This window comes from Arabidopsis lyrata (genome assembly GCF_000004255.2).
Source record: "Arabidopsis lyrata subsp. lyrata unplaced genomic scaffold ARALYscaffold_7, whole genome shotgun sequence".
NCBI classification, from domain to species: domain Eukaryota; kingdom Viridiplantae; phylum Streptophyta; class Magnoliopsida; order Brassicales; family Brassicaceae; genus Arabidopsis; species Arabidopsis lyrata.
Genome location: NW_003302549.1, coordinates 14,252,862 through 14,321,086, shown reverse-complemented (window position 1 = coordinate 14,321,086; position 68,225 = coordinate 14,252,862). Strand labels below are relative to the sequence as shown.

The following is a 68,225-nucleotide window of genomic DNA, read 5'->3' as shown; positions in this document are numbered from 1 at the left end:
AGTATGCAAAACCATTTGCAAGTTTTACAAAATCCGCTAAATATTAGCAAATCATGCGATAACTTGGTAGAAAGTAGTAGACAAAATCTAAGTAAGTTGCTATATAATCTTCTCTATAAAATCTTCTAAAGTCTTCACAACCACTTACAAACGTTCTTGAAATCAAAAGAAAGAAGGTTCTCAAGACCGGTTCTAGATTTTTTTGGCGTAGAAAATATTTTTAAAAATATGGTTTTGGAAAAAAAAACAAAAATAAAACAAAAAATGAAATAACGGAGGAAATTAAAATTTCACAGGGAGGTTTTACCACTAGACCATTGACATTATTCAAAATATGACATCATTTTTTGTTCTATAATTTGTGGCCTAAAGCATAATGTTTTACCAGTCTTATAGATAGGCGGGACTGGTTCTTATAGTATGCCAATAAAACCACGAAATTTTTCGGAAACAAGATAGACTATCAGACATAGAGTCCAAATCTACTATACATTTTTGCAACACTTTTTGCAAATCTACTATATTATTTTGAACTATTATAAAATATATATACTTAATAAAAAAATTCGATTTTTTTCTGCATAGCTATGATTCAAATTTTTTTAAACGGACATATATTACTCAATCGATGAAGAAAAAAGTATGTGTACAATCTATATTAACATTTTTGAAAAACAAATTTGCGCGTTTAATCAGGTCGTATTTTTTTTTTTACTCTGACCCGGAATTGAGTCATTCAGATATTTTCTTAATTTCTACAATTATCTAAAACTGGACAATATACCACGGTGAAATCTTAAAATTAACAAATCGAAATACAATTATTTAGTATTTTAATATACATTTTTAAAATATTTGTACGGGTTGGTCTAAAAACACACACTAATTTGAAAAAATATATATATATATATAAACTATTTGAAAGCAAACTTTTAAATTGACTCGAATTATATGTCTTTTAAATAAAAGTGTTATTAAAAGAAATAACAAAATGATGTTTAATTTTACGGGACATGATTATATGGTGGGACGGGTCGGATTTGGATTGATATTAATACGGGATAATATATCACGGGTGAAATCCTGGGATTAACAAATCAAAATACAATTTTTTTTTTTTTGTCAAACATCAAAATACAATTATACAATTTTAAACACTAAACAAAACAAATACAACTTAAAATTTTCATTTTTAGTTACAACGCATGTGACTCGCAATGTATAACAAAAAATATTATATACAACAAATTCATCGGTTTATAAAAGAACAAAAAAAATCAAATAATTAACCCGCGGTGTACCGCGGGTAACAATCTAGTGTGTCAATATTCTGCTAAAGTCCACGACGACTCGCACACTTTCGTTAAGTATGCTGCTATTACATGGTATGTAAATAAAATCATAAAGTTCATCGAAAACGTGGCAAACTAACATACATAATCTAAGGTTTCTAGTAATCTCTGCATTACAATTTGCAGAATTTCGTAGATTTGTTGAATATTTGCAAAAAAGCCACATATTCTTTGAAAATATGGGATACCAACAAAAATAAATCCAATCATGCTAATAATTCCCTAAAGTTTACACAATGATTCACGAACATTTGTAAAGTTTGCCATGTCAGCAACATTTGTCAATAACACCCCATAGTGTTCGAGAGACATGACAAACTAGCAAAACATATGCTAAATCAGTAAATTTATCAGTAATCCCCTAAAGTTTACATAACATTTTGCATACTTTTGTAAAGTCGGCCAATCTTGGAAAAACCAAAGACAATGTTATATTAAAAATCTACAAAACCTAAGTTTCTATGACAATGTAGTTTATATTAATCCCAAATTTTTATTTTATTTTACCATTTTACATTTGAGGAAATTTTACAAAGCGTAAATGATTTTTTTGGTATTCTAAAATTTAATTTCTTTGAAAAGATGAATTCGAGAAAAAAATCCACAAAAAAAAAATCGTGATTTTGTTTTAAAAAATTTAAACTTATTAAATTGAATTCCTCTTTTTGTCATAAATATATTTCTTACCTTTTAAAAAATAGGGAGACTCACAAAAATGCCCCTTTTTCAATACCCCTTTTCAAAAATGCCCCCTTTAGATGTCCATTTTTAAAAATACCCCTTTTATGTACAAAATGACTAAATTATCCTTCTTTTAATAAAAGATATCATAAATATATAAGGAAATATAACAAAATTAGGTCTACAAAATACAAAATATTTTTTGGCGGGAAAAGTGATCCCCCAATTTTTCCCGCCAAAACACTTGTAAAAATTTGTAAAACCTTTAAAATACCTTGTAAAATTTTCCCGTAAAATTTTTTCCCGCCAAAAAATTTTTTTTGCGGGAAAAGTGATTCCGCAATTTTTTCGGCGTTAAATTTTTGGCGGGAAAGTTTTTCCCGCCAAAAATTTACAAGGTATTTTAAAGGTTTTTTACAAGGTATTTATAAGGTTTTACAATGTATTTTAAAAGGTTTTACAACGTATTTACAAGGTATTTATAAGATATTATAAGATTTTACAAGCTATTTTATAAGGTTTTTACAAGTTATAAGGTTTTACAAGTTTTTTATAAGGTTTTACAAGTTATAAATACCTTATAAAACCTTAAAAGTACCTTGTAAAACCTTTTAAAATACATTGTAAAACCTTACAAAACACTTGTAAAAACCTTGTAAAAAACCTTTAAAATACCTTGTAAATTTTTCCCGCCAAAAATTTTCCCGCCAAAAAAATTTCGCAAAAAAAATTGCGGAATCACTTTTCCCGCAAAAAAAAATTTTTGGCGGGAAAATTTTTTGGCGGGAAAAATTTTTACGGGAAAATTTTACAAGGTTTTTTAAAGGTTTTTACAAGTGTTTTGGCGGGAAAATTGAGGGATCACTTTTCCCGCCAAAAAATATTTTGTATTTTGTGGACCTAATTTTGTTTCAAATAAGGGTAAAATGGTCATTAAAAATTAAAAGAGGGCAAACTTAAAAATGGACTCTCAAAGAGGGCATTTTTGAAAAGGGGTATTGAAAAAGGGGCATTTTTAACAATTTCTCTAAAAAATATCTGATTTTCTTTTTATTTTAAAAGGGATTTTTCCAAAAAAAAAAAATTATTAATTAGTGTGTATTTTTGTAATGTGGAGCTTTTTAACTTTAATTTTTCAACTCTAATTCATTATTTCCAAAAATATATAGATAAATATATGACCAAAGAGGCAAAATATCGAAAAAATATTATTTAGATTTTCATTAATATTGGTGGATACTTTAGATATTCCTACTATTTTTTAGATTATTCTACCAAATCTCCTTTAATTGTTTTTTTTGGACAGCAAATCTCCTTTAATTACATTAAATCCGTGAAGGTTGAAAAAGAGAAAAAAAAGAAAACAACAGAATTTTAGTAATGAGTTAATGACCAATACTTGACCCAAACCCGAACACCTAAACACCAGATCCATCATCATCCACCATCCAATCAAATTCACTCATCGTGTTGTGACCTCCCAGTGATTAAGCCGCGACTCCTCCTAAACTCCTAATCCCTCACGCCTCTGAGAATTCTGCGTTTCTTCTTCACTTTCATCGCAATTCGATTTCCGATCTGATCCGTCTCTGTTTAGATCGGAGCAAACAATGGCGGAGATGGCGAACATGGATCCCGAAGGTATGGATGGAGTTCGTATGACTTGGAACCTTTGGCCTCGCACTAAGGTTGAAGCTAGCAAGTGTGTGATTCCTCTCGCCGCTTCAATTTCTCCGATCCGTCGTCACTCCGATATCCCTGATCTCCCTTATGCTCCTCTCAAGTGCCGGACTTGTGTTGCTGTTCTCAACGCTTTCGCTCGTGTTGATTTCAACGCTAAGATCTGGATCTGCCCTTTTTGCCATCAGAGGAATCATTTCCCGGTTCATTACCATTCGATCTCTGAGATTAATCTCCCTGGTGAGCTTTATCCTCAGTACACTACTGTTGAATACACGTTGCCGGCTTCTGTCGATCCGAGAACTGGTGCTGCTGATCAGGTGCCTCCGCCTGTGTTTGTGTTTGTTCTTGATACGTGTATGATTGAGGAAGAATTGGGATATGCCAAATCGGCGCTTAAGCAGGCGATCGGGTTGCTTCCGGAGAATGCTTTGGTTGGGTTTGTGTCGTTTGGTACTCAGGCTCATGTCCATGAATTGGGGTTCTCTGAGATGTCTAAAGTTTTTGTCTTTAAAGGCAATAAAGAAGTTACTAAGGATCAAATTTTGGATCAGTTGGGGCTTGGGTCTTCCTCCAGGAGAGCTCCTACTTCTGGGTTTCCTAAAGGAGCGCAAAACGGATTCCAGAGTTCCGGTATTGACAGATTCCTGTTGCCCGCTTCGGAGTGCGAATACACACTGGACTTGGTGGGTAATGGTTTCGGTTTGGATTGATTTTCGCCTATGTTTGTTTTCATTTAACTCGTGTTGGTTGTCGAATTTCATCGGATTCTTCTGCTTCTAAATGATTCATCATTTGTAACATGGATTTGAACACTGGTGTGGCTGATTTTTGGTATGCAGCTTTTGGATGAGCTCCAATCAGACCAGTGGCCTGTTCAGCCAGGTCATCGTCCCCAACGATGCACAGGGGTTGCATTGAGTGTAGCTGCAGGATTGCTTGGAGCTTGCTTACCTGGAACTGGGGCTAGAATTGTAGCTTTGGTTGGAGGTCCATGTACAGAGGGCCCTGGAACGGTTAGTGCTTATTGATTTCCTCGGTTGATGGCACTGTCAAGTTTTATCGCACCATATTTGTTATATTCTGAATCAAATTTTCTTTCTTTTGTCTTTTCAGATTATCTCAAAGGATTTGTCAGATCCTGTGCGCTCCCACAAAGATCTAGATAAAGATGCTGCTCCTTATTATAAAAAAGCTGTCAAGTTTTATGATAGTATTGCAAAGCAGCTTGTCGCTCAGGGTCATGTGTTAGACCTTTTCGCCTCTGCACTTGATCAGGTATTAATGTGTCATGATTATATTTTGCTTGTTGGCATGATGCCCAAACACTGGTTTTGTTCTTCAGGTATAAATGTGTGGTTTCTTGCAATGCTTGATTTTTCCATTTTGTCTGTGTCGCTGTTACATTTTAGCTAAAATGAATGCCATGCCTCATTAACTCCCTGAAAGTGTTGTTTTATGTGTATGATCTTGAATATGCATTCCTAGTTACTAAATTGTTAGGCGAAGTTGACATTGTTGATGCACACCAATTGTGAAAGCTCTTACTTGTACTCGAGTTGTTTAACTAACCTGTGATCACCAGTTTCTATTCTTTTCCTTCTGATTAATTTCCAGATGTTAGTAGTTGCGCACGGAAGAGCATCCATTTGTAGATATAACTTTTACATACATTTTGAAATCTTTAATGGCAATCTATGTGATTGTTTTAGAACATCCCTTTTATCTAGAAATCAGATACGTTTCTTTTAACTCTCTAGAAAATATGCTTTCTCGGGCATATCAGAAACCCCCGCTTTTTTATTCACATTGATGTCCTTTGCTTCATGAAAGACAGATTATATATTTTCAATACCGTGTTTTCTTTTTAACTTCAGTGTTGATAGGGCTTCGCTTGTTGTCTCTATCAAAACATTCCATTTTAGCTATCATTTTCATCACATGATTCGATACCTAACTATAATTGTCTCTGCTGTTGCATTTTGGGTATAGTTAGGTTGGGGTTGCTGAAATGAAAGTAGCCGTTGAAAGTACCGGTGGTCTCGTTGTTCTGTCTGAAAGTTTTGGCCATTCTGTATTTAAAGATTCCTTCAAGAGGGTGTTTGAAGATGGCGAGCAGTCTCTTGGTCTCTGCTTCAAGTATGTTTCTGCTCTGCTTCTGTGTCAATACTTTGCTATTATATCTTCTGTTGAGTTGGTGTTGCAAGATAAAGAATATTTTGGCAATTAAGACCCTTTCTTGTAGAGCATTATGCATAATACTGCTTGTATGCTATGATAATATATATTTTGCATTCCTTAGACCGAACTAACTCCGAACCTTTCATTTTCAGTGGCACGCTTGAGATCAATTGTTCAAAAGACATCAAAATTCAAGGGGTTATCGGGCCTTGCTCATCATTAGAAAAGGTTTTACCTGGAGTGCTTAGAATCCATTTTCTTTCAAGATGTTTTTTTTTTTTGCTTGGTGAATGAATAAAGCTATCTGTATTAATTGATGTTAATTTATTTTCATTTGATGCCTTGCAGAAAGGTCCCAATGTTGCCGACACAGTCATTGGAGAGGGGAATACCAGTGCTTGGAAGTTGTGTGGCCTCGACAAGAGTACCTGCTTGACTGTATTCTTTGATCTATCTTCAACCGGGTCAAATGCTCCTGGAGCTGTAAATCCTCAGTTGTATTTGCAGTTTGTCACAAGGTATTCTGGTAGCTTTTGTTTGTCTCTTATTTTCCTTCATTATTTTTTTGTTAAACCTTTTATCTTTCTGCATTAATTTATTACTTTATCTCTTGAAGCATTGGATTTACTGTTGTTGACTCTATTGCAGTTACCAAAACCCTGAAGGTAAAAGTTTGCTCCGGGTTACAACTGTAACCAGACAGTGGGTGGATACTGCTGTGAGCACAGAGGTAGTCTTGTTTTCTGCCAAACTTACCACTTTATACCAATGTTATACGCAATTGGGTTTATATGTAATCTACTAGCTCTTTTACCGCAGCACTGTTTATTATGTTTTGGTAGCATTGCTATGTTAGGATTATAACCTATAAATCTGCTAGCAAGTTTTATTATTTGCCTTTAAGTGAATATGCGGTTAACAATAATATTGTTAGGCATGGTATCATTTTTTGTTCTCATTTTGGTCAACCGATAAATAATTTCCATTTCTCACTGGTGTAATTAGTAAAAGCTATTTACTGTGAATATAAGCAAAAAGCTTTAGTTTTTGGGATTTCAACGGGACTTCACATCTTTCTTTCTTGGAAAAAATTGGTTTGTTAGGATAAACATGGATCCCTTAAATACCGTTACAGTATAGCATACTATGATTCATAATGCTTTATTTTATATGATTCCTAATCCTTAGCCTCCCATGGGTGTTTCGCGGTAAATTCATATCATGTGAATCTCAGAATTATGGTGTTGGTTGCATGATTTTGACATTTTATCCTTATGTTAATGCTAGTACCAGCTTGATAGCCAATTTCTTTTACATTTTACTATTGTCATGGAATCAATAATAACTGTGGTTAGGGTTACCATTCATGTAAATGTGTTATGGTGTTCAAATAGTCAAAAGTTTTCTGGCAAGCAAACATTTTCTGACAATGGTTGCTGTATACATTCTCAGGAACTTGTGCAAGGCTTTGACCAAGAAACTGCTGCTGTGGTTATGGCAAGATTAACTTCCTTAAAAATGGAAACAGAGGTACCTTACATCATCTTCTCTTTGCTTACAATATGTGAGTTAATTTGACCGTGAATTTTTTGATGCTGTTGGGGTAAGGGTTAAGCTCATATTGCTTTTGATGAATTAAAATATGGGTTTTCTTCTCCTGGCCATATTTATCTACCTGGGGTTCAGGATCTTTGGTCAAATGTTCATCTATATGTCCAAAGGAAGTAAAACTTTACTTTTCACACAACTGAACTTTATTAATAAAGCAAAATAATTGAGGTGGATTACAGTTGTTCCTTGAGAAAACGTCAAAGACTTCTTCCCTTTAGCATCTTTATGAGGAACTATTGTGGCTCTATGATATGTAGCTTTCATCTCTTTATACCAATAATTTGTAGTCTGTGTGAGGCTCATAGTGAAACTCTAAGTAGTAGTTGCTATATACTCCTGTCTTATTGCAGTACTTTGTTTAGTGTTGTCTACTTTATTTTTGTGATAGTGTTACTCACGTATACAGTCTATTATGTATTACTTCAGGAGGGATTTGATGCTACTCGGTGGCTAGATCGGACTCTCATTCGTCTGTGTTCAAAATTTGGTGAATATAGAAAGGATGATCCAACCTCGTTTACGCTGAATCCCTATTTTTCATTGTTCCCTCAATTCATGTTTAACTTGCGGCGGTCACAGTTTGTTCAGGTAGACTACTGTTTTCAGATTTCATCATTATCTGCCTTTATGTAATTGGCCTACATAGTTGAATCATGTTTTCTTTTGCGGTGTTGGAATGGTGGCAGGTTTTTAACAACAGTCCTGATGAAACCGCATACTTCCGCATGCTGCTAAACCGGGAAAGTATTTCAAATGCAACTGTCATGATCCAACCATCTCTGACGTCATATTCATTCAATGCACCACCTCAGCCAGCTTTGCTGGATGTGGCTTCCATTGCAGCTGACAAGATTCTTCTATTAGATGCATATTTTAGTGTTGTTGTCTTCCATGGAATGACTATAGCGCAATGGCGAAACATGGGTTATCATCATCAGCCTGAACATGAGGTAATGCACGCTTTATACCTGTAACTGTTTGTTTATTTGTAGAAGCATTTTTTACCATCATTTTACACTTTCGTAGCTATAAAATAATATGTCCTTTTGAGTTGGGTTGTTAACATGACATCGGTTTAGGGTAGAAATCCAAATTGAGACATCTAGTTTAGGAAAAATACTCTTCAGTGCTGGTTCCCTTTAAATGCAAGTGAAATAAGTTGGGTTGTAGCAACTAGCAAGGTTAAGAATCTCTACCATGGGGTCTCATTTTGTGACATCTTTATACCATCATTAATTCTATGATTTCCTAAATCTTGGATGTCTCGTGTCAGGCCTTTGCTCAGTTATTGCAAGCTCCTCAAGAGGATTCCCAGATGTTAGTCCAGGAACGTTTCCCAGTCCCGAGATTAGTTGTGTGTGATCAACATGGATCACAGGTTAGCATTCACATATGTTTTAATCTTTTTTTCAGCTCGACTGTGATGATCTGTTTCATCTGTGTGGGATTGATCTGATGGTTTTCATCACCGTATCCTTAAACTTTACACCCTTTAATACTGCAGGCAAGGTTTTTATTGGCTAAGCTGAATCCATCAGCGACTTACAACAATGCAAACGAGATGTCAGCTGGGTCAGACATAATCTTCACTGACGATGTGAGCCTGCAAGTCTTTTTTGAGCATCTTTCGAAACTGGCCGTGCAATCCTGAGCAAAGTAGTCACAGTCCCAGTTTTTTTTTGCTTAAATTATCCATATCTTCCTGATTACCCGCATGCCCGTTTGTACCATTTTAGAGCTCTTTGTTATTTTGGTCTCACATAAGATACATCTTGGAAGGTACTCAGCATAGTTGAAGTCTTTTATTTGCATTGAGATTTGTCTGGAGTACAGAGATTTACTATTTGCTTCTTTTTTTTTTTTTGTTTGGGATGAAATCTCTTGTATGATCAATTCAATTATATGGTTTGGGTCTGTGGCTTTAGTACTTTTGGACATCTTCTCTGCTTCTGATCCAGTATGTTGCGTTACTGCGTTTTCTGAACTTATTTTTTTGCTGAGCTCTGAATCCAAATGATGCTGCGACATTGGTTACGGAGTTTTCCTACTGACCTTGAGATCATCACGCCCTCTCTGGATCAGCCAATCAACTGTAGCTTTTCTTTGTGTCTGATCACTAAATTGATCGAATTTGGAAGCTCAAGTAATTCATTTCTTTTGATTGAAATGGTTTTCCTTGGAGAAGAAGATCAAGATGAGAAGCATTATCTGTTAATGTATTTGTGAATCCATAAGATCCAAAATTACTGTTTTTTAATTATATATCATTTGACATAAAGATCACTTGCAGGGTTGGTTTTCTGCACTATCCAGCCTATATGCATTACACATTTAAATGCACCACTGAAACAAACCAAAACCGTCATAATGCAAAACATGCTGTAGTAGCTAAAGACTGTTTTCAAAATCGGACGGGGACACCGAACCATAAAAGCTTTTGGGACGAGGTTCAACTGGGTTTACAAACAATTAACCGGGTTTATACATTTATAGAGAGAGGCATATAAATACCAACAACAAAAAACTCTTCTTTGTGCTCTAACAATTGAAACTTTAGCTTGTATAAGTTTCTGTGCACTTAGAATAAATTAGTGTACAGATTTCTGATATACAAGCCATAGAGTTTGAAGAGATACTTGAATCAGCAGATTGGTACACCATATCAATAGTCATCTCCCATTGCTCTAATCCTTTTACTGGAACACCATACAATATGTTCAATGCTTTTCCATACAGTAGAACATTCTCATTCTGAGGCTACCATTTGTTTTATTTGAAAAGAAACTTTGTTCTGTCTCATCTAACAGAGATTTTGAACTTTGTAACCCTTATTGACCATCTTGGCCCAGCAAGGTCTTTTAGCAAATTCACATACAAATAATGTCAGCAGCATGAACTTGGATGAAGTGGATTCTGACCCTATGCAGACAGCTGAGACTGTAGTCGCTAGGCCTTGTTTAAATGTCTTATTTGCTGAGGAAATCAATGATCCGTTGCTTTCCACTAACAGCGAGGTGAAACATGCCGTAGTAGCTAAAGACTATTTTCAAAAATCGGACCGGACACCACAACTTTTCCATGTATACAATTAGCTATGTCTGAGCCTCATTACCAAAATCTAGATGTAAGGTTCAACAGCTTTTGGTGCGATTTTGATCTTTACCATTCTGGTAATCTTTCACATGTACAACCAGATAACGCTGAAATCTGCATCCCATCTTTCATATTGAGCTACACCCGGGAACCTTAGAAATCTGCTTCTCCTTCATCAACTGCCTCAGACTCTCAGCTTCGTCAAACCGACCTGCAGCTGAATATAGACCGGCCAACGTTACATAGTAACTACCTTTTCTCGGCTCAAGTTGAATCAGCTTCCTCGCCACTCTTTCCCCTACTTCTACATTCCCATACACCTTGCACCCACTCAACACCGCACCCAAAACAGCCTCATCAGGTTCCACGGGCATATCTTCCAGAAACTTCTCTGCTTCCTCCAGAAGACCTGCCCGAGACATACAATCCGCCACACTAGCATAGTGTTTTAGTTCAGGAACTATTTTATATTCCTGCATTAGTCTGAGATACAGCCAAGACTTTTCCACAAGACCGCCATGGGCACAAGCTGATAAGACACCAAGAAAAGTGACAGCATTGGGTTCAATTCCTTCCTGAAGCATCTCATCAAAGAGTTTTATAGACACTACCACGTCTCCATCCAAGCCATAACCCAAAATAAGAGAGCTCCAAGAGATCACATCTCGTCTCGGCATATTTACAAATACTGTGTGCGCATAGTCCAGTATGGAGCACTTTACATACATATCTGTTATCGCATTTCCAAGATTCAAACCGAAGCAAGAACATCTTCGGATACACCATCCATGGACACTCTTCCCATGCTTCAACGCTCCAAGTTGTCCACAAGCCATAAGTAAACTCACCATTACCACTGAATCCAGCAAAAATCCAGAATACCTCATTTCTCTAAACACGGCCAAGCCCAACAGAGCTTCACCTTGCTGAACATACCCACCAAACATAGCTGTATAAAGAACAGAGTCTCTCACAGGCATATCATCGAACAACTTACGTGCATGTAAAATTTCGCCCAAATCTACATACATAATCACTAATGCCGAACGAACAAACAAACTTGCGTTAAACCCAAGTTTCAAACACAGAACATGAATCAAATCTCCAAATTTCGCTTCCCGAGAAGCAGAGCAAGCTCGCAGAACAAGAGGAAGCGTAAAATCATCAGGCCTAACGTTGGACTCTCGCCACATACGAAGAAACATTCCTATCGAAATCGACGCAAACCCCGATCTAGAGAACTCACCGATGATTATATTCCAAGAGAAAATGTTGCGACAAGGCATGTGCCAGAAGACAGAAAGCGAAGTGGGAAAGAGATGATTCATCTTGGAGTAAGCGAGAACGAGCTTGGAGCTGAGCACAACGTTGGAGTAGAGAGAGGTACGAAGAAGATGAGCATGGAGATGGCGTAGATGCTTAGCGTTTTGGGAATGATGAAGAAGAGAGAAGAGATCAGGAGGATTCTGTGTGGTTACCGAGAAAGCTCGAGCTTTCAAGAACATAGCCAAGAGATTCTTCGCCGGAGACGAGTAGAAGGAAGAGGAAGATGCTAAGTGCATCGCATCACAAAATCCAGAGAACAATGGAAGATGATGATTTGAGTAACGAGGGAGAGAAAGGAAATGCCTTGATCATCATTTCTGGTTAACTAATTTATCCAAAATTTATATCAAAATCTTAAATAGTGTATATTTTAAGGATCTATATACTATGTTGCATGGAAACTCTCTTCAAGGTCCGTTTTCCGTTTCCGAAACGTTTCGGAAACACAAAAACGTCACGGAAACACGTTTCCTAAAATCTATGTTTGGAAACACGATGGAAACTCACGTTTCCAAAATGGAAGCGCGACAAATTCTTTTTATTAACTTTAGAAACTTAATAAATAAAAATTAGAAAATATTAAGATTTATAATACATATAATTAATTTTGGAAGACTCTGAGTTTTAAGATCTTTCTATCGACAAACTAGATTTGGAAGCATTTTTATATGATTTATGATGAAACTAATAAAAATGAGAATGAAAATGTTGGTCTAAATTAAATATTTGAACTTGAATTTTTTAATCTTTATCTTTTAGAATTTTAGTTAACCTATTTAATATTGATGTTTTGAACTTGTATTGTTTAATTAAACCATTTTTTAATAGTTTTATGTTAATGTTATATATATATATACATATATTATATATATGTATGTGTATACGTTTCCAAAACGTTTCTAATCCCTAATTTTAGATAAAAATCGTTTCTCGTTTCCGAAACGTTTCGCTTCCACGTTTCCGTTTTCGTTTCCATGCAACATAGTCTATATAGATATATAATAATGTGATTTCGTCGTTTAAAGCAAAATATATCTATCGTAAACATGATAAGAATAAAATCGTTGATATCGTTATTTGACATGATTTTATTCACGGAATCACTGCAAAAAAAATAGTAGTCGTGAAATTAATTAGAGCTCAAAAGAGTTGAAAAATGTTGTTTACATATATGTAATATGAAGCGGTTCTGTACGAATTTTTCGTGCCAGATTATCCGCTTTAACATTAGTCCTACGAGAAATTAAAGATAAAAAAAAAAAATGAAAACTTCTCCTTGTCGATCTGAAATTCCTCCAATTACATTGAAAACGTCGGCCATTCGGTTGGAAAAGACACCATAAATTTTGTAGTCGTGAAATTAAAATAATCATTTGTAACAAAAAGAAAAATTATAATATAGTTACTAAATTATAAATTCGAAATACTGCATTATTTTTAAATAATCTATTTTTGAATTTGATTTTAATGATTTTCTTAATTTACCAAAAAAATTTGGTTGAGAAAAAAAAATCTAATTCAAAAAAAAATAAAAAAATTCTTTGTTTGTGAGAAAAATTAAGACGCCATTTTTCTAGTTCGAAATTTCCAGTCCCTCTCTTTCGCGCTCTCTCAATGTTCTTCCTAGACTCACAGCAGCAAGACTCCGATCATCTCCTCCATGAATCTATGGCGGATCCAGACCATCAATCTCTGTCCCCGCAATGCGCGAACGGCCACCGATCCACAATTTCTCTCCGCGCCGACCAAGGCGGAGTATTCTGCTTCATCTGCTTCTCCAATCTCGTCTCCGACCAACGCGTCCCCACCGTCCACGTCTCCTACGCGCTTCACCAGCTCTCAATTGCTCTCTCTGAACCTATCTTCCTCCGAACCCTACTCTCCTCTCATATCCACTTTCTCGTATCGCCTCTCGTCCACGCTCTCTCTTCGATTGATGATGCTCCAATCGCAATCCAGATTATGGATATGATCTCTCTTCTCTGTTCCGCTGTGGAATCTTCAATCGGCGAGGATTTTGTGGAGAGAATCTCCGATCAGCTCTCTTCTGGTGCTTTGGGTTGGAGCCGAAGACAGCTCCATATGGTATTGTTACCTTTCTAGGGTTTTAATTGGGGATTCTCGTTGATATTTTCATGAATCCATCTAATTAGATTTAGATCTGCAATTGCGACTCATCTGAGCATGGATAAGCTTGTTGCAGTTGCTGAAGTTTTCTGCTAATGAAATCTCTTATACATTTCTTAATATCTGTGTTTTGCAGCTTCACTGCTTTGGCGTTCTGATGAATTGTGAGAATATAGACGTCAATTCCCATATCAGAGATAAAGAAGCTCTTGTTTGCCAACTCGTTGAAGGTCTTCAATTACCAAGGTAATGTGCATAAACCACTTGGTGAGCACTGTTCTTACTATCTTGTATGGGGACTGTTGTGATTTATCCTGTTTGTTATCTTTTTTTTTTCTCATACTAGTGAGGAGATCCGCGGTGAAATCCTTTTCGTTCTGTACAAGTTTTCTGCTCTACAGTTCACAGAACAAAATGTTGATGGCATTGAAGTTCTTTCTTCATTGTGTCCTAAGCTCTTATGCCTATCTTTGGAGGCTCTTGCAAAGACACAGAGAGATGATGTTCGCTTGAATTGTGTAGGTTCGTATGAGTTATTTTTATCTATCTGCTTCATTCTTATGCGGTAGACATATTTTCACCTTTAACTCAGCCATGAATAGATTTGCATTGTCATATCCTAAAGACTTAGTTCTCCCGCCTGATAGTCTTGTCGCGCTTAAGTAATAATTCAGCATTTTCCATTGAAAAAATGTTTGGTGATATTGACATTGGCTATAGAAAGACTGGAAAACCATGAAAAAACTGTTAATGCCTTTCCATAAAGCAGTAGTACATTCTCAGTTTGAGTCTCCAATCATTATTGTTGTTACTGTTTCTTTATAATTTGGTATTTCAGCTAACAGAGAAATTTGAACTTTGTAGCCCTTTTGACCATCTTGGCCCAGCAAGGTCTTTTAGCAAATTCACATACAAATAATTTCAGCAGCATGAGCTTGGATGAAGTTGATGATGACCCTATGCAGACAGCTGAGACTCTAGTCGCCAGGCCTTGTTTAAATGTCTTATTTGCTGAGGCAATTAAAGGGCCGTTGCTTTCCACTGACAGTGAGGTGCAAATAAGAACCCTTGATCTTATCTTCCACTACGTATCCCAAGAGAGTAAACCAAGCAAACAGATTCAAGTTATGGTAGACGAAAATGTTGCTGATTATATATTTGAGATACTGCGGTTATCAGGTATTGGTAGTCTCCGTGAATAAGTTAATAGTATACTGCTCTTGGGCATTCCTTTATACTGGACAGACTATAAAGTTTTCCAGACACTAGCTGAAGGTTGAGAAGCTAAGAAATGAAATTATCATTTACCTCTTTCAGATGTCAAATGCATATTTCATTGTTTCCTTCACAAATTTAACAACTTGTTCAGTTAGTCTTTTTTTTAACTTGCTGTTTTGTCCTCTGGAAGCTCACATCTGCACGAGCATTGATATATTTATTATTTTCTGTATCTGATTGATGTGCTTTTCATGAACAGAATGTAAAGATCAGGTCATCAACTCATGCCTCAGAGTTCTTGATCTATTTTTCTTAGCCGAGCAATCCTTTCGGAAGAGACTTGTTATTGGGTTTCCTTCAGTCATCCAAGTGCTTCACTATGTAGGTGAAGTTCCTTGCCATCCTTTTCAAATCCAGACACTGAAGCTTATTTCGAGCTGTATTTCAGATTTCCCTGGGATTGCTTCTAGTACTCAAGTTCAGGAAATTGCTCTGGTTCTGAAAAGGATGCTTGAAAGATATTATTCTCAGGAGATGGGATTATTTCCGGATGCATTTGCGATTATCTGCTCAGTCTTTGTTTCCCTTATGAAAACTCCATCTTTTGCGGAGACTGCAGATGTGTTAACATCATTGCAAGAATCCTTGAGACATGCTATTTTGGCCTCTCTTAGTCCCCCTGAGAAAGATTCAACCCAGATATTGCATGCAGTCTACTTACTCAATGAAGTATATGCATATTGTACTGCACCAACATCCATAAACAAGACCAGTTGCATTGAGTTAAGACACTGTGTTATAGACGTGTGTGCATCACATCTATTGCCGTGGTTTCTTGCTGATGTCAACGAGGTCAATGAGGAAGCAACTCTTGGCATAATGGAAACTTTCCATTCTATTCTGCTACAGAATTCAGATATTCAAGCCAAGGAGTTTGCAGAGATGCTTGTTTCAGCAGATTGGTTCAGCTTTTCATTTGGATGTCTTGGAAACTTTTGTACGGCTAACATGAAACAGAGGATATATTTGATGCTCAGTTCCCTTGTTGATGTTCTTCTCGAACAGAAAACGGCGTCACATATCAGAGATGCTCTTCATTGTCTTCCTTCGGATCCACAAGATTTGCTGTTTTTGCTCGGGCAAGACAGTTCCAATAATCAAGAATTGGCTTCTTGCCAGTCCGCAGCTCTGCTGATTTTCCATACCAGTTGGATGTACAATGACAGGTGAATTAGGTTTTTGATTTTGAATCATGATTTTGATCGATGCACTAAGGATCTGTAATCTATCTCTCTTCCTTTTTGCAGGCTTGCAGATGATAAGCTGGTTTTAGCTTCTTTGGAGCAATACATTATTCTAAACAGGACAAGTTTAATATGTGCATTCTCTGATTCTCCAGTTATGCTCAACCTAGTGAATCTGTATGGTCTTTGCAGGAGTCTTCAAAACGAGAGATACCAGGTATCCTACAGTCTAGAGGCTGAGAGAATACTCTTCCATCTATTAAACGAATATGAGTGGGACTTGGGTTCCAGTAATATTCATCTAGAATCTCTGAAGTGGCTTTTTCAACAAGAAAGTATCAGCAAAAGTTTAACTTACCAGATCCAAAAGATCTCCCGGACCAACTTAATTGGAAATGAAGTTCACAATGTATATGGAGATGGCAGACAGAGATCGCTCACATATTGGTTTGCAAAGTTGATATCAGAAGAAGACAACTATGCCGCAACTCTTCTGGTTAACTTGTTGACACAACTCGCAGAGAAGGAAGAGCAAGAGAATGATGTTATCTCGATTTTAAATCTAATTACCACAATTGTTTCTATATTCCCAACTGCCTCCAACCATTTTTCTATGATTGGCATTGGCAATGTAGTTCATAGACTCGTTTCTGGTATTAATAACTCAGCCTTGCGAACATCGTTTAAAACACTCCTTCTGCTAGTATTCAACATTTTAGCTTGTGTGCAACCTGGAGTGCTAATGATTGATGAATCATGGGATGCTGTATCGATAAAGGTATGGCCATCTAGACTTGTTCTCCACCAACATTGCCATTTTATCAAAGAGCTCACTGAATCCTCTTTGTTTTGTAGTTGTTAAATTTTTTGAGCTTGCGAGACACTGCCATAAAACAGAACCATGAAGATGTGATGGTGATTGGCATTCTTTCATTGGTTCTGTACCACTCTTCAGATGGAGCACTTGTGGAAGCTTCGCGAAGTATACTACTGAATTCGTACTTGGTATCAGCAATCAACACTGTGGTTGATGTAGCTTGCTCAAAGGGTCCAGCACTGACTCAGTATCAGGATGAAACTGACATCGGGGAGGCTCTAGCATTCACGTTATCTCTCTATTTTTTCTCATTAAGAAGGTAGCGTCTGAAATTGTTTAAACTGTTAGATCCTACTTCTAACCGTTCCCTAACTCCCTTTTGGCCTTTTAGTTTGCAGATTGTTCTAGCTGGAGCAGTAGATTGGCAAACTTTCTTTGGCACGTCGACCAGCCTAGAAACACTACCCGTAGTCTGCATCCATTGCCATAATTTGTGCAGGTTGATGCATTTTGGAGCACCACAAATCAAGCTTATCGCCTCTTATTGTCTTTTGGAGTTGCTCACTGGACTATCAGAACAGATTGACATAAAAAAAGAGCAACCACGGTGTTCATCAAGTTACCTGAAATCAATGAAGACTGTTTTAGGTGGTCTTGTATTCTGTGATGACATAAGAGTAGCGACAAACTCTGCGCTTTGTCTGTCCATGATTTTAGGTTGGGAAGACATGGAAGGAAGAACAGAGATGCTTAAGACCAGCTCATGGTACAGGTTTATTGCAGAAGAAATGTCAGTTTCCTTGGCCATGCCTTGTTCAGCATTTAGTGCATACGTGAACCACCACAAGCCAGCAGTCTATCTAACCGTTGCCATGCTAAGACTCAAGAACAAGCCAGTGTGGCTGGGAACTGTTTTTGATGAGTCTTGCATCTCTAGCATGATTCAAAATCTGAATGGGATAAATATCAGCAGAGAGATTGTAATATTGTTTCGAGAACTTATGCAGGCTGAGCTATTGAATTCCCAGCAAGTGACCAAGTTGAATCGTGCATTCCAGGTTAGTAATTCAGATAAGGTTAGTCGATATAGGTTTTGAATACATCAAATCGATTTCATAAAAATCTCTGGTCCTGCAGGAATGTAGAAAACAAATGCACAGGAATGGAACTCGAGATGAGGCAGTTGAAGAACAAGTGCAACTGAAAATTTCCTCAATCCATGATCATAGTGAGCTCTGCAACTATCTTGTTCATTTGATGGTATCTAATTCATTTGGACACACAAGTGGAAGCCAAACATACACCCAGAAGAAGAAACAGATTCTCGACGAAATGGAACAATTCTTCGAGCTATTATCAGGGAATGATGTAACTGATACAAGACCGTGTAAGGTCTATACAAGAAGAAACAAGACAAATGCAAACAGAGAGAATCGTGTAGAAGGGGAGACTTGAGAGAAGCTTACAAGTGTTAGTGTCTACATACAGTCTAGTGTTTGTATAGGTTCAAATTTACATACTAAGGTACAGTTTTCTGATTCTTAACCACAACTTCCATTAGATACTGGTAAGTCCATGCCTTCGATTCTTCCCCTCTCATACCAAGAGACTGGTTCTTCACTTCTTCACAACTCTTAAGAAACTTCCCTTTCCCAAAAGCAGCATGAACCAAAGGGTCTGTCTTCATTTCCACAGGCTTATCAAGAAAACCAATCTTTTTCCAAGTCATGAAAACTCCAGTAACGTCGAACCCAGCTTCGCTCAAGTCGAAGATAATCCCTACAGTTACAAGATCAAGCTTCACATGTTTTGTCCGTAGCTCAGAGAGTAACAGCTCAATGCTCTTAAAATCTCCCATCTTTGAGTAAGCTAAAAGTGTGATATTGGCAAAAGTTGTATTCCAAGGAACTCGAGCTTCTTTCATCTCTTTAATAACATAATCCAAACCTTTCCGACTCACAAGTCGGGCATGACACAGAAGCCTGAGACACCAAGCCAGATCGGTCCTACGGGTTCTAGAGGAAGAAATGCCACGACCCAAATCATCAAGCCTCGAAAACATGAGGTTATCAATGTAAACATTAGCTAATTTTCTAACTAAACCCTCATCCAGAGAGATCCCAAACCTTATTATCTTGTTACACGTTTCTTCCATCTTTTCAATTAGCCCAAACTCGGCATAAGCTTCAAGCATGGACAACAATGTAGAAGGCTCCAGAGTCATCTTCCTCGACATCAAACTCTGATACATTTGCTCCATTCTCTTAAGCAACCCTCCTCGGGAAAACTCGCGTATGAGTAGATTATAAGTAACATGGTCACGCACACAACCTTCAGACTCCATTCTCTTGAGACACAAAACAATCTCATCATACATTTTCCATTTACCATATGCTTCAATCAAGCCATCGTATGTCTCGGTTATCGGTAACAGACCATTCTCTTTCATATGATTTAAGTAGAACATAGCTTCCTCAAACTTCCCTTCATCAGCATAACCATGGATGATTGAATTATATATTTCTAAAGACGGACTTAGCTCATGATCATCAATCATACCGCGAAAAGCTCGAATTGCTTCATTCATCGATTTTTCCTCACATAAAAGCCTTATAACCCTCTCGTAATTAGCCTCGCTTATTCGTGAACGCTCAAGATTCTTCCACGCATCAAAAACCTGCAATTGAGAAAAAGTCTTCATCTTCATGTTTTCACATTTCATGAGAGATAGATATAAAGGAGAGTAAGTTACAGGAAGAATCTCGTGGAGTCTTGAGGAGTGACGGAGAAAACGAATAACAGCCCAGAAATGGTCTTTGCTCCAATCTCCATATTCCTGAAGCAACCGTAGAGGACATGAACCGGGAAGTTCGAGCCGCCGTGGCAATGAACTGAGAAACCGGTGGTGGTGGTGGATAAGAGAGGTGGACTGCGACGCGTCGCCATTGATAGACAAGGGCAAAGCACGGCGGAGAGAAGAGAGTTTAGATATTGAATAGGAGGTAGAATTGAGAAAGCTTGAGTTCAAATTCCATGGTGGAGGAGGTGGATTCTTCTGTAGCGTCGCTCTGTGGAGAAATTGCGCCGTCGTCAGATTCTCCATTACACTCTTTCGAAGCTTTCTGCAAAAGTTTGAACCTTTTCCGAAACAATGGCTGGAAAGCCACTTTTGGAAAAAAAAAAAAAAGGCTGGAATGCCACCTCTAATTTTTAATTTCATTTAACATTTTTTTTTTAAATCAAAAACTAAGGAAATGTCAAAAAAACTCTTTCAAAAGATCAACAATTACAAAATCATACCTCAAATTTACTATCTCTACAACCAAACACTCCCATCGATCTCCAATCACAATCATGTCTACTTCTCTCCGCACAACCACCGCTGCTTCTCGTCTCAGTCGTCTCTTCCGCTCCTCCTCCTCTTCCATATCCACACTCGCTCTCTCCGCTTCCTTTCTCTCTATTTCGCCAGATCTATCGTCTCTTCTCCACTTCTTTATTATTCATCTCTCTCTCACATATGCCTCACCCTCTCTTCTAAATCTTTACCGGAGAGCCGTCACGTTTCTCCTAAGGGATCTCCGTTCAAAATTGGGATTCCCAAGTTTGCGATCGTATTCAATGATAATAAGTTCACTCAGTTTTCGCCTCTTTATTCTACGATCCCCCCCCCCCACATCCTCCTCAGTTTCCGCCGTCGCGACATCAGAAGACTGCTCTACCTTCTACTGCAACGATTGTGTCTCGAAATATATAGCTGCAAAATTACAAGACAACATCCTCTCAATCGAGTGTCTTGTCTCTGGTTGCAAGAGCTCTGTTCGGCTCGAGCCAGATAAGTGTCGTCAAATCTTGCCAAGAGAGGTTTTTGATCAGTGGGATGATGCTCTTTCTGAAGCAGTATTGATGCGTTCAAAGAGATTATATTGTCCTTATAAGGATTGCTCTGCTTTGCTTTTCATTGACAAGAGTGAAGTGAAGATGAAAGATTCGGAGTGTCCTCATTTCCATAGAATGGTGTGTGTAGAGTGTGGGACTAAGTGGCATCCTGAGATAACTTGCGAGGAGTTTCAGAAGCTAGCAGGGAACGAAAGAGGAAGAGATAATATTTTGCTCGCGACGATGGCAAAGAAAAAGAACTGGAAAAGATGTTATTCTTGCAAACTCTATATTGAGAAGTCTCAGGGTTGCTTATACATGAAATGCAGGTATATGTATATTCTTCTTCTTCTTATCACCTGTGATGCAAATTTGTGAAACAATGGTTTTTTTTAATAATTTTTGGAAATCGATTTCGTAGGTGGATGCTGTGTTGTCGTTGTTGGGTGGTTCTACTGAGCTTGCTCCTGGTCCGCATATGTTTCGAGAAGAAAGTAAGATACGGTGTTCGCCAAGAAATGGCCTTAAGGTCAGTGTATCATCAGTCTTGAGTTTTACCAACTTATGCCAAAAGCTGTTACAATCCCAATTAGTTAGCAGAAGATTTTAACCAGTTTCTTAGGCCTACGGAACCATTAGTATTGAGCTAGCTTTTGTTAAGTTGGATGTTAACAAAATACATGAGTAGTTAGTTTTAAATGTCACATTTGAAGAGGCTGGACATATTTCTTCCACATTTCCTGGGATCAAAAACATTGTAATCTTATATAGCTCCTTTTGGTGTTGAGAGATCCTACTGTGCCAAGGTTTGTGTTGTGGAATGGGAAACTGCTATGTTGCCATCTCTTTTGCTTCGTTAATGGATGCATAAATTGCTTGAAGAGATTTCTAGAAGGCAAGGAGAGTTTAGATGATAGAACTAGGTGTAATACTTTTTGCTTGATTTTGGGTAGATGCAAAAAGATTAAATCATATGATTATGTTAGTGACTAATGCCCATGGCAACACATGACTTATGTTTTCGATTAAGCTTTTTATTTATATGTATCATATTGTATGCAATCGTTTATTTAGGTACAACTGGTATATTTAGGTACAACTACGTATAGGTACAACTGGTATATTTTGGTTTTGTAGTGTTGCTCTGTCAAAGATAGAGGATAAGTGGAAGGAAGAGCTTGATCAAGAACTGGAAAGAAAGCGCATAAGTTAAGTCTGCACGTACTTGTGGATTAAGATTGCACATGACTTATGTTTTTGTATTTCATTTTTGTATTTTGTTGTGTTGTGGATTAAGAACATATGACTTCTTATTTTTGTAAACCAAAATAATATTTAGATTATATTTATGTTCAATTGGTTTTGTAGATACAACTAGTCTATTTAGGTACAACTATGTGTATGAATTACTTATAAGAAAGTACAACTAGATCACTTTGGTACAACTGAGACAATTAAAAATAACATTTAAAAAAACAATTTTTAATAAATTTCAAAGAAGTAAAAAAAAAAAATTATCCACGTAAGCATCATTTTTGGCGGCGGGATATTATTTTTAATCCACGTAAGCATTATTTTGGCGGCGAGATATTATTTTTTAATCATCACATGTGTGGTAAATTGTTTTGCTTTAAACATAGTTGTACCTAGTTGTCTAGTTGTACTGTCATATTCATAGTTGGATTTTTGTGATTTTTGTGTATTCCAAGTTGGACTCTAATAAAAATTAGTAATTTCTAGTTGGACACATGATGTTACACTATTAATTATCGTTTAAGAGGTTTTCAGAATACAATTTGCACGAAATCATAATTTTCACCTCTTTTGCATCAAAAGAAGTGATCACCTACAAAGTGTTCCTTATACTATAAGGAGTGTTTCATATGAAAACAATAGTATGCACTAGGAAAATGATAAATTCGAGTTTTACTTATTTAAAATTATTTCTTTATAGTTCAACATGTTTTTAGAATCCTTATTAACTCTAATTTATCGTTTTCATAATTATTGAATACAAATACGGATACATTTATGATCTTAGTTGTACCTTATCGAACCTAATTATACCTAATTGAACATAGTTGTATGAATACGACAAGTACATATACTGATACATATATGGTTATAGTTATGGTCTTAATTGTATCCAGTATAGTTATGGTATTAGTTGTACCAGTCAAACCCAGTTGTACCCAGTCGAACATGGTTGTACGACAAATACAAAAGATTTTTAGTCATTTATCTTCCACAATATCATATATTTACTTTGAAATTAATATACTAATAATTTTAAAAATATAATCAGTAAAAGCTTTATATATGAAAATGCATGAGAAGCTTACAAATTTGATACTCAAAGTATAACGTCGTTAGCAATAATATAATAACCAAATTTATTCTCTCTATCTAACCAACATTTATAAAGTATTGGAAAATATTTCGTCACTTTGTAGAAACATAACAAAGTATTTGATATAACCCAAAAACATTCCAAATCTTGAGAATGGGCAAATACTCAAATCTAAGCAAGAGCATGCATATCCTTGATCCATTGGTCCAATGACTTACCAATAGAGTAAACAATAAATCCTATCTTCCCCAGCTTCTCTACATCAACAACATTTCTATACCATCAAAGACAAACGCTGGTTTCTGCATCTTTTCAAAAATCCTCTCATAGTCAAGCGTCTTACATTCATCCCACTCAATTAACAAGCAGATTCCATGGGCGTCTTTAGTGGCATCACAATTAAAAATCCAAAGACTGTGATGATCCATCTTGAGATCACATCTTTGACCTGCATAAGGAAAACATGGATCGAGTAAAGCTTTCTTTCTCTATCACTAAAAAGTGGTCACCATACAATGAGAATTTTCACTACTAAGCACAACATGGTAGCAAATCAGATTTTTCCTTACACACATTACAATGATGGCAACGAGGCAATTACAAGCAATGGAATTCAAGACTAAAGTATTTTTTGAGGTAATATTTGCCATAAGAACTCATGATTACAGAATTGACAGTTCTCGTTCCCAACATCGAATCCCACCACACTCATCTAAGCGAATCAACAAGAGATCTTAGATATAAAGTTATAAACGCATACTGAAATTCTTGCTCTTCGAAGAGAAATCAAATCAAACGAGAAGGACAAAAGATGAAGAAGACTATACAATGATCTGAAACTTCGAATCGTTTATGCAGGACATCCGGTGACTGAGAGAGCGTTGTCGTCGTCGTCGGAGCGTTGTCGTCGTCGTCGGAGCGGTGGTGATTATTGTTGATATCCATCGGAAGATTGAGGAACTAAGAAAGAATCTCTAAGTTTTATAATGGCGTAAGAGAGAGGAGAACAAACCGATTGCGAGGGCGAGACGCCGGAGACAACGGCTGGCGAGATCGGCGGTGCGACCTCTGGTTTGGGAGGAGAGGATGCGAGCAAAAGTTTTTGTTGCTTTTTTTGTTTTTTTTTTTTGTTTTAGATTTTAAAAATTAATTAAATCAAAATATTCATTAAGGGCAAAATAGAAATAACACATTTGAGTGGCACTCTCAGACTCTAAAGTGGCAGTCGTGATTCTCATTTCCGGTTCAGTGGCAAACAAGCCTTGGTCTCCTTTTCCAGTGGAATGGATTATTTCCGGTTCTGGTGCGGTTTAATTTGATTTCGGTTTACCGATTCACTTTATTCGGTTTGATCAATTTGGTACCACTCATTCAAGAAAGAGAAATGAAAAAAAAAAAGTCAAACTCAAAAGTGGTCTGCATAAAGTATTTTAAAGCCTAAGCAACAGTAGTTCCTACAAGAACCAAACAACTAACAAGTCTTTGTACTAGCAAGTCTTTAGGATCATTCATCATCTCCTACCATTATACAATAGAGTGGTTTATTTGACATTGGAGCAGCAAACAAATGGCACCCAAAAGGGTCTTCCTTTCACTTTCTTCTCCTCTCTCTTAAAGTCCACTGGATACTTTGCTGGCGAATTCCATTCTTCACTCACTTCTCTTTTCTCTGGCCAGCGACCGTCTTCAGGGGATGTCTCCTGTCCCAGTATCGAACTCACTCTCGGTACGTTGTTACTCTCATGATCCTTTGCTTGTTGTTGTTGTAGCCTTGGTGATCTTGCTTCACTCAGAAGGTTCTTTAGCGGGACATGTTGCTCCTTTTCTGTGCTCCAGCTTGTTGTCTTCTCCAAGGTGATTTCTTGGTTCTGAGATGCGTTTTCCGGTTTGTTAACTCCACCGCTTACTCCTGTTCCATCAAAATCGACTTGGCTATTACAAAGATATACAATACTCGTTTCAATGAGTGATATATATTGAAGAGGGTTTTGTTTTTTATTTTCTCATTAGAAGATGGGATACGTACCTGAAACCGATCCCAAGTTGGATTCAAACGCATTCGATGTATTATTTCTAGTGACTAGCGGACTTGAAACCAGAGATCTAATGTGAGCTTCTGAAAGATTCTGCAATCTTCCAAAATCCCGATGGTCGTTTGATTCTATTGTCACTGGGACCTCAGCATAATAGTTTTGTGCTTGGACATTACCGTCAATCTCATTTGCTTGAATTACCCCCAAGCCACCAACAACTCTATTGAATTCTGTCCTTCCGCTTTCCAGTGACTTCTGATTAGCTGTGTTAACAGTGTCCGGTGCAGTGCCTGTGGATCCAGAATGGCCTATAGGATATTCCGTTGTATTTGTTTCGTTTATGAAACTCCTTTCCTTCACAAGCCTTCCGTTGTTAATCTCTCTGCAAACTTCATCTTTACTTTCACAGAATTCAGCACCGATTTGGAGGGCAGAGTCTTTAGATGTTTCTGAAGAACTTTTTATCTTATCACTTGCATCATCTCCCTCAAATACAACAGATACCGGAGAAACAAAACAAGAGGATTCAGAACTCAGCGTGTCTTTTGGGTTGATCCCCTCCTCAGCTACAACATTTGCTTGAATAAGTTCACTCTCATGACCAACAAGATCAACTAAACCAGTTTTGTTAGCTGCACTGCTCACATCAGCATTCGAGTCAACAACTATAGAATCTACAGCAGGTAGAGAAACTCTCAATGTTTCTGATTCAACAGTGTGTGCATTCCCTAATGATGATTCACCCTCTTCAGCTTTCATTTCAATATCTTCAGAGTCAATCATAGATATCATTATGTTCTCTGCACTGGGAAATTCCTTGATCGCAACCAAATCAGTTTGGCCTTGAGGTTCAGTTTTGTCTCCAACGAAAAGCTTGTCTGATGAAGGAACCTCTGAGCCAATACTTAAGCCTTCAGGATGAATTCCTAAGTTCTCTGCGTCAGTAAGAGTGTTTTCACATTCTTCTCCCTTAGATGTCTCAGGAAGATAAGGATTCACAGAATGACTTGCTTCAAATTCTTCAACGCCTTTGATTCCATGCAAAGAGACATCAGCATTCTCAACAAAAGGCATATCATCAGGAACAGATTGACTGGCACTGATAACCTGAGTTGCATCAGCTTTTACCGGAGAAGTATGAACTGGAACATCCTCACTACCTATACAGCTAGCTTCACCAGGATGAGTCATACTCGTTGCTTCTGATGAAAATCCATAGGGACCCTCCACGTCCGAGTAAATCACTTCATCATTCCACGATGAATCTGAAGTATCCTCTCTCTTTCCTAATGCAGATGCTAACTTTGATTCAGATTCTTCCGTTAACTTGCCTTTGCATTCTGTATCTAATCTATCATTTGATATGGTATCACCACCGTCAATGACCTGAGCTTCCTGTGATGATGACTCAATCACAGTTTCAGATACTATAGAGTGTCCTTCAGTAGAAAACTCTTCACCTTGTCGATCATCGGAAGCTGCTTCAACTGAAGGTGGACCATCATAGTTCTCAAGGATTTCCACGGGTGGAACTTCACAACTCTCTTGAACCACTTTAGGGCTTTTCATCACACCGGCCGTTGATGAATTGTTGCACTGCTGAGTTTCACCTGAGCAGTTCCAGATTCATCAGCTATATAGTCGAAATAAAGCAGGCACATCACACAAAAACATGAAAGCCAATTGGGAATAAAACCAAGAAATGTGATAAACAGATGAGTCAGTGAACTAAATAGTTTCCCTTTGAACTCTATAGTCTACAGGCTTGAGATTTGGTATAAACGTCAAAAGAAACTAAACTAATACTTCATTATCTGATGAACAAAACGTATCAAACACATTAATGTTAGCACTGATAAAACCAAGTCTCATTAGCATCAGAAGGTAAATCCTCTATGAGTTATATATCAAAGGCAGTAAACTCACCGGGATTCTCAGTACCCTTAGCCGCGAAGTTTGTAGCTGTCTCTTCCTTGAAAGAATCAGATCTCGAAAATTCACAAACAGCATCAGTAAACACATCCTCTTCAGAAACATCCCCAACTCTCTCATCAGCTTTTTCCACAACTATTGGACCTTACCTCATCATTAAGCATACATTATAACATTAGCATCAAGGAAAGAAACAAACTTTATCCATCCAAAGCACAAATTGTTCTTACCTGGGGGTTTTTGCTCATCAACCAAGCAGTTTTCTTCCTGCAAATCAAGATTCTGTTTCGTCTTATCGGAATCAAAGATCTCAAATCCTTTGATGGTTCCACAGATTTTCTTGTGAGCACGACGGTTTTTAGCACTAGGATGTGGATTAGGATAACTCCAACCACATTTAGTACAAACATGACAACTCTTACCTCCTCCTATATCATAAGGGTTCACAAAAATCATCAGTGCCCATCTTCCCAAAATTGATAGTTTTTCTACAAAAGACTTCTCTAAAGTCTTAAAAAAAATTAAAAAATCAGAAAGCGAAACCAGTCGTAATCCGAAGAAAACATTTAATAAAATAGACATTAAAAGACAAAAGGAAGAAACCATTATTGCTAGAAAAGTTACACAAAAGAAAAGAATTCATATGAAGAAATAATTCTTATGCGACAAGAGATTAACACACAGTCAAAACCAAACTAGACCCGAGAATGTGACAAGATTAGAGGAAGAAAGATGGAAAATTGAGAGTAAAAGAAGAAAACCCTAAAGACATTGATAATGATTAGGGAAGAACCTGGAGAGTTGCAGTGGTCCTGAGAATCCATGTGTTGTTGGGGAAGAGTCTTTTTGTTTTAGGTTTTTAGAGAATGAATGGAGAGAAGTAACAGTTTCAGTTTTTGGGGAGTTTTAATGTAAAAGCAATGAATGAAAGAGAGGTTTTGGAAAACGAAGAAGCGAAGCAAAAGCCCACTACACTCACTCACTTAACCAAACCTAAACGACGATCTGGTGGGTGGGGCCCAATATTATATTAGTAAGATACATTCGTATATTTGTACGGATTATTATCATTGGCTCATTGCTAATTCTCATGACCAAACAAAATTCCTTAATCATATCATTTGGTGACTTTTGTTTGTTACCAACTGATCGTTGTTACCATTATCTCTCACTAAACAAAATCCAACACATTTAAAATTGATTTAAACAAAAAAAAAAAAAAGGAGTTTATAGGATTCTTTCTCAGATCTTGAGTGTATGTACGGATATTCCGATCCCGTGAATGGAATTTTTTTGGAATTAGAGAATAGAGACTAATTTACTTTTTTTTATTTGATATTTGATTGATATGCTACCTAATACTTATCTTTATCTTTTAGGTGTTTTTTTTAAAATCATGATTTAAGAATCTTTGGAGGTTTTCTCTCTCCAAAAAATTTCAGAGAGGGAGAAACTTCCCGATCAAACTTTTGCTCGCCGTCCAGTTTGATTTGGCGACACATGAATCGAATAGTTTCCCGTATAGCGGGCTCGTGTCTGGCATCTCCGGCTCCTTCAGCGGGGTTGGCTGGCTTTCTTCCGGCAACGGTGGCTTACTTAGCGTCGTCTTGGTCGGCACATCTCCGGCAACGGTGGCTTACATAGTACCGTTTTGGCCGGCTTTCGGGTTTGTCTCAGTCGTTGTTTGGCTTCTCTTCCCGGTGTATCCGGTTTTTTTTTTATTTCTTTTCAAGTTTCAATAAATCTCATCGGGAATGTGTTGATGGTATCGGTTTAAGCGATTAATCGCTTAATGAAGTGTATTATTCGACGCATATTTATAATGCCTTGAGCTGTTATTTCTAATTGGAGCTTCGATTGGTTTACCCCGGTAAAAAACCAAAAGAATCCATGCTCGATATGTTTATCGGCGATGATTCTATTACCGGAATCGGTGCTCGGACGGCAAAGGTTGATGTCGGATTACTTTGGTAATTCATCCAACATGTAATCTGGTTTTCCCAGTTAATGACACGTTGATTTTGATGAAGACAAGATAAAGTTAAAGTTTCTTCTTCGATAGGTTTCTCTGATGGGCTTGTAACTTGTTAGGCCTAAAACATATATGTAATCTGCTGTAGGGCTTTAAATTGCCTATGTAAAGTTTGGTTTGTTTAATAATATATTACTCTTTGAGAAAAAAAAAATAGATTACAAATCCAGTAGAACATGTAGAGTTTGTAGAATACATACTGTAATCTAAATTTTTTAGAACATGTATAGTGTATAGAATTCATAAATCAATTTTTTTTTTACTTTATTGTTATTCATAACAGATTTTAAATATTTTAAGAAATTTTGTATATTCAATCATTTGAAATGATTATATATGTATAATCAAACTGTTACACAATTTTATATTACAAAAAAAAAAACAAAAGGTAATTTGATGTATAACACTGTTACAAACACAACTAAGTGTGGATTTTGGTTACAAACAAAACTAGGTTAAGTACAAGTTAAGTACAAGTATATACAAGGATTTGTGTTGTTGTAAGAAAACTACAAAGGAAAGTAAGCCGTAAAGATCGGTAAGCGGCTAGAAAAACGAGTCTTTGAACAACTTTGTGATTTCTAGTGTGATTTTCGTGTGGTTTTCTTCTGACATACTTTTGATTTCCTGAAACTTTTACTTTGTGTTTCTTCATTCTTGAGATGACTGAGAATGCTCGGCAAAAAGCTTTCTTAAAGAGGACAGAGAGTCTACGAAACAAGCTTAAGCATAATTCTCATACCACTAACTCAACCAATGCGATTCTGTGCTTCAGTGATGACACCAATGAGTACATAACTGTCGCTGGTTACCCTTGGGGGTATGACATTAGGGTTTTTTTCCTTTTCTTCTTTGTAATGTTTTTTAATTGAGTTTTTGACATTAGAGTTTCTTCTTATGCATTGTTTTTTCTTTTTCAGGCCTGGTCGTGTCGTGAGAAGGTACATCAGAGAAGTGGCAACTATTGATGACATGCTTGAGATTGCTCCTGCTTCCCAGTTGGTGGATGGAATAGCAAATACTGTCAACTGGGTAGCAGGAGCAATCTATTAATAACACCACCTGCTGTCTCCACTACTTAAACCAAAAGCTATTTTCAGGTCGCCGCTCACGTGACTTGCAAGAGACTTCTTAGACCTTACTGGCCTAGAATGGACTTTTTGTGGTTGGAAAAAATAGTGCCTTATTTTTCTTTTCTTTTTTTTTAGTTCATGAACATTATTTTTACCCCTAGATCAATCAATGATCAACCTTTTGTAATTTGTACCAAAAAGGTTACAAAAGAGAGAGACATAATGATAAATCACTATGATTACAAAAGCTCGACAGTAATTACTCTTTTAAATCATATAAAAGGAGAGAAAAAGAGAGATGTCAAATCTGTGAGATTCATTTACTGAAGAGAGTAGGGTCAATTTTGGATTGCAGTGAGATTTATACACAAATAATAGTGCTTACAAGAAATCATCTTTAAGCTTTGTCCTCTCTCATGATGATGATGATGATACTGTTGCCTCCGATAACTTTCTCGATCCAGATGCAGCCAGTAGCTCGTAATCCTGTACAACCAGTAAACACAAATTGAAAAATTCTGACTTAGCATTTAGCAATCTCTCTATATAACCGGAACAGTTTACTAGTGGGACAAAAAACTGGGTAAACCGACCGGTTATTGGCAAAATATTCCAACAAGAAACAAAAGAACCGGATCATTTGAATGCCAAGTTTGTGTTTACCTGCACAATAGACTGTGAGCAGAATTTGCCAGAGAGAACCGCGCCTTCCATGGAAGCTAAGTACTTCTGTTTTGTGTAATCTCCAGCTAAGTAGAATCCTTCAATAGGTGATCTCTGTAGAGGACGACATGGTTCACAGTTTGGGATGGTCTTATACACAGACCTGATCATGCAACAATAGAGAAAGATTTTGTATTTATCAACATGTGGAGCTAAGAAAATGAAACTTCTCCAATGTTGGGTTTGGTTTAACTTCACTAACCTTGGTGTTTTAACGACATGGTACTTCAGGATTTTAGCTTTGCTTTGGTCAGCTGAGATTTCATCAGGGAAGAGTTTCTCGAGTTCTTTCATTGTTGCATCTATGATGTCAGAGTCAGTCCGTGATATCCACTCCTCTGCTGGTGCAAATACTAGCTCCAGCATCGACCGGTTAGGATCGTAATATTCCTACAGTTAATAAAAGAAAGAAAACGCTTTGTTGAATCAGATTCGGAATCAAGATAAGTCATCAAAATTTATGAGAAGATACTTGTGAGAAGCTCCACAGTGCACCAAGTTATGATATCTTATGATTGACGAACACGTTTAGAAAAACAAGACCGCGTTCTTACCTTACAAGTTAAGGACATGTCCGCATACACGCTAAGAAGGTTACTTCTGAAAAAGCAACAAAACAAGATTGTTGAATATACAACAAATGTTTAACCAAGAACAAGCCTAAGTGTTGCTGATTCAAGACTATACACTTTTATTCTTCATGAAAAGTCAAGTATAAATGGAAATTTCTTTTTTCCAACACTGTGTCCAACTAAGTATTCTATAAGACATAATTCCTCAAAACGGTGTAAATAAGGAATTCACCTGCTAAAGAGTAGGTGATCATATGTGTTCTTCAGTTTTCGATCAAACCTGCAATTTGACAGCAGTTAAGACCCACACGTAATCTCAATTCTCACATAATGGTCAAAAGAAAAATGAGATAACGGTCTCACTAACCATATATGAACATTAATAACTGGCACTCCAACTAATTTATCCAATTTCTTGAAGTACGGTATTTCTTTCCAGGGATCTGGTAAAAGGAGCTTCAGGATATCGACTAGAAGAAAGACATAAACAGCATATTAATAAGCAGGATACCAGATGAAATGTAAACCCACAAGATAATATGGTAGTAAACCTGGAGCGGCAAACACATAAGCGTCTCCTTCGACAGTGCTTCCATTAGTTAGTAAGAAACTCTTAACCGTGCCATCGTTATTGAGCTCAATTTTCTTTATCCTAGAATTAAGTTGCACTTCCCCACCTAGTGATCGAATATGATCCACTATTGGCATACAAAGCCTTTCCGGAGGATTACCATCCAAGAATGCCATCTTGGAACCATGTTTTTCCTGCCAATGTAGTTTCTATTAGTTTGCATTTACAAATTCTCAATATCCTAACCAACTGTTGCAGCTTATGACACACCATAAGTTTCAAGATGAGAAACATCTGGTCATTTGGATGAGGTGCTAGAAGTTAATCAACTGATAAACTCAAGAAATAAGGTGGTCATTATATCGATCTTATCCACAACAGCAACACCGATGAACGAATAAAAATGAAAGCGATTTTTTGTTAGCAAAACCACTCGCTGACAAGAAAGTAAAGTACATCATGTTTTCGAGAGAATATACTTAATCCTTCCTACCACTATGGGCAGAAGAAACAATAGCGAGAACCTTAGGAAGAACTATTGGGTAAAAAATCATTCTAGTATAGTTTCCATGTCGACGATGTGAATGGTAACTATGATTGCCAGTGCAATAAAGAATCACAAAACGACAGAAGGAAGAACGAAGAGAAATAAAGGGCTGGAATGTCCAACCTGAAGAAACCGGTTCAAAGCTATCAAAATGCATTGCATTGACAGTTCATCAGGGTTGATAAAGTTTAGTGCCTTTGACATGGCAATAAACACCTCGTCAGTCACACGCTCAGGTACTCCCTGGACGAGTATACAATTCATCAGAATGTATTATTATCTGATGAGCAAAAGCACATGAACGAGAATGAAACAAAACAACCACATGGACGGGAAAAGTCAGAGCTAACCATACGAAAGCTGACAAATCTACAATAAATGATTCAGCATGCTAACTACTCTACCACAAGTTAAGCATCAACATGATTACAAGAATCTCACAGAAACTGTGAACTCAATAGCCTACTTGCCTGCTTTTCCATCCATTCTTTGACTGATAAGCCATCTTGGGCTTCAACATAAGCCTGGCCGCCGACCATGGCTGGCAAAAGTCCAATAGCAAACTTTATTTTCTCTGGCCATGTCAGCATCTCGTTGTTCCGCAAAATAGCCCAAATACCTACAAAGTAAATCCAACAGCAGCAGCTTTAATTATCTGCCAGAAACACATTAATTCAACTACGGAACATTATATTTCAGCGCTAATGCTACAACGGAGTTCAGTTATATCGTCTTGCCTTGACCAGTAGAAGTATTTTACAGTTTGATTCCCCATCCTAAGTATGTGGAAGCTCAAAAACTAGAATTTCTTACTTTGGAAAGAAAAATGACCAAGTTATTTCTGACATCTAAACTAGATGGAGATACTCCATATCCTCAAACATTCATGAGTTCTTTGATTATTATTAGATCTCAAAATCTATAATTAACTTGAATAAATCAATACAAATAAATACATGCAACATAGTTACTAACCCCACTATTTTACTCTTACATCATAAGTTTTTTTACATTCAACTTTATCCAACAAGTTTCATGGCGCACATTAATCCAATTTTATCAAACCAAATCCATGGTGCCATTAACTAAAAATTCAACCACAGTTTCATCAGATATGTTTTATTTAAAGGTTTAAATTACTTGAAGCAGTAGTATTATATCAGCTTCTTATGAAATAAGAATATGCTATAAGTTTGTCCTCTCACCGTTTAAGGGTGCTGGTAGGACATCTGGGAAGTCAAATCTACTAAACTCTCCAGGTTTACTTGGCATAGCGAAAATCATGGAGTGTTCCTTCCACTGCAACCGATCATTGATCCCAAGTTCTCCAAATAAGTTCTGCACATTTGGATAAGCACCGACTTCCAGCAAGAATATGAAGAGAGTCAAGACAAAAAGTCAACGACTTCAGTAACGAAAAGTAATAACAGGGAAAACAAGATACAATATTAGTTAACCATTGTTTTGCAATTTTCTTTCATCAAATTGATGGTAGAGCTAATAAAATGGCAGGGATATTTCTTGGTGATCTCAGTGAGGACATTCCAAAAAATGTGCAAGATAATAAGAAAAAACCTTCAACATTGAACTCTAAATATGCCTATTCTCTCATTGACATTAGCTTATTGTCTGTGTGTGTCACATCATTTTGCAAACAGATATATCTATAATGATAAAAGATATCGTATTCAGCTTTTGATTATCAACGCCTGAGGCATAAATTGGTAAATCCGAAGTAAATTCAAATATCAACCATCTTGTGAGCAACTTATAACAAATATATTGGTGGAGCAACAGAGAAGGTATGAATTTGGACTTACAGAATATATGTAAACCAGTTTCATACCAGTCCCCATCTTCATCCTTCCATGCAGCTATCTGGAGGAAGACAAATTTCACATCATTAATATTGCTCTCCAATAAGATAGGTAAATTGCTAAAACGAAACAAACAAGAACCTAACGCAAGAGCCAGAGAACACAACATCAATGTAACACAATATATAATAAAAAGATATCTTCCAGTAAACTACTCTATATTGTTTCACATTAAGCCTAGAGATTGGAAGGGGTTGTGTGATGTGTAGGACAAGACAGAAGACATGAGAACATATAAAAATTGGGCAGTAAAAGACCAACAACAACAAAAAGACAAATATATGTACCCAAATTTTGCTACCTAAGAGCGGTAACACTAATTATAACTTGAAGTCTCACAAACTCAATCAGTACGGCCTTCAGAAACTAGCAAGTCTTATAAGAATAATGGATGTTAACAACAACAAGTTGTTCAGAGAGTGAGACGAATCAAAGTACCTTTCCACCAAGAACATCTCTTGCTTCAAGCAACAGAGGTTTGTGGCCGGCATCAGCCAGGTACTTTGCAGTTGACAATCCAGCCAATCCTGCAATTATTTGAGAGGCAAAGAGCTTCATCAGATGAACATAAATTCCATCAGATCTCAAAGAGAGCAGTAAGAAATGAAGTATTGACATACCAGCACCAGCAATTACAACTTTTAAAGGCTTTGCAGGACGAGGAGCACTACGGAAAGATGCAGATAAACTAGCAGCTTCCAAGAAATTGACAGTGTTCTCTAGCTCTGGCCTTGGAATATCCACACAAACTACCTGAAATATCCTCTCTTAATCAAAATAACACTTACACAGTAGATAAAATTTCGAGAATTCAAAGTAAAAAGCCAGAGAGACACCTGCAAAGGACCAGCAGTACTTCTCCTCCTTGTTCTTGTCTTAGGTGCTTGAAAAGTCGGAACCCTAAAGCTGTGTCCCATCAATTCAATACCTCCAGATGAAGAAAGTGCCTCCAAAAACCCGTTTTGATAAGGCAAATTCGCCGCAGAAACATTCCCAAACACAACCATTTCTCCACCTTAAGTCACAACTGCTTCAATGAATCTGAACTCTGAAGCTAAAAAGGAACAAAATCACACAAAAGGAAGAAAATTGTATCTTAGCTGAAACCGGTGAAAGCAATTCCGAATAAAGATTGTATCTTTAACACATAATTGACAAGGAGAAGAACAAGAAAGCGAACTTGATTTAAAGGGCAATAGTAATTCTCCAGTATCTTATCTTACCTAGTGAGCAATCGTAAAGTAGAGAACCAGGAGGAGACGCAGATGAAGATGAAGATGAAGAAGAAGAAGAAGAAGAAGAAGAAGAAGGAAGCTAGTGGAAGTAGCCGATAACAAAATGGAGGCTTTGAGTGCCCATCATATGGTCTTGGTTGGTTTTCAGACCAAGCTCTTTTGTTGCTTACGAAATATGTGTAGATAGATTAATTATCACATAAATTAAAATTTTGATATAAGAATTAATGACCATATGATTCTATTCCTTATTGGTTAATCGAGTAGAGACAATGCATCTCATGTACATATACAAAAAACTCCAATTGGATGGTAAATTCACAGTAAAGTCAGCAATAACACGGGACAGTACTCCGAGGCAGAACATGCGAGCTTTCTACAATCAAGTTTGAAAAGTTGTTGCGCCGGAACGAGTCCGCACCTTTCTATGGCTTGTCGTGCATCAAGTGATAATGACAAACATGGAAAGACTAAGAAGACATCTCAGTGATACGGGCCTATGTCAGATATGCAAAAGTGGGGATGAGAGTATCCTTCATGTTTTACGAGATTGTCCATCAATGGAAGGCATTTGGCGCCGTTTAGTACCATCACGGAGAAGAGATGCTTTCTTTGAGGGCTCTCTACTTGAATGGGTCTTTAAGTGAAACGTCCGAGACAGATTGTTGACCTTGGGCTACACTCTTTGCAGTCTCTATATGGTGGGGTTGGAAGTGGAGGTGTGGAAATGTTTTCGGAAATATAGCTAAATGCATAGACCGAGTCCGTTTTCTCAAAGATCTTGCGGTGGAGGTACAAAAAACATATCTTGAGATAACAGAGGGTGAGCCGAGGAAGACGCTGAGGGAAGTGCGATTCTTTGCATGGTCCCCACCGTGTGTAAGCTGGAAACTGAACACCGATGGAGCGTCTAGAGGCAACCCCGGCTTGGCAGCAGCAGGAGGGGTATTGCGTGATGGAGAGGAGAATTGGATAGGGGGTTTCGCACTGAATATCGGGATATGGTCGACACCCTTAGCGGAACTTTGGGGAATCTACTGGCCTATACATAGCATGGGAGAAGGGTATAAGGCGAGTAGAATTAGAAGTGGATTCGGAGATGGTGGTGAATTTTCTTAAAACAGGGATTGGGGAGGCCCATCCGCTGTCCTTCCTAGTACGTTTGTGCTATGACTTTTTATCAAGGGACTGGATAGTCCGGGTGTTACATGTGTATAGGGAAGCGAATCGTCTCGCAGACGGATTAGCCAACTATGCGTTTACTTTACCACTAGGCTTTCATATGTTAGATGATTGTCCGGAGTTTGTCATTTCGATTATGTTAGAAGACATTGAAGGGGTTTCGCGCCCCCGAAATGTGCGTTTGTAATTGTTCTTTTATTTTTTATTAAATAACGGGAGACTTGTCTCCTTTCGATTTACCAAAAAAAAAAAATGTCATATTGATATAAATTCTATGTTGTTTTATTCAAAGGTCAATACATCTATGTTTAAATACATTTCAGCCTCTTGTAATTTAGAAGATAGAACCAAATCTAAGTATGAACAAATTCTAATCTTACAAGAGTTATCATATATTAAAACTTTATCTAAAATAATGGGGAAAGCGATATATTTCCTCACGATAACTATGACATCATACCAGATCCACACCAATTTATGACCTCGTGCTATATGTTCCCGAAAATATAGTTCTCAACTTAATGTTCTTCCAAAATCAAATAGTTTTCATCTATTTGTCTATATATCTGGATTTAATCAGTTTACAAATTAAACCGATAGAAAACCACATTAACCCAACATAACTTAGCCCAGGAGTTGGGGTCCGTTATCTAATGGCGAAGTATGTTTAGAATCTAAAACTAGTGGACTATACAAAGCCCAAGTTGTAATAAAAAAAGAGAGAAAGAAAAGGTAAAAGTGGGAGAAACGGTCTATTTCCCCACAAGAAGTATCGCATCATAACAGATAGAGCTCAAACTTTAATCCCGGTCTATATGTCTCTAAAAAAAATGTTTTATACCTATTTCTCCCCGAAACGTAAATTCAATAGCTAAATCTCTCCGAATTAATACTTCGAGATCTATTAACCCACATGTCTGGGTTTTGTCGGTTTAATGTACAAAAATTCAGTCTTAACCATTTTAAAACAAACTTTAACCAAAACTAAACCCAAATTATCAAAAGTTAACCCGAACCCAGCCAACCCATTAACGATCCATCTTCTTCTTCTTCTTCACCTTAAAATATTTGGGTCTCGATACCATTAATGTGACATTGCTTGGATTCTCTTCGTTTATAAATAATACCAATTAGAGAGTTTGTGCAAACATCGAATTGAAATCAAATTTTCATAAACATAAAAAGAGTTTGTGCAAACACAAGTCTCAGATTTTGTTTACCAATTACAATTGGATAAAGACCATTCACACTATGACGAGAGCTTATGAGTCTCGAAATTGTGTTTGGTTTGCATAACTAAAATTCTCATTGGAGGTTCGAAAGTGAATGTTGCTTTGGTTATAACTCAGCTTTGAATTGCAATTTTAAGGCTGTGTTGAGACCTGCAATTTTTTTTTTCCTATTCTCTGCAAATAAGAAAAATTATCGGTTCTAGGAAACCTGATACAAAACTAAAATTGGTTTGGAATGTTGTTCGATATCAGATCGAAACCTGCAGCTTCGTATTTGATCTCTTTGCTATTGAGAATTGCGATTCTAAAAGTTGCATCGAAACCAATTGTTTTTTATCAGATCGTAACCTGCAGATTATGATTTTGTTTCTTATAAAAAAGACCATTTTGATCTTGAATCTGAATCATTTAAGCTATCTCATCAAAGGTTATAAGATTTTGGCGAATAAAAATCTTAATCATAAGTGGTTTAATCACAAGAAGAAAAGTCAAATTCTACTTTTGACAAAAATAAAACGCAGATCGTGAATTCGGGTGAATAGAAGAGAAGAAGGAGAGGAAAGAAGAAGAAGGGGATTGGGTTTTTGTTTCAATCGGGTCAAATTCAGGTTTTCTTTGGTTATAAACGGTTTAGTAAACTTAAACCGACGAAACCAGACATGTGGGTTAATAGATCTCGAAGTATTAATTCGGGGAGATTTAGCTATTGAATTTATGTTTCGGGGAGAAATAGGTATAAAACATTTTTTTCAGAGACATATAGACCGGGATTAAAGTTTGGGCTCTATCTGTTATGATGCGATACTTCTCGTGGGGAAATAGACCGTTTTTCCGTAAAAGTGAAAAACAGTCGAATCGAACTTTACTCTCATCCTCCTTGCAATCTCTTTTTTGACTTTTCCTTTGCTTTGACTTGTCAGTCTTTTTTTTTTTTTTTTTTTTTGATCAAATCTCTTCTTCTTCAACCTCTTAAATCTCAAATTCTCTCAATCCTCAGCTTCTTCTTCTTCTTCTTCTTCTTCTTCCATCTTCGCTTCAACAACAATGTCTAATTTCACTTATACTTCTGCTTTCAACTTATCTGACTCCCCTTTTGATTCCGCCATTGCTTCTTCTTCCTCCGCGTTCGTCGTACCTTCCGATGATGATTCCGACGACGCTTGCAGCATCTGTCTCGAGCCTTTCACTCTCCAGGATCCTTCCACTGTCAGATTCTTATTATCCCTCCTCTCTCTCTCTCTCTCTCTCTTTTTCTACAATTTCTCTATGAGCTCTTCATGAGGATAATCTGATTGTTCCTTGCCTTAGATTAATACGAAATCGTTTGATGATTACTCGATCATTTCTTCTTATGTTCGATTGTTGTTTTCTTCTCCGATGTCCCAATATCTAAATCTTCCTATGGTTTTTTCAGGTCACCAGTTGCAAACATGAATATCATCTTCAGTGCATCATTGAATGGTATTTATCTTTGTTTTTAGTTTTGAATCGTGTTCTTCTGCTCATATATTTACCAGTGATTGATTTGTAATTGGGGCTTATTATTTACACAGGTCACAGAGAAGCAAAGAGTGTCCTATTTGCTGGCAATTGTTTGTTTTGAGAGATCCTGCTAGGTACTCACGAATTCATCTTTAGGAGAAACAACTATTTTGTTCTCATGATACTTTGCTCACAGTTAGGGTCTAAATAGTATTGGTTCCTTTGTTTTGGTAGCCAAGAGCTTTTGTCTGCTGTGGAAAAGGAACGACTTTTGAAAACCAGGAACATTTCTTCATCATCTCCAATATCTATTCATCACTCTCAGGAGGATTTTCACTCTGAGGAGGTTCAAAACTTATCCACTGTGATTTTTTAAAATTAAGGACTTTTAGTTCTTGTAGTTGACTTGATGATGTTTCCAGGAGGAATCGCAGTTTAGCAGCTTTGATGAACAGTTCTTGAGGCATCTCACTGAAGCTGCCCATAGACGTTGTTTGCTTCGCAGAAGGGATGGTCAAATATCCTCAAGTCTTGTTTCGTCCACTGATCCCACTACAATTCATCCTACTGATTTGGTCAATCTTTATCGTATCTCTGCTATTTCCCATGTTGAACATCAAAACACAAACCCTTGTCCAAGTCCTGGCTCAATGACCGCATCTCCTGTCTCTGGTCACTCTCCCGTTCCTGCAGATAGCAACAACGCATCCAGGTATTGAATCAAGTCTGGTTTATCGATAACAAACTTTCATGATGTACTCGGTCTATATTTGCTTGGGTTGTCTCTATACCCAGCTTTCATGATTTATGTGGTTTCTATTTGCTTGAGTTTTCTCGATAAAATGTGTATATGGGACAAGGCTGCACAATGCAGATGCTTTTATAGCTCCTGTTTCGCTTAGTTACTGGGAGTTTTGTCTACTGATAAATAATTTAGATGGGGCTTTGGAATTCTAGACTATGTCTCTTCATTATGCAGCGTCTTCTTGGAGAATGCTCAAGCCTTTATATTGGTTAGAACTCACCTATTTAATATATCTACATCTTTTCTTGTACCTGTCATCAGAATCTCCCCTGGCCTTTCTCCATCTCGTTCATCTCAAAGTCCAAATCGACCTGAAGCTTCCTCGCTTCCGGAAGCCATTAAATCCAAACTAGCTGCTGCTTCCGCAAAGTATGTCAATCTCAATCCCTCTTCATTTGTTCAGAAGTTGGTAACAAAAACTGACCGTGACATCCCCGCAGGTACAAAGAATCGATCTCTAAAAGTAAACAAGGTCTCAAAGAGAAGCTACTTGCTCGCAATAACTCTGTGAAAGAATTGAGCAAAGGAGTGCAACGTGAGATGAATGCAGGAATAGCTGGTGTTGCACGAATGATCGAACGCTTGGATTTTTCTTCAAAACGTTTTGGAGGGTCTGCTCATGTATCAACCTCCACTGCTACTGCTTCTGGATTCAATTTCTCATTCAAAGGGAAGCGTGTAGAAACCAATTCTAAGTCTAGCAACAATGGGGACAAAACCGAACCCCAAAAGCTGCAGGTTTCAGACTTCTCCGCCTCTCCCGGTTTCTCGTCTTCTAACATTTGTTTCTTTAAAACATAAAGGCTATTGATGGGTTTTGCTAATGAGAATCATTGAATTCATCTCAGGGAGGAGAAACTTGCTGAGGCAATCAGATAAATGGAGAGAGGCCTTTAATGCAAGCGATGTACGTTTCCATTGAATCAATTTACCCGTTGGTCTTCGCATCCTGCATTGTTCCAGAGCTCACGGTCTTGTCTCTCTCTCTCTCTTTCTCTCTCTGTTACTTTTGCGATGAGTACTTTTAGAAGGCTAAAATAAGCAACTGAGTAATCTTTTTATTACTCGATTTTTGCGGAGTCAAAACTATAATATTTATTAATTTCAAAAGATAATGTTATATGTTTTTTCACTAAGAATTGGATTAGTCCGCTGTAATTGTAATCATGATTGCATTATGATTCTATTTATATACGGGTCCACAAAAAATAAAAAATATTGAAGATAAAAAAAAAAAACCTAATTTGATTAGGGCAGAGAAAGGCTTTTGAAAACTCTATAAAAACTCAAGACATACAAAGTTTTCATACATAAGATTAGATTGTGAAGAGCGAAAGCAAATAAGAAGGCGAAGTCAAATTACACAAAACGTTGCAAACATAAGATTCGATTGTGGAGAACCAAAACAAGAAGGCAAAGACAGAGAGACAGATAAAGTTGCAATTATAAAAGATTAAGCTAAGAGATAATGACAGGAGAACCATCTTTATGCATTAGAGGGTGTGGCTTCTTCAGCACGTCACAAACCAAGAACCTCTGTTCTAAGTGCTACAACGATTTCTTAAAGGACGAGTCAGCCAGATACTTGGACACTTTCAACATCAACCCGGAAACAGCGGCAGAGGCTGCTGAAGAGGTCACAGCCGAAGAGGAAACAGCGGTGGAGGCGGTTGTGGTGAAGAAGAAGGATAAGAAGAGTAGTAGTAGATGCAATGCGTGCAAGAAGAAGGTTGGGTTGCTAGGGTTTCACTGTAGATGTGGCCACATGTTCTGCGGGTCTCACCGCTACCCTGAAGAGCATTCTTGTCCATCGGATTATAAATCTGCAGCCATTGACGTCTTAGCAAAACAAAACCCTATCGTCAAGGCTGATAAACTCTTCAGACTTTAGTCAACCTCTATGCTTTTGTGTTTTTTTTTTTCTTCGCCGTGTAAACTCTCAACTTTTTTTTTCATAACTTTTTTTTTCTCTGCCATTGGTAATTAAAAAACATATTTTAGTTCTTAGAACTTATAATTACATTGTGTCGCCCGATTATTGAGAATGACTAATCGTTTGTTTGAAACTGAAATATTTATTTTTCTAGTGATTACTCGTTCGAAATGTGTCGTTAAAACTTGCCATTGAGCGATCAACTATAAAACAAACAAGATTTAGTCGATGTTGTTGATTGTCCATGGGAAATTTGTTTGAGTAATGGGAGCATTAAGGCCAAAGAGTTTTTCAACCACGCCCTCCACTTTCCAATAATCTTCCCGGTTCTGTCCAGAGAAACTTCAAGGTTCTCAGCTTCTGAATTCTTACACATAATGAAGTTCATGGACCCCGTTGACCCGATTCTGGTACATGGATTCAGTGCTGCAATACATATAAAGTGATGACGTTAATGTATAATGCCTCGTCAAATAATATTTTTTGTTAACTAGGAAGTTTGGGACCTAGGCTAGGTTCAACTTCTTTTGGAGAGACCGAGCCAACGCCATGTTTTTCTTTTCTTAGATCAATATTTTCGCAAACGTTTATCTTTATATGTTAAAATATTGTAACCACCATTCGTACGATCTAAATGCAAATGACAAAATCAAGAAAAACCACACGATTGATTGTGTGTCTCACGTTGATTTGGAGAGTAGGGAGAGTAAAGTAGGAAAAAAGAGGTGGAATGAGAAGAGAAAAGAGGAAGTCTTCCTTGGCGAGCATAGCATCTCAGAGTAATATCTATAACATTTGTGACTGTTTCATCTTCATTGACAACAAAACGAATGGGTCCAGTACTCCCTACGACTTTGATGCTTACAAGCAACCTATTTATCGTCAAATTCGGTATCTTCTTCTTCTTCTTCATTATCCTCGCTTTCTCTATCTTTTTCACCCGAATTATCTCCATCTTTGTTTTCTTGTTTAGTTTGGTGTGGGATGATTAGTTCAATCCCCTATTTAAACTTGTCACACAACCTCTATGGATTTAGTGGTGCTTATTAGGTTAAGTGGAGAGTTTTAGCAGCCAGTGGATTGTTAATGCGGGTTTAATGGATTTAAGGGATAAATTATTTTTTTCTTGTTTTCTACAAGTCATCGATGATAATTGGTTTAACAAGTTCCCAACACGGAATCTGATGAATGGTGTCTAAGTTATTTATATTCACTTCAAGCCATCTCAATGTTCTTGCAAGATACAAGAGAATATTGAAACAGTAACATTCACTTTTTCACTTTGTTCTATGGATTCTTACATAACACTCTCTTAACCGCCGGTGACCAATTCTCTATCTTCATCATGTGCTGATGTGCCTTAGCCGCCTTTAATGGCCCTGGCCCCAAAAAGCCTTTAGAACTGTTTTTTTTATTAATTTACCAAAGCTTTAAAAGACAACAAAGTGCTTATTAGTGGGTTCCTACTACGTCTGCTAGTTCTGGTACAATCTTTTCCCTCGAAAAATTGCACATGAACAAATATTATTGTATGGGAGTGTGAAGGATCTAATAAGAATATACAAAATAATAATATCGGATTTTAAAATGTTTGAAAGAATTGTAGATTATATCTACATGTATGTATTATACATATGTAGTTAAGTAGTGAAAGAGAAGGTGCTCTAAATTGATCTACGTTTCAAAACCTTATTTATTTCTCACATCTCAAGCAAAAACTCAACACCCACCTGAAATCATCAGTTGTTCCCTTGAGGAGGACCGGTCATGGTTCCGATCAGTTTATCGTCCGGTTTGGGAGTCGAAGATGTCTTTGGCGTTTTTGGTCCTCCCTGCAAAAAACAAAAACCGGTTCTTATCTCTACGGATCTTTCTATTAAACCATTTGTTTTGCAAGAGAGTGTGTTACTTACAGTTACAGATCCCTTTTGGCCAAGTAACCTCCGGCCTGAAGGTGCTCTCGCTAATGATGAAATGGCCACTGCTGCTACAGTCGCCACACGGATCCTTTTATGCACATCTATATACTCATCTGTTTCATCCACAATCTCTTCCTGCAAAAGTTCTTCAAACACATCTTCCAATGTGATGATACCGATTACGTCTCCATCCTCAATCTCTTCTGAAGTATGCGAGAATCCGTGTCTGCCGGCCTCGCTGGTGAACGATTGTCCATTAGCCTTGTCGATGCGGACAATGACACTGTCGTGGTTTCCTTCTCGCTTTAGTAACAGAGGTGCAGTCAACTCGGAGTTATTACTTGAGACGTTGCTTTCACTGCTATTTTCTTCAAGCAAAGTTAAAGGATGACCTTTGCTTTTCCCGTTAACCTTCACAACTGCAGCCATGTGACTGCTCCCTTTTTGAAACTCATTCAGTATATCATACAGAGGCATATCAGCTGGAACCCTGTTTAAATTAAACAGTTTAATCTTTTATCACAACAGCGACTTCGTAGTTCACAGAGATGCTTAAGGAAAAGATATGGAAAGATAGCAAGCAAAATAATAACGGCAAAACCTTGGAATGCGGCGTATACCAACTGCACTGACAAGGGTCCCTGTTTCAGGACGAACTGTAAGTAGACTCTTCACCTAGAAAACAGAAGAATTTCCTGATTAGAGTTTGCATAAGCTTCCATTGAAACATGCAAATCATACAACCAGAAAAAGGTCAACAACACCTACCAAGAGAAGTCCAATAACATTCTTTGGATTCTCAGAGTAGACAGGAACGCGGCTGTGACCTCGTGCTTGAATCTTATCCATAGCTTCCCTAGGAGATTAATCACAAACAAAACAGTAAAGGATACAGAGTCAGACATGTTATATAGAGATGGTTACAGAACTGAGTGCCATGCTCCAGTTTCAAAATCCAAATACAAATAACCATATAGATTATTAACCTACATGAACAGTGCAATAATAGATGAACATTGAGATAACAGGAATATGTTTCATCATACTATAACAGTTGAGAACCAAACTCACCTATCCAACTTTGAATTTACATCCAAGGAAAATGTTGATTCAATTGGTGTCATGGCTTCTTGAGCAGTCTTCTCAGTCAAATCAAGTGCTCCACTTATGATTGTAGTCTCATCATGTGTAAGTTCACCTCCCTTTCCAGCAGCTTCACCGTGAATGGACACAAGAGCTTTTAACTGAGCCCGCCTAAATAAAGGGTCATTGTGTCCCAATGCCCAATCCAACATCTTTGCAATAGGAAAAGATATCGGGTAGGACAAAACCATTAAGATACGGACAAGCCAAACCAAATTAGCTCCCACTGCTAGTCCATACCTAGAACATATAGCTTGAGGAATAACCTGAAATAAAAACAGTATTCAATGCTCAGGAAGCGATGTTAAAACCTAGCAAGACTTTAGAGGTAGAAGAGCAAAAAGCAAACCTCTCCAACAAATAGCACGAAAGTGACCGATAGAATAATAGCAACATACTCATTGAATATCTTATCCAAGTATATAGGAAGCCCCTGCAAATTTTCAACAAGTGAAGCCCTCTTAAGATCATGGTTTCATCATCACAACGAACATAGAAAGTTTTGGACTTGAATTCAAGATAATCACCTCCATAGCAAGTGCATTAAACAGAAGCAGAGTCACTAAAAGCTGATGCTGTTTCTGAACAACCGGAAAAATCGCAGCTGAAAAAAAAAAAAAAAAAAAATCAATCGCAAGCAAAATTCACCATCACAGCAAAATTCAGGATCAGATACAGATTCAATCAAACAATTCTTAATACAAAAGAGAAAGATCAATCACCAGATTGTTTCTTCTCTTTAGGAGTACCACTACGTTGAAGAATCTCGAGCTCGACGAGACCAAGAGACATAAGCCCTAAAGTGAGACCAGACATAATTCCGGCGAAGAGAACAAGGAAACAAGAGATTCCGGCGTAAGTGATCCACTCAAGCGATCCGAAGGGGATGGCTTCGCTTTCTAAGGCGTTAGATTGACTGATTCCGGCCAACATCCTCGCCGCAACCACCGCATTAATCGGATGCATCGTCGTCGTCGTCGTCTCTATGACTCTATCTGTTGTCAACTTCCGACGCCTTTTAAGATATTTTCTCCTCTCAACAATTTGTTGTTTTTAAATATCTCTCACCGTCGACCTAATGGGGTCGGGTTTCTCTGTACAATTTTGAATTCTTAGCATAAACAGCAAAAATTTGTTCTTGTTTTTTTTTTATTATTATTGGTCCCCAATATTTCTTATTTTTTTAAATCCACCCCTTTACTTTTTTTTCTTTATGGTGCTGGTTAGGCTTGGGCGTTTGGGTATTCGGTTCGGTTCTAGAACCGAACCATTCGGTTGCAAGTATTTTGGTTCTGAGATTTAGGAACCATATTGGAACCAAATCAATATCGGTTCGGTTCTAATTCGGTTCGGTTCGGTTCAGGTAATAAATTTTGGAACCGAGTAGGAACCAAACTGTTTCGGATATATTTGGAACCGAAAAAACAATAGAATTATAATGCAAAATTTAAATGCAATTATGCAAGTATGCAATGCAACATCACATATTAGTCATCATACCATTACAAATTCAAAAAATAGTTGAAACTTGGAAAGTATTAAATCAAAAGACACCCAAAAGTTTCAAAAATACCACAAAACACAAGTTTTAAAGACACCAAAAGAATCTTTGTCTTCGATTTGCAATAATTCGAAAGAGAGAGTTGTTGTCTGCGACATCTCCTTCTTTGAGAAAGAGAGAACAAACTAGGATTTTTCTTTAGGTTTCAAAAAATATATAAGACTTTAAGAGAGATATATGGTAGGTTGTTAGGCTTGGATAGTTAGGTTTATGTCTAGATGGGTTTAAGACTTTGAGTTATATAGATATAGGTTAATGGGTAATATTTTTTGGGTACCCGAATGGATATCGGTTTGTACCCGAACCGAACCGATACCCATGGTTCTTTGATTCAAGATTCAATCGATATTTTCACTAGAACCGGAACCGAACCATACCCATCAATTTTGGTTCGGTTCGGTTCTATGTGGATCCATATTTGTGCCCAGGCCTAGTGCTGGTTGCAAGATCTTGTACGGAATGGATCTTACACAATCTGACAAACACCCTTTAGCGAATATCCGCGACGTTTATGAATCACATATTATAAAATTTTGTTTTTTATATTGGAATTGTATATTGCAAATGTGTGATTGTGCCGTCATCTACGAGATTTTTTTTGGTTAACATCGAGGGGTTTGGGCAAGGAGGTTTGCCTAGAAGCAGCCACCCTTGAAAGAGCGGCTTGGGCCTACCTATCCCGATAAGACCTCATAAAGGAACGAACCAAACCCGTTCGAGTGGACCATTCCATGCAGGTCCGGGTCAGTGGATGGAGGGGGAGACCCAATTTTATACCAGCATCTCTTTTGGTTCTTCGGTCATCCAGAGGTGTATATTCTCATTCTGCCTAGACGGCCACTGCCTGAAACGAAGATGGCATCGAAAAGCTAAGGTAAAGGCAAAGCTACTCCACCTTGGGCCCTAGTTCCTCACGGCCCGGAACCGGCCTGTGCTGATATCAAATACATGGCGTAAAGTTGGAGATGAGTGACTTTTCTCTCACTTGTAAAACATAAACATGAGACACGAAATTTGACAAAGCTATCGATGGATTTTTCCTTGTCTAAAAGACTTTGTCAAAAGCCATCGGTGTATCAAAGATTAGCCATGCATGGAGAAATATTTGATCCATTGTTTCAAAACTATTGCAATTACAAAATAGCGGCCACACTGGTATGTTACCATATAGCTAATTATTGCTACTGCATTCTACGAAAAAATTGACTGAACTACAAAAGAAAAAAAAAGAATCAAGTTACAGAGTAAATTACAAAATTGTACGTATTTTGTAGAATACATAAATATATCCGTAGAAAACAAAACATCTTCAAAAATTGGGACGAACCATTTCTTCTGCCGACTTTTTTTATATATATAATTTATGTGATGGATCAAGTATACAGAAGAACCTGGATCATTTAGTTTATTCTTTGTTTTCTTTCTTTATACCGCAACAGAGTTTTTGGTTCCTTAAGCAACAACATAATATCAGTTGTTTCTTCGAATCGGCTCGGTAATAGTTCCAAGCATTTTATCTTGTTCCTGACCAGCACCTTTATTCGTCTGCCCTTGCTTATTTTGTCCTCCCTGCAATTAAAAGTTACATCAATTTTAACTTCTCTCCTGCATAACAACAAAGAACAAAAGAAAGTTAACTCACTGTTCCCTTTTGTGCAAGCAATTTCCGGCTTGAAGGAGCTCTCGCTATTGATGAAGCAGCCGCTGCTGCTGCTACTCGAATCCTGCAAAAGCGAAATTTCTCAGTGATGATATGATATATGATGATATGATGCCATAGAGAGAGTATTAGTCGAACCTTTTATGTACGTCAACATATTCATCTGTTTCATCCACAATCTCTTCCTGCAGAAGTTCTTCAAACACATCTTCTAAAGTGATGATACCGATTACCTCGCCATCCTCAATAGCCTCTGAAGTATGTGAGAACCCGTGTTGTCCACTCTCGTTGTTTTGAAAGAACGATTGTCCATTAGCCTTGTCGATCGTGACAATGACATTGTCGTAGTTTCCATCTCGTTTTAGTAACAGAGGTGCAGTCAAGTCGGAGTCATTGCTTTCGCAAGTGTTTTCTTCAGGCAAAGTTGAAGGAGGAACTTTGCTTTTCCCCTTAACCTTCACAACTGCAGCCATGTGACTACTTCCCTTTTGAAACTCATTCAGTATATCATACAGAGGCATATCAGCTGGAACCCTATTGAAGTATTACAACATGACAATACGAAGTTTCATTCTACTTAGTGCTCACGGAAACAAAATGGAAAAGACTGGAGGTCAAAATAGTAATGGCAAAACCTTGGAATTCGGCGTATACAAACTGCGCTGACAAGGGTCTCTGTTTCAGGGCGAACAGTAAGTAGACTCTTCACCTATAAGAAAGAAGAATTTCTTGATTATATAGAGATTGCCAATGGCCCCAATGCATGAGATAAACAAGCATTGAAACAAGTAAAATAAGAGTCAATGACATTACCAAGAGAAGGCCAATAACGTTTTTTGGATTTCCGGAGTAGACAGGAACGCGGCTATGGCCTCGTGCCAAAATCTTACCCATTGCTTCCCTAAGAGATAAATTACACGGAAAGCAGAATAAGACACATAGTTGCAGGAACGACTACCATGCAAGACTTTTCAGAGTCATTAATAGAGGAACATTGAGACAACAGATAAAATCTTTCATACAAGTAAGACACCTGCCAAACTCACCAATCCAATTTTGAATTTACATCCAAGGAGAAGGTAGATTCAATTGGTGTCATAGCTTCTTGTGCAGTCTGTCAAACCAAATAGCACTTCTGAATGAATAACTTTCACTATATTTTTTACCCATGATTCAGGAATGTTATCAAGTCAAGCACATACCTTCTCAGTCAAATCAAGAGCTCCACTAATGATTGTCGTCTCATCATGCGTAAGCTCACCTCCTTTACCAGCCTAAAAGCATAGTCATTGCAACAAGTTAGCCAAATTAGTAACTCAAAATTCCATAAGTTGTTAGAAAGTAAACAAAGTATTCAGCTTCTTCAAAGTCTCTAATACCTCTTGGCTGTGAATGGATACAAGAGCTTTCAACTGAGCCCGCCTAAATAAAGCGTCATTGTGTCCCAGTACCAAATCTAAGATCTAACCAAAAGCACAAAAAATGTTAACCGAAAAAGATAATTTAAAGCCAGAAGAGAAACCTAAAATATTGAATTCATTGTATACAACAAGAACAAGCATATAGCGACGGTGTCAGCAACAACTCATACAAGAGTATGTTCCAAAACATTCTTGACCAGACACTCTAGATTTACCTTGCCAATGGGAAAGGCAATAGGGTAGCAGAGAGTCATTAAAATGCGGACAAGCCAGACAAAATTCGCTCCAACCGCGAGTCCATACCTAGTGCATATCGCTTGAGGAATAACCTTAAAACGCGAAAGCAAATGTTAAAGTCAGTCCAATCTTTGATAGATAACCATAAGCTTAGATTATCAAAACTAGAGACACGTCCAAGTCCAAAAAACACATACCTCACCAAAAGCAAGAACGAATGTAACCGAAAGAATAATCGCAACGTATTCATTGAATAACTTATCCAAGTATATAGGAAGACCCTGCCAAAATTCCAAAATCAACTAAGTATAGATCTTCCTCATATTAACTATATAACAAAGAGACTTGAATATGAGATTTACCTCCATAGCCATAGCATTACACAGAAGCAGTGTCACTAAAAGCTGATGTTGTTTCTGAACAACCGGAAAAATCGCAGCTGAAACAAATCATTCAAACATAATCACAATCACAAAAACAAATTCAACAACAAAGAATTTGAATAATTAAGAAAGACGAAGAATCAAATCATCACCGGCTTGTTTCTTCTCGTTAGGAGTACCACTACGTTGAAGAATCTCAAGCTCGACAAGACCAAGAGACATAAGTCCCAAAGTAAGACCAGACATAATCCCGGCGAAGAGTACGAGGAAACAAGAGATTCCGGCGTAAGTGATCCACTCAAACGATCCAAACGGAATCGCTTCACCACCTCCGTTACCGTTAGATTGTCCGATTCCGGATAACATCCTCGCCGCCGCCACCGCATTAATCAGATGCATCTTCTTATAGAAAACAGAGCTGATGATTCGATGAATCTCTCTGTATATGTGATTCTCTGGGCACACGACCTTTTTTTTTTTTTTTTTTTGCTTCTTTTTGATAATTTTATAATTCGTTGGATCTCACCAACATGTCGGATTTCAGTTCAGTACAAATTTCCAGGACAAAACGGCAAAAAGTTTTTTAAAGGAAATTGAATTTAGACCCTAAAGTTATTCATTATGTTAAAACGACCCCTTTAGTTTTGTTTTTGTCGTGAAGCTTTCTGTTCTTTACAACCACAAATGTTAAAAGCGTAGCGTGTCCACAGAGATTTATGATATCATAGAACACTCTTTAGAAGCAAATATATATATATATATATATATATATGAAGTGTGCTAATCAACTCCAATCCATGTAATGAACCAGTTCTATTATTAAACAAAACAAAAGAGTGTTATTGAGGTAGTCAATTGTATTTGTAAGATGACTCAGATCTCGTAGTCTGGTTCTTTCTTTAATTTGGGGGTGTTAATTGTACAATAAGATAACAATTATAAAAGAAGATTCTTTTCTATTTTGGAATATGTGATAATAATAAAAAAAAATCTAAGAAGAAATATTTTCAAAAATTATTGTTTTAAAACATAGATTGGACCCTAAGAAAAAAAATGAGAGAAAAATATCTTTTTAAAAAGAAAGAGAAATTCTCGCATATCAGCACCGTAGAAATATTTAAAATGGTGGGGTACTCAGAGATGCTTTTAAATGCCTTGTTAGAGGGGAAAAATGTCGTTTAATAGCCGAACTTTCAAAAAATGGCCGTTTAATACGTAAACTTTTTATATGGCCAATTTAAACATGAAGTAAACGTTGACCGGCCAATTTAAACATAAAGTATTCGTTGACCAGGCTAAAAACCACACGCCGTTATCTGTCGTTAACAGATCTGATAACAGTCGTTTAACTCTCGTTAACGATTCCGTTATTGCCTAAACGACATCGTTTTGGGCTTAATCTAAACCCCGAAAATCCCCAAATTGATTTTCAAATCCCTAATTCTGAAAAATCCCCAAATTTAGAACCTTAAAGCCGATTTTCGAGGCAAAGCAGAGAGTGTTGTGGATGCTGGAGTTGAAGCTCGAGGCGAATCTGAGATTGTTGTCTGAGACAGAGTTCAAGCTCCACTGGCAGAAGCGTTTCAGAGCCAGGTGGCAGAGATGGAATTCTAGTTCAACCGAATGTCGGAGACAAAGCTCGTGGCCGGTGTCAAATACGAAGAAAAAGACGTCGATTTGGGGATTTAGGGAGTTCGATTAAGCTTAAAACGACGTCGTTTTAGGTAATAACAGAATCGTTAACGGTTATTATCGGATCTGTTAACGACAGATAACAGCATGTGGTTTTTGGCCTGGTCAACGAATATTTCATGTTTAAATTGGCCATATAAGAAGTTCACATATTAAACGGCCATTTTTTGAAAATTCGGCTATTAAACGACATTTTTAGACGACCTATATGAGGAGGCGAGTGATACGCTTTTTGGTGGATGCGATCGTTCATCACTTTATATATATGGGCAGTCGAGGTAGGAATCGTAGTGATTTATGGAGGACTGAATTGTGAAACAATTCCACGTTGTTTTTTTTTTTTTTTTTTTTTTAACAATTCCACGTTGTATTTCCATCCGTTAGACATATATTTAGTTTAAGTTTTCAATAATCATATAATACAAGTATACAACGTATAATACAACAATTCCACGTTGTATTATATGATTATTGAAAACTTAAACTAAATATATGTCTAACAGATGGAAAGACTTCATATATCATGTAGTTGGTTTGTCAAGTTTATTTTGATTTGTATCTTCAATCTATCCCTAGTTATGGTCTTATGGACATGTAAGCATTTCTTGCTTTGGTTTTTTTTTTTATGTATTTTCCATTTGTTGGGTTGTATCACCTCTTTCGATAGAGTTTTAAGCTTAATTTTAATGAAATTATAAGTTTGCCCAAAAAGAATTGAAACTCTTTGAAATTTTGAAAAAAAATCATATTTATATAATTGATAAATAAATAGAACCATATCCAGTGAAATCGTGTATAAATATAATGAAATATATATATTGATGATTTGTCGGACAATTAAAATCATTGGTCCTCCATACATGTATGTATGTTTTGGGCCAAACAAGTAGCTCGCCTTCTCATAATGTTCAAGAAAAAAGAACCTTACCCATTTTTTTCGGTAAACAAAATTCACATGTTTCATAAGATTCTTGATCAAATTAGCTCAAACTCCATAGTTAAATCTTTTGAAACCCTAACATGAAACAGAAATATTATATGTTTAATTTAGTCTACATGTTCACTTTTGAATGGTGCTAAAATTCTTAGACTAGTCAACCCGTATTGTGGGGACTTGTCTGCTTTAAAACTGATATCTTGCTCTAAAACAGAATGTCATGAAGTACCCTAACGTGAGTTAGCAATTGACTATTCGCATCAAAAATGAAAGATTTCTGATCCATTTTGCGATTTGAGGCCAAGATATAGCCACTAAAGTGATTTGGAAGTGTGATATGTGTTGATCTAATCGCATATTTGAACATGATATCCAACCACAAGAATGTATAGAATACTAGAAAGGTACTTGTTTTCTTCACAATGAACTACAATGTAATAACGAAGGAACAACTCAGCACCATGTCCGATAAACTTAAACCCAAAGGTTAACCTAACCTTAAAAGCTTTCACTCCCAAGTAACCGAGATCATCGAATTAGCGAGCCCGGATTGGTCAAACGTGGTGTCAGCTTCATAATCTAGAGTCTTGGAAGCACCGGGAATCGCCTGCACCAGCTTGAACGACCTTTTCTCAGATTCATCCATGAGAGAATAACAGAAAGACCAAAGAAGCTGAATCCGTTCGCTCTTGAGAAATCTCCTCTGTTTTCTTCTCCCATCTGGAAATCGAACGCAGAGACTACACACAAAACTTCGATCACAGTCTCCATTTGGCTCTTCTGCCAAAACCGGGAACACTAAACAAGTCTCCTCCTCCTCCTTTACTTCATCAGAGTCTTCATATTCGTCCGCTATAGAAGGAGGCACAAAGTCATCAGTGTCGCTGCGTGACGACCAAGTCTCCCCCCTGTCTTGGTCTTCAAATTCTTGCTCCCAAGGAGCCACGACTTGATTGTTATTGTTTCTTGACGAACAAGTATCCTCCTTTTCAAACTCTTCACCCCAGGAAGGAGGAGGGGTTTCATAATAGATGTTGTTGCTTAACGAACAAGTCTCTGTAGTTTCCGTGCGCCTGTTCCTTGTCAGAGAAGCAATGTTTTCGTGAGGACCAGCGTCCCTAAACATCATCAAATCCTCGACAAAACTGTCAGGTTCAATCACGCCACTCCACATACGCATCTTCTGGCCAGTGATGGGATTGATTACAAAAACCACAGGAGGAGCAGATTCGATCTTGTAGAAGCTAGAGACTTTCTGACCTTCGTTTGTATCATCATAGACCTGCCATACGATGCAGCTGGACTCAATGTTTCGCGAAACCGCGTCCTTCGCCCATACATCTCTATTAAGTGTATGAGAAGCTAACTCCGTCCTGGACTGGAGATTCACTATCAACCATAGATTATTTGCAATTGAAATAGACATTGCTTCTTCAAACAAACCCTCTTGAAGTATATACAAAGGAGGAGGAAACGAGGAAGACAATCTCGACTCTGATTCTTCAGAGTCTGCATCATCGGACGTTCCTGATGTCGTAGAGTCTGCGTCCTGATTGTCGTAATACATCGAAGAATCATTGTTGTTGGTGAGAAAGAGGTTGATGGCTTGATTAATGTCCCAATCTGTTGTTTGTAAGAATCTCCTTGCGGTTTCTGTGGTCTGACCGACAGCGATCTCGAGGAAAGACGAGATTAGTTTATCTTGACGAAAGAGAACAATCTCTTCGTCAAGCTCTGGCCTTGTTGTTATCACTCTCTGTTGGTTATTCGCTGAGAAAATATGCCCCATTGTTGCTTTGTTCTGAGAGAAAATAAACAAGTCTTGGGAAAGGAGGAATTGAAGAAGATATATAGAAAAGTGTTAGTTATATAGAGATCGAGAGAGAGGGGAATAAGTTTTTTTTAGGTTTGTTTCCTTTTTTCTGCTCCAACTTTTTTTTAAGAAAAATGGAAATTCTCTTTTCGTTTTAAATTGTGTATAGATATTTCCTTTTTTTTTGGGATATACACAATCTTTCAAATTTACTTTTGATTAACTTAGGTGGGATTGTTTATTTATTTTAAGTGATTTCTTTTAGAAAATAATCTTCTTAAAAGAATTTATGAAAAAGAAGACTAGAACAAAGATAATTACAACAATTATTTTGAATGACATATATACCTTTTTATAATTAAATTACTTATGTTATTTATTAATATCATTCTATGTGATATTTTAAAAATTAAATGTTAGGTTTTTACTAAACTTCTCAAATAATAATATAGAGATGTGAAAATTAAGTTTTATTCTAGTGTTGAATAAAAAAGAAAAGGTAATTTTGATTACCTCAAATCGGTAACCACCAGAGGCATGATTTTCTGTGATAAACAAATCCGACCGCAAATCTTGAACAAGCCGAGACAAATATGTGAACGATGCGTATCTATTAACGCACCATCTACTATACATTTTTGAAGTACAAATTTGCTCAAAGCCAATCGGGTCGGGTTTTTAGTTAGATTTTGACCCGGATTTTTTTTTTGACCCGACTCAATAGCCAATCAAAACTCTCGGATTCTTTTAAATGAGACTTTCCAAAAAAAAAATCAAGTAATTCGACTAAATATTCACTTAGTTACTTGATTTTTCCTACATTCAAGGCAAACAACATTTACTTTCTCATAATTGAAAGATATAGAGAATATATATAGTTATAACAAATTGAATATCTACTTATTGATTTTAATCCTTAAATAATTTCAGATCCATATAATGTGAGACTTTCCTAAACAAAATCCTAACAAATTAAAATGATTGGAAATCTTCAATTGGATCTTGCCTAATTTCTACAAATACTACATGTAATTAGTTTAGAAAGATTTGACAATATTAGAAAGATTTGACAATATTTTTACGTATATATGGTTCTAATAAACCAATATTTGACAATCAAATTGTTTCCTATTATAATACTAGAGATTTTGATGCAAGTCAGTTTGTTTCCTAAATAAAATGAACAATATCAATTCAAAATTCAATCTCATCCAATGAATTAGAAATGTTAAATAAGTAAACGATTTTGTTCTTATTTTTCATAGCATATATGTGGCATATTCTATAGATTCTCGATTCACAGATTTGTAAAGATATATTTCACTTGCTCACCAAATTTTTTTAAATCTCTAACCTAAAAACCATACAAATCTTCTCAAAACGCTATAAATAAACGTGCTTTTCCAAGATCTAAACTCACCAAACACAAAACCGTTTGTATATCTCACACCAACATTGTACCTTTTATCACGATAAAAAATCCTTTCACAGATTAATGGATTGTTCATTTGCCATTCTCTTTCCTCTACGGTCTCCTTGCTTCTCACTAAACCTAAGAAAGCAAACAAAGACTTTCTTGAGTAAGTCACTCAATTCTCTATTTTAACTTCATCATTATTGTTAGATTTTGCATATACGGCTGTTCTTAAATTTTTTGCATCATCTATGTTAAACTCCCTTAAACTATCAACCATTTAAGAGAAAAAAAGTTATATGCCCATAAGGTATTGAACACAAGATTTTGGTTAGTTCTTATGAATGATAAGCCTTTCAATTTGTTGCAGGATGAAAAACATGAAAGAATTGAATTGGCAAAAGGATAAATGATGAACCTGACTGGCTCACACTACAAAAGGAAAACATGCTACAAAATTTAATCTATCTGAAACCCTCTTAAAGAGGCAACTAGAGCCTGACCCGCACGTACGTGCGGGAGGTAATATAGAAAGTATAAAGTTTACATAAGGTTTTATTTTACGATATTTGTTTTGTTTTGTTTAATTGAATCTTATATTAAAAACTATAGATATCATAATAGTAGCATACTGAAAAAGAATATTTTTCTTGTGTTTAGAATAAACTTTGTTACACACATTGTTTTTTCGTTTGAATAATGTATTATACTGTACCATTAAAGAATAGTTTAGTTATTAAAAGATGTAACACTTTGCGTAAAAGTTAAGTATTATACTGTACCATTAAATAAATAGTTTGGTTTGTTGCATAAGAAACAATTTGAACAGTTACATAATTCAGGAGTTTATTAATTATAATAGAAAGGTGTAATTTACAAAGAATACTATATTTGAAATTGTTGAAAATTAAATTTGTTATTTGTTTATAAATAAAACATGTTATTTGTCACTAAAATCTTCGCGCAACGTTTAATTTCGTGGGCCATAAACTAAAAACGTTTTATTTGATATGGGCTGAAATGCATGTTAATGGTGGGCCGAACTATAATCAGTATTTGATTTATTGTTTTGTATTTATACTATTAATGAATTTGTTTTTTTTTTGGACAGATAATTGTTTGTGAACAATCGTTGTCTGATAAAAAAAAATGTCCCAGCTAAAACAAAAACTTCATTATCGGTCGATCGAGATTCAATAGCGAATTTCATAGAGAATCCACGTATTTCGTCTTCGTTTATACTTTGTGGTTCGCCAATTGTTAGTTCTAAAAAGAGGTAAGCTTTTTGTTGAATCAGATTATGTTTTTACTGTTTTTAAATTTGTCGATTCAATTTCTAATCTTTGATTACTTTTGTTTAAATACAGATCTTCGTCAATCTCATTGAAGAACCTAGATTAATTTGGGTAACTATTGTCCTTTCTAATCCAATTACATAGCAACTGATATTTATTTGATTTCGTTTTGCTTGACCATGTTAGCTAAATAATCAATCTGTTTGTATAAATTCCCAATGTACGAAAAAAAAATCCAATGAACGGACACAAAATTTATTCAATTTGGAATCTATATTGAAATATACATTATATTTTGATACCAAAAAATAGATCTAATTAGTTTTGTTTCTATAATATTTTCAGATTATGACTAACTGTATGATGGTTTGCCAAAAGAAGAGGAACCAGAACCACGAAGATAAGTTGTTTCACGATTATTAGGAAAAATTCTTTCATTTTCCAAAATTGTCACATTTCTATGATACAAAACTCAATGTCTGCAGGCCAAATATCATTTGGGAGTCTATTTCTTATGGAGGATTTAATATTGAAGATTCATTTTGAAGCATGTTGGAAAATCTAAATGTGAATATCCTTTTACCTGAATAACTTTTCTTCAGTATCTTTAGAAAGCTTCAGATGTTTCTAAATATGTAACACTGATGACTCTAAGTTCAATATCTGCAGGCCAAGCATCACTTGGTAGCTGAATTCTTATGGAGGAGGGAGATTTGGTCCTGTCTTTGGAGCTTTTTCAGAAAACTAAAAGTAAAAGGTTAGCCAGATGTTAAGGATAATGATTTTGTTTATTTGATAACAATATATATATAACAATATATTATTAGATGAATAACTGTACATGAAAGAGGTTTAAAATTAAAAATGAAATAGTAAGTTACTTGATTATTATGCTCTTTGGAGCTATATTTTCTAATTTTATGTTAAAATGATTATAGTAAGTTGCTTGATTTCCTATACTATAACTTATCCTATTGTTTGATAAGCAGTAATAACCTTACTGCTTCTAAATATGAAATAGTTAACTTCATATTACTTAATGTGAAGGTTATTAAGACAAAAATGTTTTGGAAAACTAAGTTAAGCTGTGCTGAAATAATGTATGTGATTCTGGAAAAAAGAAAACATGAAAATAACACAGGCGATTCTGATTTCAGTAACACCAACCAAGGTAGAAACCAGCATTTTACTGTAAACACAGAAAAAAGAAATCAAATTTGAAAAGTCCCAGTACATCTGAAATATATATGAACAGGGATTAGTTAGTTATTTAGGATTTGCTTTAAACAATATATACAGAAATAATAGTAATGACAAATACCAATCAAGATGTTTTCATTCAATCCTGAAACATTCAAAACATTTGGAAAGTTAGCCAAATCCAAGTAAATCTCATCGGATTGAGAAGGAATACGACATATAATAGTCGTGTTAATGAGGGACATCTGAAAGTCATGCTTTGTTGCCTTGTACTTTCCCATAGATTTGGAGAGTGTATAATTTTTCACAATTCTCCACCCTCTAGTTTTGATGAACCTTTTATATTTGTTCACTTGTTGTGTCTTAATAGTAACATGAATCAAAGTACTCTGTAAAATACCAAAAATTGTATTAAAAAGTCGATCTATACATGATAAGTAAAAGATTAAGAATGAATAAGTAAGGAGAGATTTACGGACATATCAGTAAGAATCATCTCCATGGTATCCTCAAATGTATTAGGTGTATTGAGTCAACGAATAGACGTTTTTCACTTGGATTTTCAAACCTGTTTTGAAAGGTTTGATGTCTTCAAGATTGTGATGGAAAGATTTGCAGCCATTTTTAAAAAATGAGTAGGAAAAGTATATAGGTCGTTTGATAGCCTTTTGAGTCTTGAAAATTGTATTAGAGATTCTATATTTATAGGAAAAAGAGGTAGGCTAGGGTTCGTCCTATTAAATCAAAAGAATATATTTGCGAATCAATCTTTTGAATAAATATTATAGGTATATTCTGCATTTGAGAGGTTATTTATTTATATATTGTTCTAGTAGAAGTTGGATTTTTTGGTAACTGAATGATAACAAAATTCGTTTGTGAATCAATCTTGTGAATAATTTATTCGTTATATTTTACATTTGAGAGGTAATATATATATTTTTTTGTGTAGAAGTTTGATTTTATGGTGACTTGTTATCACCTAAATTTTTGGGATACGATTATTTTGGCATATCTTAACGTTTTTTTTATGGTAATTTTGTTCACATTACCAAATTTTTGAAAATATTTAAGGTATATGCTTGATTATATGTGAATTTTTGAATTGTGTTTATGGTTTATTTGGTTGATTCTCGGGATTAATTTTGATTTGAAAAGATTTTTTCATTTAAATTATAAACTAAATAAGGCAATGTAATTCATCGAGTTAGTTATGAGTTGATATATAGAATATGCGGAATTGAGATCCCATAGATTTAGCATTGATATTTTGCTCATTTACTTCGCATTTATATTTTGAGTTTTTATAGAATGATTTTCTGTAGATATTGAATCTAAAATGGATATTTCAAGAATTTTTGAATTGTGTTTATGGTTTATTTGGTTGATTCTCGGGATTAATTTTGATTTGAAAAGATTTTTTCATTTAAAATATAAACTAATGTTGGAAATGTAATTGATTGAGTTAGTTTTAGTCGATATAGGGAATATGCGGGGTTGTTATAGAAATATAGGAACAGATAGATCAAATTCTGATATATAGATTTGGTGGTAATGGTATATAGCATAAATGTCTTGAATCTGTACAATTAATTTTCGTAACATAACTGTTTATTGGATCAGGGCTATAGTTAGGGCCTAATTCTTCCGAAGCCCAATAGAACCATAAACAATCAATGCAGGCTGCTAATGATAAAGACCCGAGATCCGACTATATGACCCAAGATCCGCGTCCCATTCCGAGTTCTTTGTCTATTTTACCCTTTGCCGATTTTCTCAATGTATTCGTGGAATAAAAAAAAACCAATGGCAATCCTTTGTAATTATTTACACTTTATAAGGTTATATATTTTCTATATATTTTCTAAATACTGATTTCTAATTTCATATTTAGAAGCAGTAAGGTTATTACTGCTTATCAAACAATAGGATAAGTTATAGTATAGGAAATCAAGCAACTTACTATAATCATTTTAACATAAAATTAGAAAATATAGCTCCAAAGAGCATAATAATCAAGTAACTTACTATTTCATTTTTAATTTTAAACCTCTTTCATGTACAGTTATTCATCTAATAATATATTGTTATATATATATTGTTATCAAATAAACATGATCATTATCCTTAACATCCGGCTAACCTTTTACATTTAGTTTTCTGAAAAAGCTCCAAAGACATGACCAAATCTCCCTCCTCCATAAGAATTCAGCTACCAAGTGATGCTTGGCCTGCAGATATTGAACTTAGAGTCATCAGTGTTACATATTTAGAAACATCTGAAGCTTTCTAAAGATACTGAAGAAAAGTTATTCAGGTAAAAGGATATTCACATTTAGATTTTCCAACATGCTCCAAAATGAATCTTCAATATTAAATCCTCCATAAGAAATAGACTCCCAAATGATATTTGGCCTGCAGACATTGAGTTTTGTATCATAGAAATGTGACAATTTTGGAAAATGAAAGAATTTTTCCTAATAATCGTGAAACAACTTATCTTCGTGGTTCTGGTTCCTCTTCTTTTGGCAAACCATCATACAGTTAGTCATAATCTGAAAATATTATAGAAACAAAACTAATTAGATCTATTTTTAGGTATCAAAATATAATGTATATTTCAATATAGATTCCAAATTGAATAAATTTTGTGTCCGTTCATTGGATTTTTTTTTTCGTACATTGGGAATTTATACAAACAGATTGATTATTTAGCTAACATGGTCAAGCAAAACGAAATCAAATAAATATCAGTTGCTATGTAATTGGATTAGAAAGGACAATAGTTACCCAAATTAATCTGGGTTCTTCAATGAGATTGACGAAGATCTGTATTTAAACAAAAGTAATCAAAGATTAGAAATTGAATCGACAAATTTAAAAACAGTAAAAACATAATCTGATTCAACAAAAAGCTTACCTCTTTTTAGAACTAACAATTGGCGAACCACAAAGTATAAACGAAGACGAAATACGTGGATTCTCTATGAAATTCGCTATTGAATCTCGATCGACCGATAATGAAGTTTTTGTTTTAGCTGGGACATTTTTTTTTTATCAGACAACGATTGTTCACAAACAATTATCTGTCCAAAAAAAAAACAAATTCATTAATAGTATAAATACAAAACAATAAATCAAATACTGATTATAGTTCGGCCCACCATTAACATGCATTTCAGCCCATATCAAATAAAACGTTTTTAGTTTATGGCCCACGAAATTAAACGTTGCGCGAAGATTTTAGTGACAAATAACATGTTTTAATTTATAAACAAATAACAAATTTAATTTTCAACAATTTCAAATATAGTATTCTTTGTAAATTACACCTTTCTATTATAAGTTAATAAACTCCTGAATTATGTAACTGTTCAAATTGTTTCTTATGCAACGAACCAAACTATTTATTTAATGGTACAGTATAATACTTAACTTTTACGCAAAGTGTTACATCTTTTAATAACTAAACTATTCTTTAATGGTACAGTATAATACATTATTCAAACGAAAAAATAATGTGTGTAACAAAGTTTATTCTAAACACAAGAAAAATATTCTTTTTCAGTATGCTACTATTATGATATCTATAGTTTTTAATATAAGATTCAATTAAACTAAACAAAACAAATATCGTAAAATAAAACCTTATGTAAACTTTATACTTTCTATATTACCTCCCGCACGTACGTGCGGGTCAGGCTCTAACAAATTTTAATTCAATATAAATTATTTCGTTGTTTTTATGATATATATTTTAGTGTATTAGATTTGGATTCACACGTACGTGTAGAGATATTTTTTTAGAAATTGTTATATAGATTTTAAAAATATAAAATATTTTGTTGTGTTTGTGAACTTTATAATAGTACAAATAATATAAAATTAGAGTAATAAACGAAATTTAGTTGCGTTAGTGCATAGTTATATTTTAAGATCCGGACCTACACGTACGTGCGAAATTATATTTAAGATAAAACTAAGATATAATTTAGTTGCAAAAGTTAAATGATGTTAATTTTTTTATTTTCTAAACTAATCAAAATATTTCTAATAGTTTGATTACATGTGTTAAATAGGATATAGATTCGGTTTGAGTTTGGTTATTTCATGTATATTAGCTAGGGGTAACTATTTTAGAACGGGAAACATATCCCGTCCTATATCTGTCATAAATTCTTGTTCCCATAACCCGTCTTGTATACGTGAAATAAAAATATGACAGTGCAGTATCCGGCATAAATAGAATATGTGTAACTGAAAACGTACGTACAGGGTTATGTATGTAAACAAATTTATTTTATATAGTGCTCATAACCTGAACTCATACCAATTGGGTATTTAGTTTGATTTTTAATTTATGTTCCCCTCTCATCCCGTCTCGTAATTCCTATTCTCATTTCATTCCATTAAAATCATGTTCCAAATTCTTATTTGCATACTTTTAAATACCATACAATACATACGGTGAGTTTTGTAGATTAATATATATGCTGCTAAAGTTACAAATATATTTTAACAAATTTATTAATGTTTCTCCTTAGCTAAATTTTGCATATTCTTCTTTTTATTGTTTAATCATAATTAATTTGATTTTTGGACTAAAAATAAAAATTCGAGATACATCTTTAAAAGGGATATGCTATTGCTGCATAATTTGTTTTGAATTCAAAATATATAATTAGTTTACATTATTTGAAAACTGTGTGCAATATATTAGGGATTTATTTAAGGAAGATCTGGTTGAAAACAAAAAATAAAATGCAAAATAATTTAGAAATTAATATATACAATCTACTGTTAGATATTTATCAAACTTGTATTAAACGAAGGCTATAATGATAATTACTTTAAATTTATTATTATTTGAGTTTATTTCATCATAAATATAAAGAGTTGTTAATACCTAATATCGTATTTTACAAATTGTGAAATAAAATTTTGTTTTATATTTAAAAATTTGTGAAAATATTATAACAAAACTGAATCTTAAAATATTTGTATTTAATTTTCTTACAAAATTTTAAATTTAATTTTAAAGTCTTCCATTGATAAATCTTTTAAATGATAGTGTTTTTAATTTTGAATTAAAATGATATTATTTTTCTTTTTATTTTTGATATAGAATAGTCTATTAAAATTTGTTTTATTTTTGAATTAAAATCTTAGTTGGATATCAAATCTTAGTTTTTCAATTCCTATTGGTTAACAATTTTTTAAAAATTAATTTCAAATTTTCGTTTATAATTAATAAGAGAGAGAAAATTAGTTTATTTTTTGGGAAATTAATAATTATTTAAAAGAATTAAACTATTTTTTATTTAAATATATTAATTTTGTGATTACTATTGTACCATTAATGAAGTTATTTAAAAACACTAAAAACCAATGGCATTTTTTGTAATTCTTTACCCTTTATAAGGTTATTTATTATCCAATGATTCCCAATTAATAATATAGATAACATGGTAATCAAGAAAATCATGTTTATGTCTTTGGATAGACTCATGTTCATACCCTTTTGTTATCCTTGACTTTTTTTTAATCAATACAACAGAATTTTCTAATTAGATGTTGCATGGATTTTTTAAATTTTCAGTGATTTCAAAGAAATTACCAAGAGGAATGAGTTGAAATCTGGGTTCCAAAACCATCAATCTGCGTCTGTGATAAATCCACTTTCATATCAAACTCAATAGACCCACCAATTTTATCGCAGTAGAACGAAGAAAAACGGTGGAGCAACAACAACCGTCCGATTGACAATAATGGTGGCTCCGAATGAATCTGGAATTGGCTCGAACCTAACCGATCCAATAATCTAAAGTGAAACAATTGATCGGTGTCTGAAACTTGCGGAACTTGAAAGAAAAGTTGAAGATTTGGAAGTCGCTTATCTTTGGTATGTGGAAGCAGGGACCGAGAAACTGAGGTTATCACTTATCAATGACAATCATCGTCGTCCCTTTGATGTGTTGTCTATCTTTAAAGAAAGAGAGACAACGTTTTTTTTTACTTAAAAACTAGATTTTAACCCGCGGTACACCGCGGGATGATTTAATTTGAAAGTTAGGATAAAAATATTTTGTAAATTGTATCTCCATATAACATATTTATTTATATTATAGTTTACAATTGTTATTAAGTAACGGTATACCACGAGTCCACGAGACTATTATTAATAAACTGAGGATTTAACCCGTATATAAATATTAATTCAAATTCGTCCGCCATATAGATCCTTTCCGAAATATAACCCATTCCGTAATTTCTTAACCCGTCCCGTGATTTGTTTTTATTTTAAAATTTAATAATTATTTATTATATATAAAAGTTTACAAATCATATCATTCTCTAAGACATTTATATTTTAATAAACTAAATATTTAGTATGTATTAAAGCGGCATGTTAATGATATTTTAAAATTTTATAAATATTGTTATTAAGTAACATTATACCACGGGACAATTTTTGGTTTTATACAATCTTTTCTAAATGAGACTGATTTAATATGTCTAATATTTGTGGTAATAAAAAAAAGGATTTAATCCGTATTGAAGCGGTGGATTAATGATATTTTAATCGTTTTATTATTGTTGATTCAAAAACCCGTCCGGCCAAAAAACTCATTTATTTTATTAATGTTCTTATTTATGATATGATTCTGAAGCATTGTCTAAATATTTTAATCGATCGAGAACGTTGAACACATATTTTCGTCAATTGGATAATGTAAGATTATTTTCTCAAAAAAAAATTTAATTTATTTATTTTAGTAGAATTTTAAATTTTGGTTACTCTAAAATTATTTAAACAAAATCCACGGATAACCCCGCAAATCAGCATACATTCGCGCGACGGATTTGTGTTTCATATATGCTATCCGCGGGTCGTGCGGACAGACTAACTACATGCCAAAATATATTTTGCCTATTGCAAAACAGGCTTAAAGGGACGAATCAACTCGTTTTGACAGCTCTAATGGAAATATTATTTAGTCATACAACACAATGAAGTTTGGACATAGGAATAATAGAATATGTATCTTATTTGTTAGATGATAGATTGAAAAGTGAAATATAATGATTAAAAAATAATTAATATTTTTCATGATTCACAAAATTTAGTAAATATTTATCATCTTGTTGAATAATTCTAAAAATCATATTCAAGAAATCTTTATAATTTGAAAATTAAACTTCTTTGGTAAGCTATAAGTATGAAAATACCATAATTTTGATTTAATCTAATTAAATTAAAATTAGTTACATATATTTCATATCTATTTAATTTACACTACCAAAAGAAAAAAATATATTTAATTTATAAAATAGATGGGTTAGTTGTGATAAATTTTCTAGAAATCTCTAGAAGCAAGTAAGATATCTTTTAATTAATGATAACTGGCTAAAATAAACAAAATTAATGAGAAAAACGTTGATTGTTATGGAATTAGTTCCAAAAGTATATGAACAAATATATTATACGTAATTAATGTATAATATTATTCGGAATATGATTTTATAATTAGTTACCATAAGTACAATCAAATTTTATTTGATTTCCATATACATTTGATTTTAGTTCGATTTTTCATTATTAATTCGAATTTATATTCCAAAATTTTTTCAAAGATCCGATTTCAGAATTTCGGGTCAATTTTCTGATTTTGACCCGACCCATTTATATTTGTACTTCTCTTTTAATAGTATAGAGATCTCACACTTTTTGGGTATTAACGGACCTTTTGGTCCACAATATCAATGATACATTGTTTTGGTCTTATATTAACGGGCCTTTCATATGGGTAAATGGCTCCATAACTGGATATTTGGTCTTTTTGTGAATCGTAAATGAAATGTCAAATAGTTTTAGGATTTTCGTAAGCCTTCATGTATTTATGTCTATTTTATGACTATATGATTTGACACTCATAAAAAGATTATCACACCACACGTTTGTTTTTTCTTATTTTCTGACCTATATATTTTATTATTTTTAAGTACACTTTACTTCCAAGTTCTAACTTTAGTTTGGTATGATTTTTTAAGTTCGAATGCTAACAATTACAGATTGAACTCTAACAATAAAAAATATATGCAAATAAAAATATTTCTTAGAAAAATGGCAAGATAATTTGGAGATTGAATAGCAATTAGAAATGTGTAATTAGGATGGCGTTAGTTATCTTTGTCAAGTGTTTTAGTATACATTTTTAGAATATCAATGTGATTTAGTTATTACCAACTATTTTCTAGCCTTTGTAATTATGTTTTTTAGTTTTAAATATTATAATTGATATATTTAAAATCAATAAAAAAATATAATTTTATGAATATTTAAACATATAAAAGATTTTAAATAATACGGAACGGGTTATATTGCATGACGGGGTTATATGGCGAGACGGTTTTTTGAAGAAAACGAGGACATATTTGAATGAATATTAATCAAATTTAAAATATCATTAACTGGTCACTTTAATATGGGTTGGACCCTCATTTAGTTTTTTTTTAACACCACCACTATTAGACATATCGAATCAGTCTGATTTTGTAAGATATAACTATACATAGATAAACTAAAACAAATGTAGCTTCATGATATAAAAACCACATACTATTACACTTAGAATATCGCAAAGTTATATCTTATAAAAAATCGTACAAAATCAAACTTACGTTACAGTACCAATAAACATACAAATAATACAATAGGTTCATCAGTTTATAAAAAAAATATATATATTTTCCCGCGGTAT

At 35.4% G+C, this 68,225-nt stretch overlaps 11 protein-coding genes and 2 long non-coding RNA genes across 20 annotated transcripts; 5 read left to right on the top strand and 8 right to left on the bottom strand.

The window, feature by feature from the left end:
* The first annotated feature begins 3,430 nt into the window (after window positions 1-3,430).
* On the top strand, window positions 3,431-9,489 carry LOC9304379 (protein transport protein SEC23). Of its 2 annotated transcripts, XM_021017083.1 has the most exons (12): window positions 3,435-4,399; window positions 4,556-4,729; window positions 4,830-4,991; window positions 5,710-5,852; window positions 6,047-6,122; window positions 6,243-6,412; window positions 6,543-6,624; window positions 7,347-7,424; window positions 7,932-8,093; window positions 8,192-8,455; window positions 8,779-8,883; window positions 9,010-9,489. In XM_021017083.1, exons 1-12 carry the CDS (start codon window positions 3,644-3,646, stop codon window positions 9,154-9,156), a joined length of 2,319 nt encoding a protein of 772 aa, XP_020872742.1. In that variant the 5' UTR covers window positions 3,435-3,643; the 3' UTR covers window positions 9,157-9,489. The 2 variants fall into 2 exon arrangements, with proteins under 2 accessions (XP_020872743.1, XP_020872742.1); XM_021017084.1 differs by lacking the exons at window positions 8,779-8,883; window positions 9,010-9,489 and having other exon boundaries at window positions 3,431-4,399; window positions 7,932-8,094; window positions 8,311-8,369.
* Window positions 9,490-9,903: 414 nt separating this feature from the next.
* On the bottom strand, window positions 9,904-12,236 carry LOC9306404 (pentatricopeptide repeat-containing protein At4g14170). The gene has a single exon (XM_002868260.2). The coding sequence runs from the start codon at window positions 12,158-12,160 to the stop codon at window positions 10,727-10,729; it is 1,434 nt and encodes a 477-aa protein (XP_002868306.2). The 5' UTR covers window positions 12,161-12,236; the 3' UTR covers window positions 9,904-10,726.
* Window positions 12,237-13,538: 1,302 nt separating this feature from the next.
* On the top strand, window positions 13,539-18,771 carry LOC9304378 (protein PRD1). Its single transcript, XM_002870286.2, is given in 10 exon segments — window positions 13,539-14,009; window positions 14,188-14,297; window positions 14,398-14,573; window positions 14,916-15,230; window positions 15,529-16,495; window positions 16,577-17,291; window positions 17,369-17,649; window positions 17,722-18,388; window positions 18,468-18,707; window positions 18,709-18,771. Coding segments are annotated over 10 exon segments (4,005 nt in total).
* Window positions 18,655-20,473, bottom strand: LOC9306403 (pentatricopeptide repeat-containing protein At4g14190, chloroplastic). Its single transcript, XM_002868259.2, has 2 exons — window positions 20,083-20,473; window positions 18,655-20,007 (listed from the first exon to the last, which is right to left on the bottom strand). Exons 1-2 carry the CDS (start codon window positions 20,431-20,433, stop codon window positions 18,850-18,852), a joined length of 1,509 nt encoding a protein of 502 aa, XP_002868305.1. The 5' UTR covers window positions 20,434-20,473; the 3' UTR covers window positions 18,655-18,849.
* Window positions 20,474-20,684: 211 nt separating this feature from the next.
* Window positions 20,685-21,587, top strand: LOC110226499 (probable E3 ubiquitin-protein ligase RNF144A-B). Its single transcript, XM_021018428.1, has 2 exons — window positions 20,685-20,934; window positions 21,019-21,587. The coding sequence occupies exons 1-2, from the start codon at window positions 20,685-20,687 to the stop codon at window positions 21,585-21,587; spliced, it is 819 nt and encodes a 272-aa protein (XP_020874087.1).
* Window positions 21,588-23,507: 1,920 nt separating this feature from the next.
* Window positions 23,508-24,633, bottom strand: LOC110226672. Its single transcript, XR_002330609.1, has 2 exons — window positions 24,387-24,633; window positions 23,508-24,007 (listed from the first exon to the last, which is right to left on the bottom strand). It is a non-coding gene; the product is annotated as an uncharacterized LOC110226672 (long non-coding RNA).
* A 314-nt stretch (window positions 24,634-24,947) lies between these two features.
* LOC9306402 lies at window positions 24,948-28,514 on the bottom strand. The gene is made up of 5 exons (XM_002868258.2): window positions 28,318-28,514; window positions 27,755-27,952; window positions 27,519-27,668; window positions 25,586-27,202; window positions 24,948-25,468 (listed from the first exon to the last, which is right to left on the bottom strand). The coding sequence occupies exons 1-5, from the start codon at window positions 28,346-28,348 to the stop codon at window positions 25,101-25,103; spliced, it is 2,364 nt and encodes a 787-aa protein (XP_002868304.1). The 5' UTR covers window positions 28,349-28,514; the 3' UTR covers window positions 24,948-25,100.
* A 2,317-nt stretch (window positions 28,515-30,831) lies between these two features.
* On the bottom strand, window positions 30,832-36,431 carry LOC9306401 (15-cis-phytoene desaturase, chloroplastic/chromoplastic). Its single transcript, XM_021018687.1, has 15 exons — window positions 36,143-36,431; window positions 35,756-35,973; window positions 35,540-35,672; window positions 35,358-35,446; window positions 34,863-34,920; window positions 34,248-34,403; window positions 33,513-33,661; window positions 33,166-33,285; window positions 32,476-32,689; window positions 32,292-32,394; window positions 32,157-32,204; window positions 31,907-31,952; window positions 31,555-31,742; window positions 31,293-31,455; window positions 30,832-31,115 (listed from the first exon to the last, which is right to left on the bottom strand). The coding sequence occupies exons 2-15, from the start codon at window positions 35,924-35,926 to the stop codon at window positions 31,044-31,046; spliced, it is 1,710 nt and encodes a 569-aa protein (XP_020874346.1). The 5' UTR covers window positions 35,927-35,973; window positions 36,143-36,431; the 3' UTR covers window positions 30,832-31,043.
* Window positions 36,432-39,524: 3,093 nt separating this feature from the next.
* LOC9306400 (E3 ubiquitin-protein ligase RHF1A) lies at window positions 39,525-42,045 on the top strand. Its single transcript, XM_021016970.1, has 8 exons — window positions 39,525-39,774; window positions 39,983-40,029; window positions 40,122-40,184; window positions 40,285-40,396; window positions 40,473-40,762; window positions 41,117-41,224; window positions 41,296-41,593; window positions 41,704-42,045. The coding sequence occupies exons 1-8, from the start codon at window positions 39,613-39,615 to the stop codon at window positions 41,719-41,721; spliced, it is 1,098 nt and encodes a 365-aa protein (XP_020872629.1). The 5' UTR covers window positions 39,525-39,612; the 3' UTR covers window positions 41,722-42,045.
* Window positions 42,046-42,111: 66 nt separating this feature from the next.
* LOC9304375 (putative zinc finger A20 and AN1 domain-containing stress-associated protein 8) lies at window positions 42,112-42,927 on the top strand. Its single transcript, XM_002870282.2, has one exon. The coding sequence runs from the start codon at window positions 42,324-42,326 to the stop codon at window positions 42,744-42,746; it is 423 nt and encodes a 140-aa protein (XP_002870328.1). The 5' UTR covers window positions 42,112-42,323; the 3' UTR covers window positions 42,747-42,927.
* A 1,115-nt stretch (window positions 42,928-44,042) lies between these two features.
* On the bottom strand, window positions 44,043-51,641 carry LOC9304372 (DUF21 domain-containing protein At4g14240). 7 transcript variants are annotated; one of them, XM_021016969.1, is made up of 12 exons: window positions 51,265-51,635; window positions 51,092-51,168; window positions 50,927-51,010; window positions 50,708-50,821; window positions 50,451-50,534; window positions 50,274-50,345; window positions 50,118-50,185; window positions 49,885-49,972; window positions 49,707-49,780; window positions 49,210-49,605; window positions 49,054-49,135; window positions 48,570-48,980 (listed from the first exon to the last, which is right to left on the bottom strand). In XM_021016969.1, the coding sequence occupies exons 1-12, from the start codon at window positions 51,509-51,511 to the stop codon at window positions 48,882-48,884; spliced, it is 1,485 nt and encodes a 494-aa protein (XP_020872628.1). In that variant the 5' UTR covers window positions 51,512-51,635; the 3' UTR covers window positions 48,570-48,881. The 7 variants fall into 7 exon arrangements, with proteins under 7 accessions (XP_020872625.1, XP_020872627.1, XP_020872626.1 ...); XM_021016966.1 differs by lacking the exons at window positions 48,570-48,980; window positions 49,054-49,135; window positions 49,210-49,605; ... (6 more) ...; window positions 50,927-51,010; window positions 51,092-51,168 and adding exons at window positions 44,043-44,167; window positions 44,519-44,620; window positions 44,702-45,197; ... (3 more) ...; window positions 46,200-46,283; window positions 46,378-46,454 and having other exon boundaries at window positions 51,265-51,641; XM_021016968.1 differs by lacking the exons at window positions 48,570-48,980; window positions 49,054-49,135; window positions 49,210-49,605; ... (6 more) ...; window positions 50,927-51,010; window positions 51,092-51,168 and adding exons at window positions 44,043-44,156; window positions 44,519-44,620; window positions 44,702-45,197; ... (3 more) ...; window positions 46,200-46,283; window positions 46,378-46,454 and having other exon boundaries at window positions 51,265-51,641.
* A 2,466-nt stretch (window positions 51,642-54,107) lies between these two features.
* LOC110226726 (plant UBX domain-containing protein 16) lies at window positions 54,108-55,594 on the bottom strand. Its single transcript, XM_021019255.1, has one exon. The coding sequence runs from the start codon at window positions 55,528-55,530 to the stop codon at window positions 54,250-54,252; it is 1,281 nt and encodes a 426-aa protein (XP_020874914.1). The 5' UTR covers window positions 55,531-55,594; the 3' UTR covers window positions 54,108-54,249.
* Window positions 55,595-61,355: 5,761 nt separating this feature from the next.
* Window positions 61,356-62,517, bottom strand: LOC110226078. Its single transcript, XR_002330204.1, has 4 exons — window positions 62,384-62,517; window positions 62,254-62,292; window positions 61,797-62,018; window positions 61,356-61,694 (listed from the first exon to the last, which is right to left on the bottom strand). It is a non-coding gene; the product is annotated as an uncharacterized LOC110226078 (long non-coding RNA).
* Window positions 62,518-68,225: the final 5,708 nt, after the last annotated feature.

Bases quoted from the DNA above. Each gene is read 5' to 3' on its own strand.
- LOC9304379 (XM_021017083.1), top strand. From the start codon at position 3,644: ATGGCGGAGATGGCGAACATGGATCCCGAAGGTATGGATGGAGTTCGT. The intron at 4,992-5,709 runs GTATTAATGTGT...GGGTATAGTTAG, and splicing joins TCGCCTCTGCACTTGATCAG to GTTGGGGTTGCTGAAATGAA. The intron at 6,625-7,346 runs GTAGTCTTGTTT...ATACATTCTCAG, and splicing joins ATACTGCTGTGAGCACAGAG to GAACTTGTGCAAGGCTTTGA.
- LOC9306404 (XM_002868260.2), bottom strand. From the start codon at position 12,160: ATGCACTTAGCATCTTCCTCTTCCTTCTACTCGTCTCCGGCGAAGAAT.
- LOC9306403 (XM_002868259.2), bottom strand. From the start codon at position 20,433: ATGGAGAATCTGACGACGGCGCAATTTCTCCACAGAGCGACGCTACAG. The intron at 20,008-20,082 runs GTAACTTACTCT...TCTCAATTGCAG, and splicing joins GACTCCACGAGATTCTTCCT to GTTTTTGATGCGTGGAAGAA.
- LOC110226499 (XM_021018428.1), top strand. From the start codon at position 20,685: ATGTCTACTTCTCTCCGCACAACCACCGCTGCTTCTCGTCTCAGTCGT. The intron at 20,935-21,018 runs GTTTGCGATCGT...CATCCTCCTCAG, and splicing joins TTCAAAATTGGGATTCCCAA to TTTCCGCCGTCGCGACATCA.
- LOC9306402 (XM_002868258.2), bottom strand. From the start codon at position 28,348: ATGGATTCTCAGGACCACTGCAACTCTCCAG. The intron at 27,953-28,317 runs GTTCTTCCCTAA...CTTATGATATAG, and splicing joins GGACCACTGCAACTCTCCAG to GAGGAGGTAAGAGTTGTCAT. The intron at 25,469-25,585 runs GTACGTATCCCA...TTGATGGAACAG, and splicing joins CAACTTGGGATCGGTTTCAG to GAGTAAGCGGTGGAGTTAAC.
- LOC9306401 (XM_021018687.1), bottom strand. From the start codon at position 35,926: ATGGTTGTGTTTGGGAATGTTTCTGCGGCGAATTTGCCTTATCAAAAC. The intron at 34,921-35,357 runs GTACTTTGATTC...GTCTTCCTCCAG, and splicing joins GAGATGTTCTTGGTGGAAAG to ATAGCTGCATGGAAGGATGA. The intron at 34,404-34,862 runs GTAAGTCCAAAT...TCTTGCTGGAAG, and splicing joins AACTGGTTTACATATATTCT to TCGGTGCTTATCCAAATGTG.
- LOC9306400 (XM_021016970.1), top strand. From the start codon at position 39,613: ATGTCTAATTTCACTTATACTTCTGCTTTCAACTTATCTGACTCCCCT. The intron at 40,397-40,472 runs GTTCAAAACTTA...TGATGTTTCCAG, and splicing joins AGGATTTTCACTCTGAGGAG to GAGGAATCGCAGTTTAGCAG. The intron at 40,763-41,116 runs GTATTGAATCAA...ACCTGTCATCAG, and splicing joins GATAGCAACAACGCATCCAG to AATCTCCCCTGGCCTTTCTC.
- LOC9304375 (XM_002870282.2), top strand. From the start codon at position 42,324: ATGACAGGAGAACCATCTTTATGCATTAGAGGGTGTGGCTTCTTCAGC.
- LOC9304372 (XM_021016966.1), bottom strand. From the start codon at position 51,511: ATGCATCTGATTAATGCGGTGGCGGCGGCGAGGATGTTATCCGGAATC. The intron at 45,383-45,475 runs GTAGGTGTTGTT...TCTGTTTTCTAG, and splicing joins ATGTTATTGGACTTCTCTTG to GTGAAGAGTCTACTTACAGT. The intron at 45,198-45,308 runs GTTTTGCCGTTA...TAATTTAAACAG, and splicing joins GGTATACGCCGCATTCCAAG to GGTTCCAGCTGATATGCCTC.
- LOC110226726 (XM_021019255.1), bottom strand. From the start codon at position 55,530: ATGGGGCATATTTTCTCAGCGAATAACCAACAGAGAGTGATAACAACA.